Genomic DNA, 72,089 nt, shown 5'->3' with positions numbered 1-72,089 from the left:
CAGACATGTGGTCCATAAGTGGTGCGTGGATGCAGGCAGCTGGTTGCGAGGATTCGGGCACACCGACGCGGCCCCTCGCACGCTCCCCTCAGTGCCCAGAGAGCACGATCCATGGGTCAGGGAAGGAAGACAGAGAAGACAGGTGAGTGAGGGGTAAGGTCACAAGGGTACACATCAACGAAGGCAATGCAGAGTGAGGTGCGTCTGGAGACTGAGCGGAGAAAAGTTCGTCCCTACCGTACATCACCCCCCCTGTTACCTACTCTACCCTTGCCCTTACCCCATATTTACAAATCTACACCCTTACCAATTCGTCACTAATGTCACGTCTTCCCCATATTTCCCCTATACCAAATTCGTCACAATCCCATTAATCCAAAATTTGCCATCCCCAATTCATCATCAATCCTCATAAGGAGGTAGAGATGGAACATGAGCCCAATGTCACACCCACGTTGTGATGCGTCTCACATTCCAAACATTTGCACAAAAAAAAACAATAACAACCATGGCATGGTGTGGCGTTCTGTCACCTCAGGTGAGTGGATGTAGATGGTGCGAGGAGATTCCAATCCTATCTACCTTCTAAATGACATTAACACACTTTACACTACCCGGGGTCTTTCCCTGTCAATCCATTGGCCATCTTATGCTATGCGGTTTTAAGAACCAAATTCCCATTGACCAAACTGTGGTGCTTCATCAATTTGGGGTCTCACTCCCCCGATTCAACTCCCTGTGCCTTTGCACAATTTCAGGACTGGGTCGTGTGGCTCTCCCAGCAGGTCTACCCACCTGCACACCTCCACCACTGCAGTTGCCTCCGAGCTTACCTGCTCCTTACCCTAACCTATCTAACTGGGGAAGGCCATCTGGCGCTCTCCCCACTCGGTGCCCTCTCTGGCACTGGGCTACCCGGGTTCGTCCTCCGGATCCTCGGGTCCCATCCACAACTCTACCGGCTCCCAGAGCCCACCTGCGGCCTCACCTGGCCGACATCCTAACAGTGGCGGAGTGCCCATTTCACTACACACACTAACAGGCCACACGCCCAGCCATTTCCACGACACTAATGCACCCATCCAAACACCATTCTTCCACACGCACCACAGATGCCAATATCCAACCACAATTTACCTACTCCTTCTACCTAACTCTTAAACTACCCTCCCCGGGTATTCGTGATAGGGGTCCACTTTTCCCCCATTCACACCTTCGCACCATCCACTCCACTTCACAGTTTTCACCATACTCACTCCACACCATCCATTCCATACTCCATATATTCCATACTCCATGTATTCCACACAACCATTCTCCATACACCTGTATTTTCACACATGTGCCATCACACCTGGTGCCACCTGCACCCTCCTTCCTCCAGGACCATTTGCTCAACACAACGCACAACCACAATTGTTCCTCATACACTGCTCCATACACTTCCACGCTCAATACAATTCACAATCACCTCACACTTTCCACAATACACTTCTAAATCTCCAAACCATTGCCTCAGGCACCCAAATCCTCCCACGCTCACACACACATCCTTCCCGAGCATTGCCCCACAATTCCTCATTTGCTCGATATCAAGACTCTCACACACACACACGGCATCATCTGATCTACCTACTCCCCTCTGAAACTCGCGCTTCCCCGTCGCCCCTTATACTATTGCGCTCCCTCGTTGTTATAATCCAAACTAATCTATCTGCATCCCCACTACCTGTATAATGTCGCTACTTAACCCTACAGTTACCTATGGTCAATCTTCTCTAGATCCCTATCATTTTATCCTAACCCTCCCTCGGCGAGCTTTGCCAAAAACCCTATAAAACTATAGCTCATGCGCCCCGTTTTTGTGAGGGATGGCAGAGTTGCCATCCCACCACATCGGGCATCTTCTACTATCAATTTGGCCCATCCAATTTCCTGCAAATCAAAATTTGCCAATCACTGCCAATCATTCTACCAATCATTTGCCAATCATCAAATTTTGCCAATCACTTCTGCCAATCCTATTCACTATTCCAAAATTTCGAATCCAAAACACTATCATCATCACAGTCCACTATATCTGAGCCTCGGTGCGTCGTTACATCATTAAAACTCGGCTTCGCAAAGCCGAGCAATGAATACGGGTAGTTTTGGCGCCTGCAGGTTGAATCCGTCTGGCATTCGGTTCAGGGGAGGCGGTTTGGTCGGGCCGAGATTCCACGCAACATCTCGGCGCGGATCCTTGCGGCCTCCGGCCCGATGGCTCGATTTTAAAATTTAGGATGCTAAATAAAAAAATTTCCACTCGTAATTTGAGTGTGCTAAGCGCACTTCAGGTCCGAATCCCACTCCTGACACCAATTGTTGCGGATCTCACCGTCGGCCCCTTTTCCCCTTACCAAGGGGGGATTAGCCCCCTTGTCTGCGACTGACCGACGTGAGTCCTGAAGCTGCCCAGCTCCCTCCAGAGAGGCAGGTGAGCAACCTCGTTCGAGACCGCGGACAAGATGTTATTTGCCGAGCGGATTAGCAGCCGCGGCTCAAACCATTAGCAATACTACACCCGATCCTAAACGTTGGCCAAATCGTGCCACAGGTATTCAATGGGGAAATCACTAAAATGAAACGGATGTAAAGGAAAGAAGACAAGGTAGGAAGAACAGGGATTTATTAACCAATTACTATTTACACAATCAAAGGAACCAAGGAGGAGGAAAGAAACGAAAATAAAGACAGAAGGAGAAGTAGACACAGTGCAATTATTAACTTATACAAGCTTACTTATACCCAGGGACAAGACACACAAAACAAACTCACGTACACAAAAGGATGGAAAGGCAGGGATGGTACGGGTCGGCAGAGGAGGGTCCAGGTAGATGGTGGCGTCGAGGTTCAGCTCCAAGCTCACGCTTTGGTCCACGCTTGTGGGTTCGAGGCGAAACCCGGCACACAGCTCCGCTTCGGGCTGGCAGCGAGGAGCCGGCAGCTCCACATATTCGGTTTCACACCGGCAGCTGTCTCACGCGTCCTCCGCCTCCTGCGTCTCCGACGCTCTTTTATTACTCCGCTGAATCTGCCTCTGGTCCAGCGCACCTCCCTCAAAACCCTCTCTCCGGTTTTCCTCAACTGGACTCTTACGCACTTCTCTTGGGTCACGCATCTGCCACATCTGCCACATCTCTCTCCGCAGTCCTTCCCCACCCCCTTTTATGAGGCCCGTCGCGATCCAGCCGCCGGCCTGTTGGAAACGCCCATCGGTGAGCTCGCCTCGGCCTTGATTGGTCGTGAGGGCTCACCGATCCCGCCCCTTGAGGAGGCGTTGGCAAAGCCACGCCTTGTTCCTGGCGCTTTGCTGACTCCTCCCACCTTCTGCTCCGAGCTGACCTCGTGGTATGAGTGCGCCAGGGTGTGCACGAGGATGTGTAATAATGGAGTGTGTGAGTGCGCCTGAGTGGTGTGCACCTGAGTGAGCAAGAGAAGAGTGTGCACGGGAGAGTGCAGTAACGAAATGTGTGGAGTGTATGGGAGGGCGCTGGGACGCCTTGGTGTGGAATGAGTATGGGAAGGGTCGCGTGGTGTGAGAATGCGATTCGGGCATCGACACAGACCGGGTTAGCGTTTAGGCCGACGTATAGCCGACGCGAGCTCTTGGGGCGTGGTGCGCTTTGTACGCTGTGGGGGCCGGCAGGGATCGTTGTCGCAGCGGTCTCGCAAGGAGCGCCGTGCATGATTCGTGCCGGGCCCCGCCCTGTATGGTCGGTGCCGTGCTTTGACGGGAAAGGCAAACGGCACGTTTCAAGGGGAGGAAGGAGAGGTCGGACCTTCGCCCCCTGGCGGGCGCGGTGCTCCGACCGGGGGAGGCTCGGCCATCGTGCCGGAGACCGAAAGGCTCTGCGCCGAGATGGCGCCTGGAACCTCGGCCCAAGCATGCCTCCTCCCCAGAATCAAAAATGCCGGACGGACCCAACTAACAGGAGACCAACCACCCGCATGCATTGCTCGGCTTTTCGAAGCCGAGCTGTGCTTGCCGCACTGAGAGGCTCAAGTATAGTGGACAAACAGTGATAGTATTGGCGAATGGTAGCTTTACCTATTAGTGGACAAACGAGCTGGGCATGCAAGAAACCCCTCAAACATCGCACAGCTGAAATAATTCTGCATGGAGGAGTGGGCAAAAATTTCTCCCAGTCGATGTCAGAGACTGGTAGACAGTTATAAGAAACGCCTACTTGAGGTTGTTTCTGCCAAAGGGGGCAATACCACCTATTAGAGCCAAGGGTGCACTTACTTTTTCCACAGAAGGAAATGGCATCTCTGTTAATTTTTTGTTGAATAAATTACTGCAAAGTCAATTTTTCATTGTTTTTTGTTCAATTGGATCACCTTTATCCATAGATACTGTTTAAATGAAGATCAAATATTGATATGTCCACATATGTTAAAAAGATCAATGATCTCTCTGTCTCTCTTGAAAATCCTCTCTATCTCTTTGCTGATGACTCCACTCTCTGTCGCTCCATTCCTCATCCCTCAGATCGGCAGTCTGCAGCCTCCTCACTCTCTGCAGACCTGGACAAAATCACAGACTGGGCAAACAAGTGGAACATGTCTTTCAATCCTGACAAATCTCACACTCTTACGATGTCTCTCCGAAAAGACTGACTGGACAACCCTCCCATCCACTTTCTGAATAATCCTCTCCAAGAAGTTCTGTCACTCAAGCTTTTGGGTCTCACTATCTGCCATGATCTTTCCTGGGAAAACCACATTTCAAATCTGGCCTCCAAAGCCAGTCGCCGACTGGGCATCCTCCGTCGTGCGAAGTCCTTCCTTGGCACACCTGAGCTCCTCACCACATACAAGGCTTTCATCCGCAGCTCAATGGAATACTGCTCTCCCCTCTGGGCTGGTGCTCCTGCCTCACACCTAGCTCATCTTCACGCTGTTGAAACCACAGCGTTCAGAATCATTGGAATCTCACGCGATGAAGCTAACTCCAAGGGCCTTTCACTCACTCACCGCAGGCAGGTTGGTGGTCTTTCCGTCTTCTACCGACTCCTCTCTGGCCTTGCCCCCCCCCCCAGCTCTCTCTGGGCTCTGTCCCCCAAATATTCCTACAGGTCGCACAAGATCTGCCTGCAACCCTCTTATGGTTAAACTGCCAAAATCTAGGCTCTCTGCTCACCTTCACTCTTTCGTTCCCCTTTTCTCCCGCTTCTGGAACAAACTCCCTCACTCTCTTCAATCCCACTCCTCCCTCCAGGTCTTTAAAACAGCTGTTCACCACCATCTCTTATCTTCCCCCATCCAAAACCTTGATCTTTTCTACCCCCGCTAATTCCACCCCAAATCCACGTTTTTGAAATCCCAACTTCTGTCCTGGAAGTCCTTGGTGTCCTTGTGTTTTATACTTCTCCCCCACCCGCCCCCCCCTTCCCACGCCTCCTCCCCCCAAGCCCTCTCCCTCCCACACATCTCCCTGCTCTCAAATGTTGTGTTTGTGTGCTTCCCCTACTCTCCCCATCTTGTCTTCCGCTCCCTCCTTTTATATATTTTGGTTGTCTGGTTGATTTGTTTGTGAAATAAATGTTAGCTCTTTCACGAGCCTCGATTCAGTATTAAAAAAATATTTAAAAAAGATAAAAAAACATTTCATGGGGTGTACTTACTTTTTCCACATGTGAAATTTGCATTTATGTTTATTTAAATTATACAATGGACTACAAAATGTAAATGTTTCATGATATTTGTTATATTATATCACCTTTATCTATCAATATTGTTGAAATGAAGATCAAATAGCTGAATGTTGAAATATGTTGAAAAAGTCAAATGTTTACATGGGATGCATTTACTTTTTCACGTGACTGTGTATGTATATACAGACTTGGCATTTAATATGGAATATTTTTTTTTTCTTGACTTGGGTTTACTTTCTTAACTCAGTATATCAATCTAGTGAGTTTCTTTTACACTTTGGTGATTTATTTGTTAAAAGAACCATGTCACTGATTGTCTGTCACAGCAAGAAGTCAACAACAGGATTATATCACAGGGGGCGTGGCAAAATGTACGGACAGGTGCATTTGATGATTGGCTTCACAGTCGGGTATACAAGGGTTGTTGCGTTCTGTATTAGTGGAAAACAACTGCTGCACATCTCCAAAAGTTATTGCCGCTTCCGCTGGAGATGGTCCGTCAACTCGACAATGCTGTTTGTCATGGAGTGGTGGCTTTACGAAATTACGGCATGAAACAGCGTGCTATTGCTCGGCAGTATGGCATCACTCAAAGTCAGGTGTCAAAGATCCTGAAACGAAATGCTCAGAGGGGTGTCCCTACTCCAATACCGAGGCCAGGACGTCCCCGCAGAACCACAAGGAGGGATGATCGCCAGCTGCACCGGTTAGTCCGCAATGGCCGTACCAAGTCAGCTAATCGGCTTAGGGCTGAGTGGCAGCAACTGACAAATGTGCCTGTATCAAGAAGGCTAGTCAGCCAACGACTGGTTCAAGCAGGCTATCATGCCAGGCGTCCCCTGAGAAAGCCACGTCTGACCAGACAACACCGCCAGCGCCGATTGCAGTGGGCCAGAGAGCACCGTCAATGGCAGCCAGGACACTGGAATCACGTGATCTTCAGTGAAGAGTCTAGATTTCTGGTCTATCGTCAAGGTGGTCGCGTCAGAGTGTGCAGACAAGTGCATGAAGCCTACAACAAAGATTGTATAGTGCCAAGAGTCCAAGCTGGAGGTGGTGGGGTGACCGTTTGGGCTGCTTTTCATGCAGGGGGCAAAACTGACCTGGTTGTTCTGAATGGAATTTCCCCTGTACTGTCTTTCCCTCATGGTCCCCCTGTACTGTGTTCCTGGATGTCTTTTTGTTGAATGTGTTTTAATGAATGTTTCCCCCTGTGCTGTCTTTCCCTCGCGGTCCCCCTGTGCTGTGTTCCTGGATGTCTTTTTGTTGAATGTGTTTTAATGAATGTTTCCCCCTGTACTGTCTTTCCCTCGCGGTCCCCCTGTGCTGTGTTCCTGGATGTCTTTTTGTTGAATGTGTTTTAATGAATGTTTCCCCCTGTACTGTCTTTCCCTCGCGGTCCCCCTGTGCTGCGTTCCTGGATGTCTTTTTGTTGAATGTGTTTTAATGAATGTTTCCCCCTGTACTGTCTTTCCCTCGTGGTCCCCCTCTACTGTGTTCCTGGATGTCTTTTTGTTGAATGTGTTTTAATGAATGTTTGCCCCTGTGCTGTCTTTCCCTCGTGGTCCCCCTGTACTGTGTTCCTGGGTGTCTTTTTGTTGAATGTGTTTTAATGAATGTTTCCCCCTGTACTGTCTTTCCCTCGCGGTCCCCGTGTGCTGTGTTCCTGGATGTCTTTTTGTTGAATGTGTTTTAATGAATGTTTCCCCCTGTGCTGTCTTTCCCTCGCGGTCCCCCTGTACTGTGTTCCTGGATGTCTTTTTGTTGAATGTGTTTTAATGAATGTTTCCCCCTGTGCTGTCTTTCCCTCGCGGTCCCCCTGTACTGTGTTCCTGGATGTCTTTTTGATGAATGTGTTTTAATGAATGTTTCCCCCTGTACTGTCTTTCCCTCGTGGTCCCCCTGTGCTGTCTTTCCCTCGTGGTTGTCAGCTCTTTCACGAGCCTCGATTCAGTTTTTAAAAAAACAAAAAAACCTGAACCAGTTCAAGCACAGGGCCATTCTGGAAGAAACTTTGCTTCCATTTGCTCGTGCAGCCTTTCGAGGAAACTTTGTCTTCCAAGATGACAATGCACGGCCTCATCGTGCTCGCATGATCCAACACTTTCTTGCTGACCGTGGTGTAGAGCATATGGAGTGGCCTGCCATGTCCCCGGATATGAATCCGATAGAGAACTTGTAGGCAGAATTAACGCATCAAATTGACCACTTGGACCAGCAGCCGTCCTCTGTGCGTGAATTGCAGCAGGCTATTGTCACTGCATGGCAAGCGATTCCTGTCCAAACCTTGGCATATCTCGTGAACAGCATGCCTCAACGTGTACGTGCTCTCCTGAATGCTCGTGGGGGTTACACGAAGTACTGAACTGTAATTTTACTGTCCGTAATCCCAGTTACTAGAGTAGCTCATGGTGGTGTTGTATGCAATTGTATGTCCAGAGCTAAACTCTTCAGGAATCCACTAATTGAAGGTCCAGGAACAATATTTGGTTGGTAACACATTTCCCATTGCGGGCGAAATGGGTGAAATGACCAAGCCCTTTTTGCGCGAAGTACTACCATCCGCCGCGACTGTATCTCCAGAACCGTTGGACATAGGAGGTTGCCTGACCACTCAAAATGTGCGGAATGGCCACATTATGGGGGGTCAGTAATACATTGTCATATCCAAAAGTCAATGGTTTTTAAGATAATTACCAAAAAACGATTTCAGCATGTTACGCACCACAATTATACAATACCACCAAGGCCACAACATATGTATGACACTTTATCATATTGTCCCTGTTGTACCTTTTGCATATTGTTCCTATTTTGGAATTTAATTATTTGGATTTCTACACTTTTTGGCTTTACTACAGCCACAAAACGTCACACAATTTATGTTCCTTTCTCTGCAAGTGCACGTTTTGGTACTCATACATGATGTTGGGCATTTGCATGGAGGGGGCAGGTCATCGGGCCTGCACGATACTGGCAGTATCACTGGTGTTATGCCAACATCCGTTGCTTCATACCCATACTGGAGTGGATCTGGTTTGGTGACTGCAGGAGTTGGGGCTTGCAACCACATCTTACACTGCAGATATGCTCGCTTTATGTGTTCTTGTATCGTTGATGAACAGCACACAAGCTGGTTGAAGTCCAGTTCTTTCTTGGAGTTGTGGTACTGCTCCCATCGATATTCATCGAAAGTGGAACAGTCGGTCTTCTTTAACCCAGACACAAGGAACTTTTCAGCATTGCTTGTCATCTGTGGTGACAGTTCTTCTACACCAAACCCTTCCAGTAGGGAGAGATCCATGGATGCTTTCAGGCCAGACAGCTTTGGACCCACCTTGCTGGTACTGTCGCAACCGCTGAGAGCATGAATGGCTGGGAGACACGACACCAAACCGTTGTCCAGTTGATCAACCAACAGGTGGACTGGTGCAGTTTTCTTTGTTTTCCGGTTACCAAGCTTCACGTACAGCTTTTGTAGTTGCCAGGTTTTGTTGAAGTGGAAGATGAGGTTGATAAAGACATCTGTGTCAGGTGAGTCAACCAAGACTGATTGAACCCCGTGTTTCACAACACCATCATTAATATGGAACATGATTCTGTCGTCGGCTTCTTCTTGGTTGCTTGAGAGCTCTGTGATCTGTGTTTCAGTGCCAGCTAACAGTTTCCTGCATTCACCCCCATATACTCCTCCAAAGAAGATCTCCTTGTCCGACTCGACATTCTGCAGCATCCACTTGAAGACATACTCCTGCAACCGAACTTTGTTCAACATTGAGCTCCAGAACATAGCAAGATCGACAGGGAGTTTCTGATTGTCAGACCTAATGGTGATAGTGATTTGTTCTGAAGAACTTCTCTGTGCCTGTTCCATTTGCTTGATTGATGCTTTTAGATAAACATCAAATATAATGTCTATTCTTGTGGACTTGGAGCCTGTAGCAAGAATGCTGTTGGAAAGACTCTCAGCCAATTCCCCGAATGTGTGAAGGCCCATCTTTTTCATCGCTAGTTTACGCACAAGTGCCATGAAGTCCACTATTGTCATCTGAGCGTCACTCTTTACATTCCTCGTCTCCTGTGGAAGTTGACTGACAAGTTCCCTGGTTAAGGAGGCTTTATTGGGCTTCTTCAATTTGATGCCATCTTTACATTCAGTGGTGAGGAACTGGGATGTGCTGGTCAATTCATACTTCAGGAGTTCTAGCATGCTGTACCCTCTTTCTCTAGCATAGTCAATGTACCTAATCGTTTCTGCAGCATCCTTTTTCGCCATCGATTTCTTCGCTGTGGGCAGAGTACGTTTCACGAAAACAGTCTTGCGGTTGGTAGGGATTGTATCATGTAGGTGCTTCTCCTTATCCTGAAATCTGGTCTCAACAAACTCTTGATAACTCTTCTCACCAATTTCCAGGCATTTAAGTAATCCGTCAACAACCTCCTGGGGTATGTCAGCTTCAGTAGAGATGTTCTGAAGTCTGATTCCAGCGCCGAACGGATTGTTGATGGATTTTATGTAATCCAGAAGCGTCTTCGCACGATCATGGCCAATCTTCATAGAATTTGGATTGAACTCATGGTGTAGGCTCAGTTCACTGTCATCTTTGTCTCCCAAGTTACACCATTCCAGCAGCTGTGCCACATGAAGATCTTTCTCATGCTTTAGGAGATTCCATAAGGATACTGCTTCTTTCTGTCTAGTCATCCCAATGATACCTCCAGCAACCTTGGCGGGTTTATTGTAACACTTCTCGAGTGCCATGTCAAATCCTACTGCACTGCCTTGTCGGAGAGTGTGGTACATCACCCATCCACCATCTGTAAAGCACCGGTAGATACCCAGGAACTTCCTTTGTATGTCCAGGCAATCTTCAAGGAACAGCGTACCCCATCTGCAATAGTTTGTCCGGCCAAACCCGAAGAACAAAGGCATGCACCTCCGCACAGCTGAAACAAAAAGATGCCAATCGCCTTGCCGAATAGAGTGTGTCAGATCTCTCAGGATAGGATACAGCTCATCCAGAAACAAGCTCCAGTACCTCACATTCTCAGTACAGGCCGTTTCTTTCCATTCTGTGAAAGACTTCTTCAAGTCTGCGTGTAAGATCTTGCTTTCTTCCCAAATCTCTCTGAACTCTGCACGGTCAACATCTAAAGCCTGCTGCATCTTAGTTTCCATGGTCTCTATTTGCTGGTCTAATTCACAACTAGTACTGTCCTGGTCAGCTTGAAACTTGAAACTTAAAATTTACCTGTTAACGTTTTCCCTGATGCAGTGTTGCATATAACGCATGCAGTCCCATCATAAACTCCTTCGGCTGCTGACCTTGAGAACACTACAGTTTCCTGTAAAAAAGATTTTTTGCATAATTTCTGATGATAAACACTAGTTTCCTGTAAAAAAAGATTTTTTGCATAATTTCTGATGATAGAACAAATATTGTTTCAGATGGATTGTGAAGCAATGTGCATAATACAACTATTTCTTAAAAACTTACCATGTTTTAGTCACAGCAAGCAGGGATCGAAAGTAGAATTACTTGCCATCAGAGAACACTTTAACGCCTACTGAAACAAAAAATAAACATCTAAATTAGGGTTCATTGTAGTTTTTTATGCAGATTGTTGCTAGACTTTTCTATTCAGGAATCAAGTAATTGAACAATAGGAACAGGAACAATAGGAATAATTGTGGTGCGTAACATGCTGAAATCGGTTTTTGGTAATTATCTTAAAAACCATAGACTTTTGGATATGACAATGTATTACTGACCCCCCATAATGTGGCCATTCCGCACATTTTGAGTGGTCAGGCAACCTCCTATGTCCAACGGTTCTGGAGATACAGTCGCGGCGGATGGTAGTACTTCGCGCAAAAAGGGCGTGGTCATTTCACCCATTTCGCCCGCAATGGGAAATGTGTTACCAACCAAATATTGTTCCTGGACCTTCAATTAGTGGATTCCTGAAGAGTTTAGCTCTGGCCATACAATTGCATACAACACCACCATGAGCTACTAGAGGTAGTCGTAATTAAACTTTTGTTTTTGTTATAAAAAAAATTTGGCTAATGTGCAAAATAAAGAGATACTTCTGGAAAACGCACAGAAGTTTAACACAGTACTGTCCATGAATTGAGTTCGATATCAGTTTACATCACTTTCAAGGATCAATTTATTTGCTTCGAAATGTCAAATGTGGTTTTTGTTTCTTTTAAAGGTCAAATTAACACAATCTAGAATAATTTCAACATAATTCCAATGAACTTTTGGTTCTAAGGCATCTTGAAAAGTAAGTTCACCCCCACAAAAAAAATATTCCATATTAAATGCCAAGTCTGTACATGTACTTCTCCATAATCAGTCATGGCAATGACTTTTAAAATGTCACGTGCTGCTTCCGAGCTTGCTTCTCTCAAGAATTCAAAGGAGAGGACAGATAAACAACGCTGGGAAGGCAATGGCAATCCACCTAGAAACTGCTTCGGCAGCACCAACCCTCTGTCGGGTCTGGTTCATCAGAAAATGTAATTTCACTGCTATTATCAAATTGCATTAGTGTTTAAATCGTCTATGACAAGTTTAATAAACCAACTTCCACTATTTATTGTCCTTGTACTGTGTATGTTTGAGGAACGCCGGAACCTGCTTTGAAAATGAAGCCTCCTATGATCATATCCATAAAACACAAAACGATTTTAAGTCCGAATATTGACCCCAGCGAGCTTCCGTAGCGTTTGACGGACGAGTCCATCTTGGTAAATGTTCGGGGGAGGGGGGCGGGGTCAATTAAATGAGGTATAAAAATATAACTCAACCAAATAAAGCGAAACACGTAATACGGGTAATAGTAGTTGTGAATAATTTTATGAAACTATTTACGGGGATAAGTAAACGTGCAATGTTTCTACAACATTATAATATTCCTTTCATTTTTGGTTTCATCCATCGTACTAACGCCGATATATTTGTTTAAATGGCCTTTCCTGAAAAAGGCTTTTCGGTCGTTTTCCGGCGTACTCTTCTTCTTCTTCCTCGCAGATTCGCCATCCAGCCATTCCCTTCACCCCACATATTTATTTCCTCACACCCCTTTTCTCTCGTAGCTGCACATCGGGACCTTCTCTCTGCTGTCTACCTGAGGCTTCATCGTTACTCGTCCTCTACCTATGCCATTACTCCCCGGGCCGTAGAACATGTCTTTCACCTCCTCCATGACCGTCCCTCTGAATCCCGAGCTCATTTTCCCGGCCCTTCACCTGTCCGATGCTGCTACCATGTTGACAGCACCGCGCCGCCGTCTCGTTGCCTTCCACGGGGAGATCATCTCGCTGGCTTTGGTCTTGCGGGCTCCGAGTCCGAGCCCAGGTGACCCGCTCTGTATTTCAGGTCCTCCCGATAAACCGAGCTCAACCAAGCGGTCCACCTGTGCACTTGCGCCCTGCCTTCCTGGTTTACCTGCCGCCGATCCCGTCTCCAACCCTATGTTTGTGTCCGCTGACACCTGGCCCCAGGTAGGTCCTTCTCTGCGAGCCTCGGTCAGCGCCCAAGCGATGGCGTCCGAGGACGAGCAGCGGAAAGATTGTTCGCTTTCTACGTGGAGCGAGTTTGGTTCTGGCGTTGCGAACGAGGATCCCGACGGACAGGTGGAACCCCCCCGACCTGAGTTCCAGGAGTGTGGACCGATGCAGGTCCGATGTGGCTATCGTGGAGTTAATCGCCAGGTGAGGGAAATCCCTGGAGATGTTCACTTACCACCTTCTGACGTCACTACCAGGTGACCTGTAAGCTCGATAACCACATAGCCTACTCATTGAAACCTGTACACCTGTGGTCTTCCCAAATAGCTCGGTTGTGTGTGAGATCTGCACCTGCTCCTGAAATCTTTATCATTCTCCATTTGCTTGGTTTGCTCGTCCATGGCGAATGAAAAGGGGATTGTTTTGCAGACATGACAACACTACTGTATTATACCTGTACCTAGAACAAACTCAAAATCCTCTTCTTTATACGACTCTAATTATTTATTTAATAGATCTGTGGCTGATTTTGGTCTCTGCACCCTCTCCATCCACTATGTCGACCTCGACTATAAACATAAAGGCAATACCCCTGGCACTCACCTGGTAGAATAAACTGTACACTGCACTGACTAAAGGTATTTTAAACCAATGCCAATGGTTTCTCGAACACAGGGCAGCATGTAGAATCATACTAACATAATCATAAGACTTTAAACAAACAAACAAAAAAATACCTATTTTGGGGGGGCACCCCCCCCCCCCCATCCCTCCCACCCCGTGTACCTCCTCAGATCCCAATTTTTCCAATGCCGTGAACAAACATTGGTACATCACGGATGATGAAGGTTGTGGTGAAGTTTCATCAAAAGTGTGTGTGTAGGTTCTGAGAAAAAAGCAAACACCTATTTTGGAGGACAAGCTCCCCCTAGACCACCTTAGACCCCGATTTTTTTATATGCCAGGAATAAACTTTGGTACAACAAAGGTGATTAAGGTTGTGGTGAAGTTTCATTCAGAATTGCATATGTAATTTCTGAGAAGGAAGCAAATACCTATTTTGGGGGGCAACCCCCCCCCCCCCCACCGTAGACCCCGAAAGGGGCAGATTTTTTTTTTTTAATGCCGTGAACAAGCTTTCGTAGATCACGGGTGGTGAAGGTTGTGGTCGAATTTCATCAAAATAGTGTGTAGTTTCAGAGGAAAAATTCCTATTTTGGGGGGTCAAACCTGGACCCACTTTGACCCCCCGGTAAACCCCCTTAGACCCCGATTTTTAATATTTTTTTTACTCCGTGATCAATCTTTAGTCACAACACAACAAATATCATTTGTGCCAAATTTGGTCGCAATCCCATCGGCGATTTCAGAGAAGTTTCAAGTGTTTACTGACGGACGGACGATGCACCATCCCATAAGCTCCCCTGAACTTCGTTCCAGGTGAGCTAATAATGGGACCACGGGTCCTGAAGCTCATCTGGATCAGGAGCAACAGTCACTCAAACCCCCCACAGATCCCCTCAGACCCTGATATTTTTTATGCTGTGAACAAACTTTGGTACATCATGGGCGATGAAGTTTGTGATGAAGTTTCATCAAAATTGTGTGTGTAGTTTCAGAGAAGAGAGCAAATACCTATTTTGAGAGGGTCAAATCCTCCCCGCCCCCCTCCGTAGACCCCCTTAATGAGCGCAGATTTTGATGTGGTTGATACACCTTCGTTAGGCATAAGATATGAAGCTTGTGGCCAAGTTTCATTAAAATCGAGTGTTTGGTTCAATCGATAATGACTGAAGTGTTTACTCACTCACTCACTGACTGACTTACCTACGGACACTGCTCGATCGCATAAACTCACCAGACTAAAATCCAGTAAGTCAACCGCTCATGAGCAATCGGATCTACCATCCAAATGCACCTTTGATTGGGATTCAGTTACAAGTTGGATCTGCTGGTTGCATCATTGCTTTGCCACTGATGGAGATGAAAGCAGGGATTTTGTCATTTGGTTGTTTTTTGACAGGTAGCAGTTTTGATTTTGATAAGTGCACAATGAATCGGTTGACTAATATTTGCATCCGCCAACAAATGTGGACGGAGTTTATGTTTTCGCCCTTGTTGGTCTGTCTGTCGGTGAGCAGGATATCTCAAAAAGGTGTGGACAGAAGGACGAAGTGATTAGATTTTGGTGAAGATCCAGATCCAGATCCAATAATTTTAAGTGATTCTTCACTATTGAGTGATAGGGCCAAAAACGATATATTTAATGATATTTCAAAAAGTTGTGGACGGATTCGGACAAAACTTGGTGGATGAGTTGGGTAAGTGACAAGAACGAGCCGATTCAATTTTGGTCAAGGCCTGAATCCAGATCTGGCATATCTGTGGGATACAAAATGTAAACGGTTCACTCTGGCGGAGGTATGCGCTCAACCGAATTCCGTTCGAGTTTCAAAAGCAACTACAAAGAGCAATCAGTGATTGCAGACCCTCACCAGGACGTGTTTTCAGTGGTTTTTAAGGCTGTTGTGTTAAAACAAATATGGTAACCAAACGACGTGACCGATGACGTCATCTTTGTTTTGTTTTTTCCTCCACCAATTTATCCCTAGATGACGCTCAAGAAATTTCATCTTGATCGAATGAAGTTTTGTACTTGTCGAATTATGACGTCATAATGGAGGCACCTATGACATCATCGTTAACATGTTTTATTCCCCAAGGAGAGTTCTTTACAATGAGCCATGTCTCAATTTTTTTATGTTCAGCGTTTTCGGAGAAAGAGGTGCAACGTTTTTCGGTTTTTCCAAGATGGCGCCCATACCACGTGGCATATGACGTCATAATTATAATTGATAAATTCTAAAGGTGGAGCTGTATATATGGTGAAACTTTCCTGTCAATCGGAGCAACGGTTGCAGAGAAAATCATATTTATTCAGTGCGGACAAACAGACAAACAAACAAACGGACTCAAATGCAATGCCCTCTCCTCTGGTGAGGGTAATAATGAGATGTTTAACATCCACTAGCAAATGTGAGCATACCAGACGGCCATGTTAACATTCTCTCCGAAGGACAGTCATTGATGCAAGCACGACCTGCAAAGCACCAGGAGGATTTCGTTGTAGTGTAGGAAAGTGAACTCAGATTGTGAGCTATCATGGTACTACTTGTGTGCATGATGTAAAAGTTTCATTTTCCATTTGATTTATTTTCTCCTTTTACCCCATGTACGTTATTTCATGTTCTTCATTTCCCCCCCCGCCCAGAAATCCTTTCTTCCTTATCTCTGCAGGAGGACGACGTATCTCCGACAATGGTTGGAGATTCTGCAGTATTCCCTCTTTCGGTCACCCTCGATAGCCTGCCTTACCCAACCACCCGAGTCCAGGTTTGCAGAGGGCAACATCCCACCGACCGTTAACCCTTAATCTCCCTAGACTGCAAATGGCGGTCTTCAAAACCTAACAAGTAATACAAGTGAAAAACGATTATTTCATGGTCCCAAGTAATATTAACCAAGTTGTGTGTTCAAGGTGACCGTACATGTGTGGGGAGACAAACATGGAGGAGGAGAAGAGCATGGCACGGACTACATCAACTTGCTTCAGAGCAAGAAACCCAGCCAGCTCTTCAAAGATGACCCTCCTCCTCTCCATACCCAGGGTAACGTGAAAATGGAACCATTGTTTGGCATTGTCCTATTACGGACACTGATCCTAAAAAACAAAATCAGTTCAACAGATAAAGTTGATCTTTGGTTATCGACGGCATCGTCTGGATTCACCATTAGCCGTTTGGGAATCGTAAATCCTTTGTGTACAAAGATGTTCATATGTAACTTCAATCATTGTCTTCCGCTCACAATCATTGTCCTCATCTCCCACAGCCTCCACCTCCTTAGTGCTGCGTCCTCCTCCCACACTCTGGTGTCGCCATGTAAATGTGTCTGGCCGCCATATCGTTGTATTGAAAGGTCAGCTCTTGCGCAATGCGGCCGCTTGCTCTGATTTTGCTTTTATTTCCATGGAATATTTTATAATTTGGATGTTTGCCAGGAAGTTTTGATTCTTGTGTGCTGAATCACCGGGATATACTTTGGTGTAAGACCAGCTGACGACTAATTTGAGTTCCTAGTCTCCAAAAGCATCATTGAACAGAACTAATCGCCATTTTCTTGAACTCGCACCTATTTCACATGCATGCCCACCTTACCTCTATTTAGTGCAGAACCGTGTGGCTGGCTCGTCGGTATCCTTACTCGATCTCACAGTATTGCCCAATCTGAACACTGGATACTTGCCTCTCATGCCCGACGGTTCCATGATGCTGGCAGATACCACATGGTGAGTGGAACCTACTTGGGAGGGGTGATTGGGGAAATTGATGATGGGAGTTGGGGGGGGGGGGGGGCATGATTGGTATTTGATGCTGGTGTTGGGAAAGGTTTGTGATCAAATATGGTCACTTGTTCAACATTTTTCTTGATTCGTTTTCAACATTTTCGATTTTTCAGTCATGAATGTGGGGAGATAACAATGGCATCCCTGGTACGGCTCGAGAGCCGAGCTGCCTCTCTGCCCACAAGGCTGCGGGGCCTAGAAGAGCACACTGTTATGTTCCAGTTAAGGCTCGGTGAACCTGAGCAGCAGCAAAAACAACAACAACAGCAACAGCAGCAGCAACGCGTGCAGGAGGTTACTCACCATCGGCAGTCTTCCCTTATAAATTCATCCTTTTTATCTACCTTTGGGATTACGTATTCTGTGCACATGGGGAGTGGAGGAGTTGGATTCTCACTGGTGTGTTCAGCAGTGGGATGGGGAGGAGGGAGGGGGTGGTGGAAGGGGGAACACACATACACATCCCAATCTTGCATTCTATTTATAGTATTTTTCCCAAACTTTCATTAGTTTGATTCAATGTTGTCTATAGTATTTCAATTTCATTGAAGCTCTACTAAGAAAAAATCTGATTGGTTGTTGAAAGTGATATTGCATTTTGAATCTGCACCGTGTGCGCATGCTGCATGAGGGTGGAACGAGCACCCTGCCAACGTCCCCTCCTCCCACCCCACTCCCCATTCCCATGATCAACTCGCTCCAACAGCTCATGAAGTTTCCATGACATACTTTGATAAAATATTGACGTGCGAATCCCTCCGGTTAATACCAGGGACCGCGGATGGACCAAACGGATTTACTGGAGGCGACGATCAAACACAGACTTTGCTATAAACCCGTGGGAGGAAGAAGGGAAGAGGAAGGTGCGGCAAAAGCGCTTACCGTGAGCGAACCGACGGCAGCTCTGATCCTGCAGGGGAATTAACTCAAGCGAAAACCCAATTAGAATGTACAAAAAGAACAGGTTTATTCCACGGAACCCGAGAACAAAGTACGCGACGGTAAATAAATAACGGTCCTAAATTGGGATCCCACACACCTCACTTCGAATACGCCACACAGGAATCAATTAATAAAAGAAATCGTCATGTAATGGAAATGTGGTGCGTCCTTATCTGTCCGTAGTGCAGTGTCCGTTCAACGCGGCTCCAAACTCCGGCGCGGAGAAACCCTCCGTCCGCCCCGCATGCTTCGCTAGGCCCCGATGCGACTAGCTCCGCTGCACACCACGAGGTCCCGCCCGCTCAGCACCAAACCAAGCTCCAGAAGCACCGCTCCAAGCACCACGCAGAACCAAAATGTACCCAAAAGCACCACACGTCCACGCAGGGCCAGCGATCCCCACACGAGGTTCACCGCGAAGAGAGCTGAGACAGGGAGAACAGCGCCTAGAGAGGAAGCCAGGAGTGCGAGGAAACCATGAGCGTGAGGAAGCCAGGAGAGCGAGGAAACCATGAACGCGAGGAAGCCAGGAGAGTGAGGAAACCACGAACGCAAGGAAGCCAGGAGAGAGCTGCTGAAAATGTCGTGCAGCGAGCCCTTTTATAACCTGGCCTGTGACGTCGGTCTTGACGCGCCCCCCAATCAGTGCCTCGTAGCTTCCCGCCGTTCACCGAACCTTCCAGCGCCTTCCCTCCAATAAACAACCTCTTCCTCCGTTGCGTCTTCGCGCCTGCCGCCCTGATTGGCTGGAGGTTCGCGCCTTCCGTGCCAACCAATCACACATTCCCTGTGGCGTGGTTATAGCTCGTGTCACGCGATGTTGCTAGGCCAGCCGGATGTGTGGCCGGCGGCGGCCATCCGGCAGTGCCCCGATCTGGCTTCCTGCCAATTTTCCAAAGTCGTTGTAAGGGAAGGGAACTAATTAATGTGTGCACCAAGGACCTATCTAAGTGTTTATATGTGCATGCATTGCCATAAGGGACAAAGGTTTGGCGACGGGGGGACGACGAACAAAGGAACCTTATCCAGAATCCCTGGACTATTTAGCGTGCCCTGCTCCCCCGTAGCAGGGACATCAATACAGCTTATCCCCACAAACCGGACTACACATAACTTGTTACAAGGTTGATTCCCTATCGCGACAGTCGAAGCATGTTACCTCTACAGATCTACCTGGCTCTAGATATTCCTTTACCCCCCCGACATAACAATATTGTAAAAATTTGGATACTTTGTTTGTCAAATGCCTTTTATACTATAAATTATATTGTTTATCAAATATATTGTAAACATAAATTTTAAATAAATTAAATTAATTTAAATTAAATCAATCGATCAAATGAATTAAAAACAAATACTGTTCATCAAATATATTGTAAACATTTATATAGTGATTATACAAAGTACTCAGATATACACTCTGTAGGAAACGTATGTAGTTGATGACCGACTGACTATAGTGCGTGTTAAATGAGATGTGGTGTGATTCACACACAGCAGAGGATTGTGGGTCATAAAAGGTTCCTCATTTTGCTAGTCCTATCTGCAGATGTTTAAACCGTTTACATGTTGTGGTTGGTAATGCAGTTTGGTGCTAGCATGTACTGTAAATACATGAGACGTTTGTGTGTGTCATTTATTGACCGATTAGTACTGGACTTCCCCAAGTATGGCACTAGTTACCTCTGCCACGGAAGGTGGACGGGGGTTGTTTCACCCCCGTTTGTTTGTCTGGAAGCAGAATATCTCAAAGCGTTGTGGACGGATTCGGACGAAACTTTGTGGATGATTTGGATAGGTGAGAAGAAGAAGAAGCCGATTAGGTCCAGATCTGGCCGATCAGTGGGATACAAAACGTAAACTATTCAGCCTGGTCGAGGTATTTTGCCCTACCGAGTGTTTTTGTAGTTATCGTGCTGTAAATATGGATGCCCCACTGCACGACTGTACCATTACAGAGCAGCGAAGAGTCGTCAGTTTTTTTGTGACAAACCATGTGACACTCTTCGGAGAATGACTGCACAACATGGGACTAAATGTAGGTCGCAGAATGGTGTGAACAGTTTTGAAAAGGACGGACAAGCGTGTGAGATGAACAATGGCCTTGGGTGACCATTGTCCGCTGGCACGGATGACAATGTAACCAGGAGCGAAGGACTGATATGCGAAGATAGGCATGTATCGATGAATGTATCCGCCTAATGGTACAGCACATGCTGTAATCTACCCGCTAGATAGGTGCCAAAATTATTACTGATGAACACAGACATATTTGCTAACATACCAGAGTCTTCCCCAGTGATAAGCAGAAGGCGATGCATTTTTGTCACGTATCATCACCACAAGTGGCACATTTGTTCAGTATTGGGAACATCCATCGTCTCCAACACCAAAAAGTTCAAGTCTTGTCGAAGTGTCAGGAAATTAACGATTACAATCTTAAGAGACCAGACGGGTTTTCTTGTCACCCGCTTCAATCTGCACAGTAAAACAGTAACAAGTAAAACATGCTCAGCACCTGTATAAATGACTTTTGAGGCATAAGTATGCACAAGGTGTCACGAGGGTACCCCTCACTGCCGGCATTCCGCACATATGACAATGCGTGCCCACATGCGGTGAGGGTGACAGTGAAGTGCATTCGGGAGCTTGGTTTTGAACTGTTACCGCATCCAGCTTGCAGTGAAAATCTCACACCATCAGATTTTCATCTGTTGGGCCTGATAACGGAAGCTCTCCAAGTTCGGAACTTCACTGATGTCGATGAGGTCCGAGCGGAGGTGCAGGATTGGATCAGAGACCACCAACCGTCATTTCCGGTGTCCATAACCTTGTGAAGTGGTGGCAGAAGTGTGTGGATGTGCAAGGGGACTTTTGGGGGTTGGGGGGGGGGGGGGAGGAGGGTGGAGGTCTTCCACACTGTTGAAACCTATTTTATGGATAATTCACTTTACTTATTGACTGACCCTCGAATTGAAACTTTAAAGAATGTTTTCAGATGAACTTGGTCATAGTTGAACTTCTTTATTGGAAGAGATTACTTTCCATTTAGCCTTAAATTTACCAACTGCAGGGAATTCTCTCGCGGTGTGGTAGTACACCGTGATACTCGACCCCAGGAAGAGCTCATACATGGCAAGAATATTAGGAGACATCATTGTATTTACATGAATTAGAAGGACAGGAAATGAGAACATAAGGTATGGGATTTGAGCCAAAACATCCTAACAGGTTCATGTCTAATAAAATGATAACATAATATATGTGAATTTCAACAAATCTGCAATAAATAAAACTTGTAAACAAAGTTCCAGGGTAGATTTACCTGAAGTTAGCATTAATAAACCTCCACTTTAATTATTTTGACCAAACTTGTCTTGACATGCGTGTTTGTGTTTAGGGACTCGACGTGCCCATGCTGGCTGTGCTTCAATGGACATCGCCAGACTTTCTGCAAAAGCACCATGTGTTCACTCACTACAGGTGCGCGGAATTTCGTGCCACTTTGTGAGCAGAGTATGCTAGGATTCGAGCATTGCTGTTTTAATACCAATCTTTGCCGTCCCACCCAGGTTGCCGAGCATCCGACTGGAAAGGCCTCAGTTTGTAATGCTGGCTGACTGCCCACCCTCGGTGCCCCTCTCCCGCACTTTCCACGCCCGTTTCACCCTTCTCAACCAGCTGCACGACTTCCTTTCTGTCCGTCTGGTTTGGGCACCGACCACTCACACGCAGCCTGGTAAGCTTCCATTACAGCATTGTTTTCCTATTTCTGCCTGGCCCAAGCCGCCCAACCCAACACTCTCTGGTCATGTGTTTTTATCTGATTTCTGTAAAAACAGAGGCCAGCATGTACTATAAAAGCATTGGACTGATTGTAAGGAATGGTTACATGGGCAGAGTGGGTGTGTCATGAGTGGATAACATAAACACATTTATCTGATGGTAAAGAATGTGGAAAAGAAAAAACTCGGTGTTTTGCATTGTTGCTTTTGAAATTACTAGGGCATGCCCGTACTATATCTATATCTAAAATTATATCCCCCCCCTCTATTTACATGAAATGGTTTGGTCCAAAGCGAACGGCTTGCGAGTGGTGACAATCCCCCCCCCTCTATTTACATGCAATGGTTTGGTCCAAAGCGAACGGCTTCCGGAGTTTGGTAAAGAAATCGCCATCGCGTGCACAAACGCGCAGGAAAGCGAATGAATCGCAAATTCGTTTTTATTAGTTGTAAAACATAGTTTAACGCCAACATAGTTTGCAAACGTGAAATAAATGAATACGCTCTCAAATGTGCCATCCGAGGCAGAGTGTGCCCGCCACGTTCGGCACACGCGATCGTTCGCTGCTCTCTGATTGGTTGAATCGTTTTTTGGACATAGCTCGGTAAGTAATTGTCCGATTAATATGAAACCTTGAAAAGGCACATCCTCGGGTCCCCAGCAATATACCTGGCAAGTGAAAAGTATATCGGACCCGTGGTTGTCGAGAAACAGCGGTCACAGACAAACAAACGTACAGACGTACAGACGTACAGACAGAGATTACTGGAATTATAGATAGATATCACCACATAAATTACAACCACAAAGTCAACAATGAATACAGTATACAAACTACATGATATTCATAGAATACTTACCCTGCGCAGTCAACTTATTGCGAGCAAACTCTGTTTTTGAACATTTTTTTTCTTTGATCCAATATGGCTGCCAGACCACGTGAGCAATGACATCATAAATTTATATTCTCTAATATAATTTTGCATAGATCACGCTCAATGCATTTCAAACTGATCAGACTAAGCGTTGTCCCTGTCGAATTATGACATCATAATTATGACATCATAATTATGACATCATAATTATGACATCATAATTATGACATCATAATTATGACATCATAATTATGACATCATAATTATGACATCATAATTATGACATCATAATTATGACATCATAATTATGACATCATAATTATGACATCATAATTATGACATCATAATTATGACATCATAATTATGACATCATAATTATGACATCATAATTATGACATCATAATTATGACATCATAATTATGACATCATAATTATGACATCATAATTATGACATCATAATTATGACATCATTATGGCACCAATGACATCATCGTTAACAACACCTATTCCCCATATGGAGTTCTTTACAATGAGCCACGTTTCAATTTTTTCCATGCCGCAGTTTTGGAGATATAGAGATGCAACGTTTTTTGGTTTTTCCAAGATGGTGCCTGTACCACATGACCTATGACGTCATGATTATCATTAAAATATTCCAAAGGAGGAAGTGCTCCTTTGGTGAAAATTGTGTCCATCAGACCAACAGTTGCTGAAATTTTTAAAATAATGATCGGATGGATAAGTGTTGTATTTGTCAAATTATGACGTCATAATGAAGGCACCGATTACATCATCATTAACATATCTTATCCCCCATGGGGAGTAGTTGACAATGAGCCAGGTTTCAATTTTTTCCATGGAGTGGTTTCAGAGATAGAGGTGCAAAGTTTTTCCAAGATGGCGCCTGTACCACGTGACATATGACATCATAATTATCATTAAAATATTCTACAGGAGGAGCTGGACATATGGTGAAAATTTCCTGTCATTCGGTCCAACTGTTGCAGAGGAAAGCATACTTATTCTGTGCAGACAGACAAACAAACAAACAGACAAGATAGACAGACAAACGGTCTCAAATGCAATACCCTCTCCTCTGGCGAGGATAACAATATTCCATTACTTCAAGAACTCTCGAGGACAGCGCACAGTGTACTTACCTTTTGGGTCGTCTAGTCTGGGTTTGATTCTCGATGCAATTACACCTCATTGGCCTCCAAAGCCAGTCGCCGACTGGGCATCCTCCGTCGTGCGAAGTCCTTCCTAGGCACACCTGAGCTCCTCACCACATACAAGGCTTTCATCCGCAGCTCAATGGAATACTGTTCTCCCCTATGGGCCGGTGCTCCTGCCTCACACCTGGCTCGGCTTCACGCTGTTGAATCCAAAGCTTTCAGAATCATTGGAATCTCCCGCGATGAAGCTATCTCTGAGGGCCTTTCACTCACTCACCGCAGGCAGGTAGGTGGTCTTTCTGTCTTCTACCGACTCCTCTCCGGCCTTGCTCCCCCAGCTCTCTCTGTGCCCTGTCCCCCAAATATTCCTACAGGTCGCACAAGATCTGCCAGCCACCCTCTGATGGTTAAACTGCCGAAATCTCGACTCTCTGCTCACCTTCACTCTTTCATTCCTCTTTTCTCCCGCCTCTGGAACAAACTCCCACACTCACTTCAATCACACTCCTCCCTCCAGGTCTTCAAAACAGCTGTTCACCACCATCTCTTATCTTCCCCCATCCAAAACCTTGATCTTTTCTACCCCCACTAATTCACCCCAGATCCACCTTGTTTGAAATTCCAACTTCTTTCCTGGAAGTCTTGGCAGTGTCCATATGTTTTATACCTCTCCCACCCCCCCCCCCTTCCCATGCCTCCCCCCCAAAGCCCTCTCCCTCCCACAGTTCTCTTGATGTCTCCATGTCTCTCGGTCCCTGCTCTCAAATGTTGTTTGTGTCCTTCCCCCTATCTCCCCATCTTGTCTACCGCTCCCGATGCTATTTGTTTTGTGTGTCTGTTTGTCTTTCTGTGTGATTAATGTTCGCTCTTTCACGAGCCTCGATCTTGTATACAAAAAAAAAAAAAAAAAAAAAAATTGCATTGGAACTTCGCAGGTACGGAGATGGACATTTAGCATGGTGTCTCGTCTGCCATTGTTGGTGGCCGATAAAGATCCCATGGTGTATTTCGCCAATAATAGTCGTTATCTCTGAATTAATTACAAATTCCTGCCCACGTCACTCATCTTCGGTCGACAGTCAGGCCTTGCCAAAAACGAAAACTAGAACGACACTGTTCGACGTCGTGACATCAACCGATATGCCCCCGCCCACATTATTACATCATTATACATAGTTGCACCAAGTTTTGATTTAAATCACTTCAGCTGTTCTCAAGTATCACATTTTTACCTGATATGACCTTTGATGCCAAAATCCAATCGGTTCATCTTTTCATCATAATATATAGTTATACCAAGTTTGGTCAAAATACCATCACTGGTTCACAAGTTAGCGCAGTAACAGAATTTTTACCTAACGGAACCTCTTGACCACATAATAATATGAAAATACGCATTGCGTAGAGTGAGAGCTTCGTCGACAATGGTCAGTCGATCGAGTACGCAGCCCTCGCAAACATCTGTAAGCCTAGGCCTGGCTTGGCTAGGTTGTTTGATCTTGGGCTTAGAATTATAAATGAAGTCGGTGTAGATGGCAGAAAACTGAACCTGGCTTAAATGAAGTCGGTGTAGATGGCGGAACACTGAACCTGGCTTAAATGAAGTCGGTGTAGCTGGTGGAAAACTGAAGTCGGTGTAGCTGGCGGAAAACTGAAGTCGGTGTAGCTGGCGAAAAACTGAAGTCGGTGTAGCTGGCGGAAAACTGAAGTCGGTGTAGCTGGCGGAAAACTGAAGTCGGTGTAGCTGGCGGAAAACTGAAGTCGGTGTAGCTGGCGGAAAACTGAAGTCGGTGTAGCTGGCGGAAAACTGAAGTCGGTGTAGCTGGCGGAAAACTGAAGTCGGTGTAGCTGGCGGAAAACTGAAGTCGGTGTAGCTGGCGGAAAACTGAAGTCGGTGTAGCTGGCGGAAAACTGAAGTCGGTGGAGCTGGCGGAAAACTGAAGTCGGTGTAGCTGGCGGAAAACTGAAGTCTGTGTAGCTGGCGTAAATGATGAGCGGTTTCGAATTCAAAATCCGTTCTGTACAGTACTGTATTGTAATTTATTGATTTTAATCACCAGGTGAAAATAATTTATTGGTCGTGCCAGACCAAAGCAAGATCACGTGAGCAAGATGGCGAATCATGGAAGGGACAAGATGGCGGATCATGGAAGGGACATTTGAAATGACAACATGAAATTTTGTTCCCACGGGAATGGGGAATGACAGTGAAATTTTGAATGGATTTACATATACATGCAATTGCCATAGAGGTTCGCTTACGAAGCTCTCTATAATCACATCATCTTTGCATCATTATATCGTACATGCTTGTACCAAGTATAATTTGGATCCCTTCAGCCATTCTTAAGTTATCGTGGTAACGAAAACCTATCACGGATGGACAGCTGAAAGCATGCACGGATGGACAACCCAAAAACGTAATGCCTTCGTCGGTGGAGGCATATAAACGTTTAATCATCAAAAACTGTCTGGAATGTGGAAATAGTGTCCCATGTTTATTATTACAAAATGTAGTTGTGTGAGGCAGTTACCTTCCTTAACCCGGCCTAATTGTGTGACGTTGCAAAATTTTAGATTCTACCCTGAAACAGTCCGATTCGTAAAAGGAATAGCATTTAATGAGCCTACGTAAAATGTAATAGAGGGGAAAATGTGGGCTATAGGGTGCCAACCAATATGACTTTCCAAGAACCTTATTAATGTCCCTGTGTAATGATTGCAGGGAACTCAAAACACCACAATGATTAGTGAGCGGCCAGTCGAGATAGTAGATGTCTTCATCCTACACCATATCTTATTTGGAGTATGGGGTCAACAATCAGATTACGCATTTGCTACTGATTTACTTACTTTATCCTTTTTGTGGCAAAAACAAGAAAACAAACAAAACTTCTTTTTTTTTAGGATTGTAAGGTATTTAGGACAGCTTGACCCTTGACCTCTGTCTGATCAGGTTTATGTTTTGCTATTAAACTTTGGGGTCTCTTTACCCATTCCACTGCTGTTCAAACTGGTAACTTAGGCAAAATGATGTTGCCATAAATTTTTCATCTTTAGAAGTTGCCTACATGTTCCTGCCCAATCATCAGAATATTTTCAACATGTAAATCCATCCAATCCCCATTGTTTACACCAAAAGATGTTCTTCTTAAGAGGGTGGGTGGAAGAAAACAGTGTTGTACTCTAATGCACAAAATTTCAGTTTTGTTGCTAGCAATGAAGGACAGATGGAAAATGGGAAAGGTTGCAAAGGCAACAAATCTGTTGGAGTGGAAATAAGGGAAAAGGAAAGAAAATCGGAATTGGCAACATGTACGGGATGGAACATTCCTAATTAATAATTACATTCTAATTATGGAGGCAAATTAAGCACAGATGTACAGCCAACTACACAAAAGCACATGAGGAGAGGGAATGAATAACAAAGGGTTGAGGGGAATGGGGAAAAAGTTTGAATTTTTTATTCACATTAAAATTTCTTTTTTATATGTACGAGTATTCCAAGTGTAGTATTTGCATTATAAGATGAGGAAAGTAGGTGTCATGTGATGCCAGATGACACAGAGCTAAAATACCACCCTGACTCTTCTTCAGTGATTAAAAAAAAATAGAAAGCCACCATATAACAGAACCTGCAACTGAAGTCCAAACTTATTGCTATGTCCCGTTCAACACCTGGAGGATCTGGTCATGAATCTGCAGCATGACTCGAAGCGAGTTTCCTCATCTTCGAGCTGTCAATTATACGCTTTATTCTGACCCGATCACAGTATAAACTACCATTCTAGTGTTGCAATACTTTTTTCTCGGTGCTTTTTAAAAAATACCTCTAATCTATAAAAAACAACAACATATGGGCCCCTGGTGCTCACCTGGTAGAATAAACGGTATACTGCACCGAATAAAGGTATTTTAAACCAATTTCAATGGTTGCTTGAAGACAGGGCAGCATGTAGAATCATACTAATAATCATAAGACTTTAAACAAAGAAACAAAAAACCTATTTTTGAGGGCAAGCCATAGCCCCCAAAGGGGCAGATTTTTTTAAATGCCGTGAACATACTTTAGTACCATCATGGGTGGTGAAGGTTGTGGTCAAGTTTCATCGAAATATTGTTTGTAGTTTCAGAGGAAAAAGCAAATTCCTATTTTGGGGGGGGGGGGGGGGGGGGTCAAACCTGGATCTACTTTGACCCCGTTAAACCCCGATTTTTTTTGATTTTTTTTTGGAAACTGAATCGAGGCTCGTGAAAGAGCTAACATTTACTTCACAAACAAATCAACCAGACAAACAAAATATATAAAAAGACGGAGCGGAAGACAATATGGGGAGAGTAGGGGAAGCACACAAACACAACATTTGAGAGCAGGGAGATGTGTGGGAGGGAGAGGGCTTGTAGTCAGGTTCACTATGTTAACAAATATAATTTCGTTCAAAATTTTGGGATTAGCAAACCTGTACATTTTTGGAATCATCAGAGCATGGAGAATCTGAAAATCAATGTTGGCATTTGCACAGACACCTGCATGGCCGCCATTTTGGATTTTGAAAATGGCCGCCATAAAATACATTTTGCGCGATCTCGGCTTCTAGTCAACCTAGAAACTTAATTAAATATGCTAATCCTATGTTTTCTGGGTCAAGGAATCCAATAAAGGCCTCAAAATAGTGCTCAGGATTATAGAAAAGCAACAAACAAAGGTAATTGAAAACCATTGTCTTTATATTTGTGATATAACTGTATTACATAATACATGATATTGCAAGTCCTTTGAAGTTATAGGTTGTTATAGGAAGTTATAGGTAGTATCAGATTGAACTACAAGTCCTATACACAGGATCTACGAGGTCTATACCGTTCAGGAATATGCTTTTACAGATCTTCATCATTGTCCTGAGTGTCATTTTCGCAAAGGTGTCTACGCAAATGTAAACATTAGTTTTTGGATTCCTCATGCTCTGAATATTCCAAAAATGTATAGTTTTGCTAATCTACCAAAATTTTGAACGAAAAAACATAGTGAACCTGACTATTGGGGGGAGGTGGTGTGGGAATGGGGGGGGGAGAAGTATAAAACGCAAGGACACTGTTTAATGCCGTGAACAAAGTTTAGTCGCAACACAGCAAATATAATTTGGTCACAATCCCTTCTGCGGTTTCGGACAAGAAGTTAAGTGTTTACGGACGGACGGACTGACGACGCGCCATTGCATAAGCTCCCTTGAACTTCATTCCAGGTGAGCTAAAAATGAAAAAAAAAAAAACCCAGAAAAATAAAAAGGTGCTTTTTTGGAATTGGCACTTTTTTTTCTTCTTTTTTTTTGTTTACAGAGAGTAAGCTTGTTAAACCATCCTTACCTAAAATTCTGATTAAAGCCATCTACCTCTTGGAACACAAGTATATAACCACAATCTATCATATATGTACATAAGCCATATGGTACGCATGCTTTTGCTTCATGTATGTGCATCGGGGGTTTTTTCAGGCACCGAACGTGGCATTATATGCCGCCCAAACAAAGGGATCTTTACTGATATTGAACTGAGACTCGGTAGGGGATATGTATTGCAAAGCAATTCTCCCTCCAGTTTATTTTGCAAATTTTCAGGAACTGTGAAGAGTGCAGTTGTGCACGGTGATGTGACACCTATGGTAGTACAAGTACATTACATAATGATTGCAGGGGGGGGTGGGGGGGAAGGTAAAATGTTTTGCAACACCCCTTCGAGGCAACTTTAAGGCTCTGCTGAGGCCTCACTGTGAGCTTGTCTATGCTGCTGAAGTAGTTTTCCTTCAATCATCTTATAAAAGAACTATATGCTGTAATCTTCCTAAACTTGATGGTCTTTGAGCACAAGGATAGAGTTGTTACATAAATGGAGGTTTAAAGCATTCTTGTTTGTTTAATCAAAAACCTGTTATTTACAGAAGGAAAGGTGGAAGCTCAAATGGGAGGTTCCGCTGTCATGCCCATCATTTGTCACACACCAACCAATCACCTGGGTTGTTTTCGGAAAGGCTCTGCACTCTCTTTCACTGTTGGATTTCAGGCCCTGCGGACTGGACTTTTTGAGGTCAGTGCTTTCCGCTCGCCCTCACCTAACCCTTCCAAAGCTCTCCTCGTTTCCCACCCTCACATTTTTCCCTGGTTTTGTTTTTTCTCCCTGCAATCATTCAATTCCCTTAAGCTGAGTCAGCAGATGCGCCTGAAGTTGCAGTTCACAGCAGCTCCTGGACCTATGGTCCCTACAGCTCGAAAAGCCAGCCCGTCATCTCCCATGGTGCGAGAGCTACATTCGGGCCTCGGTCGCTCTCAGTCCTTTTCTCACCAGCAGCTCCCTCGGAATGGCCAGTTCACCAGGTCTCACCTCAAAATGCATCAGATAACTATTAGTTAACCACTCACTGTTAACTCAAACCTCCAGCACCATAAACTACAAACACACCCCAACCCCCTACCAACAATCAATGGTCTAGAAGTGATAATTTGGTTAATTAAACTGTCATACCACTTGTTGCTTTCAGGACTGGTAGTGCCATGGAGCGGAGGGCGATCACCCCACCGGTCTCATCGCCACGACCGATGCCTGCAGCCCCAGAGAGGCATGCACTTTGCCTTGACAAGATCGCTAAACGTTCCTGCAAGGTTCTAGCCATTGACTCGACCTGACACACACAAAGATACACACACACAGACCTACATACTCTTCATCACTTCTTCCTACTCACCCATGCATTGTCTCCCTTACTCCCCCACCCCTTGTTCATTTTTGTCTGCACTATGTGTGATTGCAGCATGATGCAACTACTGACCTAATTTATTTATTACATTTTTATTTGCATTTCTACTGCTGCAGGCACAAGCCCCAAATGATGTTACTTTTAAGAGCATGGTGAAACCTTTTTATTTTAAAATAGATTTTAATTTTAATAACGAGCTGATGAATGTCTTTAAGGGTACTGTGAGCAACAAACGTTTCATCGCTTCAGCACAAAGTGTAGATTTAATAAACGTTTTTATTTGCACAGAAATAATCAGATGGCTTTCGCTTGCCGCACACGTCAAGCTCTCGTGAACGTGCGTGCACTCGAGGTTTATATTTTCGACGCGACAGGTATTCGTGCAGTACTGTCCATTCTTGCAAATACTGAACCGGACGTATCGAAACAACAAAATATGGTGCTGAGACAATGTAATTATTAGTGTGCGATCAACCAGGAAATGCCATGCCATTGTAGTACCAGAAGAGAGTTGTAATTTATGTTGTTTACTTTAACAGGCCATAATGAACCAAAATGTTCATGAACTATTGTTTTACAGCCCAAGACTTGACGTGATTACATTAAAATGCAAACTTTTTGTGGTTGTATTTTACATACATGTACGTCCAATGCTTCAGAAGCAGGTACCTTAATTTATTTATTTTATATTTTTGTATGGCCTGAAAAAGTGAGGGGGTTGCTGAAAGTTTTCAATTCCCATCACTTTGGCTCTTCATAATAAAATTTATGTCCCACAACAAAAATGAGGCCCTCAAGTCTTGAGAATAGATAAAAAGGTTAAAAAATACATCTAGATACCCCCACAGCAGGCCATATGTGATCTTTATTGTTTTGAAATCCCTCTTTTACCCTGCTGCTGGCCCTAGAGGCAAAATGATTTTTTCCTAATGATGTCGGTTCTTACACACAAGATTGACGTGGTTAAAGTTTTAAAGTAAACTATGGGCAGCATTTTAACATCTACGGCATTCTGCATTTATAATAGTGATTGCGCATGTCTTCGATCCAAAAAAAGAAGTTGTTACAGGAAACCACATTTTCAGCTTTACTGAAAATAACATATTAGCGACCCATCAACTTATCTAGGTTCTGTGCTGGAACATACATCCACCGTGCGCCCAAACAATCCCGCGTCATTAGTTCCGCACAGAGTGCCATTTTGCTGAGGATGTGTTTTTACGTGTTCAAATAAACTGAGCATTTTCTTTGTTTACAATGACATTGAACATTTCATGTCACATGAATTAAACAGGAGGCCGATTAACAATCTGACTGGTGTGACATTAATTGCAGCGTTCGGAGAAGGTAAAACAGTTAGCATTATTTGGAATTGCTGAATGAAAGAAGAGGGTACATGTTTCAGGTGCATATGATCAGATAGCAGGGGACTCTTGGGGTTGGTTATTCTTCTTCACCACAAACACCTTCTGAGCACAGACAGTTAAAATGAAGGTGCTTTCTCCAAATACCACTATGGAGGGGAAAAAGAAAACACATAAATGGTATGTCAACATGGATCATACTTGGTGGGATGGGGGTGAGAATAGATAACTAAAAAATGAAAAATTCTCACCCGATATGCGATTGAATGGAGATGTCTCGTCAGAAAAGCTGGTCGACGCAGGATGAGGCAGCCGTGCTGCAGTCTGCACGAGTTCCAGCAGGAGCGTTGCCGTCCGCTCATCGTTTTCCAACTCCCCAGAGGACTGGGTGAATGTGAAAGCCACCGAAAGAGAAATATGAGCCACAGTTTCAACAGTTCATCAAATGGTTTTGGTTTGTTAGCAAATCGCTGACATTACGATCTCTTGGAATTCAGGATTATCTCACCGCCAATACCCCATCCTCACTCATCACCAAACAGCCAGTCTGCTCCGGGATGTTCTCAAGTCCATGAACCACCATTGCCTAAAACAGAAAAGGGTAAAAGTTACAAATCACTTTTGGCTTTTGATAAATTTCAGGTCAACATTTGTTGGATTACACAATTTATATTTTTTCCATTTCCTCTTCTCTACCTACTCCCTCCAGCCAGCCTGGTGTTGGCTTAGCGGTTAGGGTGCCGGCTTGGGATCCTAGGATCCTGGGTTTGAATCCCGGTCGATTACTGAGTTAATGCCAGGGGGGCTGACTCAGCATGTCATCCCTTCCGAGGTCGACAAATTGAGTACCAGTTCACTGGTAATTCCCTGTGTGTCGCAAGAGGCGACTAACAGGGTTGGCGGCAGGAAGGGCATCCGGCCATAAAAGATAGCTTCAAAAAGGAGACCATGGTGCCCGAAAAAGGCCAACCCCCGCCCTGCGGGGGAAAATGGCCTCTAAAGGTGCTTCCTACCTACTCCCTCCACCCATGGATATAAAATACAAGACCTATCTGTTCACCACGTGAAGCCCATGATGTAACACGTGATTAAATCCTCAATAATTCCAAACTACACCACAAGGAAGTGCAACTGATGTTTATCATCCTCAGCAATGCAGGTCGGCATCATCAGACATTATCAAAGGACAAATTACGGTTTTACTAGTGAAGAGCACGGCTTTACGGATGGGTTAATTCCCCCAGAATTGATGCATTTTGTGACGGCTTGTAATAACCCCTTCCTCTGGAAGTAGCACTATGCCATACACAGAGAGAATTGCAGTCCCCCACCCCTCATACCCCCCCCCCCCCTAACCCAAATCACCTAAAACCTTGTGCACCCTACAAATGAACAAGATAAATACAGAAGGAAACGGAAGGAAAGAACGGAAATTTGGAAAGATGTGGGGGTTGTTTAACGGGGGTAGAAAAGATCATGGTTTGGGATGGGTATGATCTGAGATGGTGGTGAACAGCTGTCTTGAAGACCTGGAGGGAAGAATGAGATTGAAGAGAATGTGGAAGTTGGCTCTGCAGGCGAGAGAGGGAAAAAAAAGAAAAGAGGAACGAATGAGCGGAGGTGAGCAATGATCCTGGATTTAGGTTGTTTCACCAGAAGGTGGTTGATGGTGGAACCGCATGCACCCTGCAGAAACCTGGTGGGGTGTAGGTACGAGGGAGGGGGATTACCAGATGGTCCTTTTGGAGAGAGATAGTGCGAGTGTGACATTTGTCAGGATTGAAAGACATACATACAGTATTTCAAGTGTTTGACTAACTTGTGATTTATTCAAGGTCTGAAGAGAGGGAAGAGGCTGCAGCCTACCTGTCTGAAGGATGAGGGATGTCATGGCAGAGGATGGAGTCATCAGCAAATAGATAAAGGGGATTTTCCAGAGAGTCAGAGAGATCATTGATGATGATTAGCAATAGGACCAGGCCCAGAACACTGCTTTGGGTCACTCCAGCCTTGAGGACTAAGACAGTGGGGAAAGTCACGAATCCAGGAGTACAGTTGGACTTGTATGCCACATGCAGAGTTTGGAGAGCAAGGTGGGATGCCAGACTATCGAAAGCACAAGATATGTCCAGAGAGTGGTCCTGATCTCATGTTTGATATTGAGGACCTCCACCATTGTTGTAAGATTAGAAGTACCCTGTCCAAGGTATTGTTACTGGGTCTGAATGTGAATTGATGATCTGAGATCAGGCCATTGGAGAAAAAGGAATGATTTGATGTCAAATGCGATGATGGATTCCATGACCTTGCTGATGATTGGAAGCAAGCCGATAGGTCTGTAGTTAAGGGTTTGAAAGTTTACCCTTGAGGTTGTTCAGATGTTGTTTTCTGTCTCCCTGAGAGTAGACACACGCTTGTTGGGGGCTTTCTGGAATGATTTGCAGTTGTGTTTGTTCTAATTTTCTTTTCCAGGAGGAGAAAGCAAGTCGTTTCAGAGCAACTGTCTCACCGCAGGATGCAGTGTACGAAGGGTGGGAAGAAGGGTGGGATAAGTGAAGACGACATGGGATGAATCTGTGCAGAAGAGTCAGTCACCTTTTTGCCGAGAACACTGCCTTGGGTTGTTGTGTTACAGAAAAATACAGATGCCTGAACCTCATCAAAGTTATTGCAGGAGTCTATCTGGAAATATGCTGGGCTTTCGACATGGATCTGACATCCAGCTCGATTTAAATACAAATATTTGGGTTCCCTTCCAAAGAACTTCAATATCGGAGGAGGCTATTCGGCCCATCATAGCTTATGCAATGATTGTCCACAAAGGTTGGTTGTCCGTGTTCTATCCTGTTAAAATACTGAGTGTCAAGCAAGGAAGCAGCACGTACCATTTTAAAGTCTTTGGTATGACTCAGCCATCGGCCTGTTCAAACCGCCGACCTCCCGGGCTCATTGCAGACACTGATCATTGCAACACCTAGGCTGGTTGGCGTCCCCCTTTATAAAGCTCTTTCCCAACCATGCAACACGTGGGCTGCTGCAGCAAATCTGACAACTTGGGGGAGGGGGGAATTGGAGACCGAACTAAAAAAAGTCTGTCACTCAATGACCTGTGAATAGTTTTGGACTTGGAGAAATCTACATCACTTACCCTCCAACCCTCGTGAATGAATGAAAATACACAAGGCGAATTCGCCATCAGCCACGCAAATGATAAATCTCACTGCAAAGCGTTTTGGGCAGACAACATAACCAAATCTGAACTCAACAAAACAGGTAATGTTTGGACAAACTTCCTGGCAAAGCATAATTCCTTGGCATCACACAATCAGCTCTTCACTCCTTACTCGGCATCACACAATCAGCTCTTCACTCCTTACTCGGCATCACACAATCGGATCTTCACTCCTCATTCGGTATCGCACAATCGGATCTTCACTCCTTACTCGGCATCACACAATCGGATCTTCAATCCTCATTCGGTATCGCACAATCGGATCTTCACTCCTTACTCGGCATCACACAATCGGATCTTCACTCCTCATTCGGTATCACACAATCGGATCTTCACTCCTTACTCGGCGTCACACAATCAGCTCTTCACTCCTTACGCAGCATCACACAATCGGATCTTCACCCCTCATTCGGTATCACACAATCGGATCTTCACTCCTTACTCAGCATCACACAATCGGATCTTCACTCCTTACTCGGCATCACACAATCGGATCTTCACTCCTCATTCGGTATCGCACAATCGGATCTTCACTCCTTACTCGGCATCACACAATCGGATCTTCACTCCTCATTCGGTATCGCACAATCGGATCTTCACTCCTTACTCGGCATCACACAATCGGATCTTCACTCCTCATTCGGTATCACACAATCGGATCTTCACTCCTTACTCGGCATCACACAATCGGATCTTCACTCCTCATTCGGTATCACACAATCGGATCTTCACTCCTTACTCGGCGTCACACAATCAGCTCTTCACTCCTTACGCAGCATCACACAATCGGATCTTCACCCCTCATTCGGTATCACACAATCGGATCTTCACTCCTTACTCAGCATCACACAATCGGATCTTCACTCCTTACTCGGCATCACACAATCGGATCTTCACTCCTTACTCGGCATCACACAATCGGATCTTCACTCCTTACTCGGCATCACACAATCGGATCTTCACTCCTCATTCGGTATCGCACAATCGGATCTTCACTCCTTACTCGGCATCACACAATCGGATCTTCACTCCTCATTCGGTATCGCACAATCGGATCTTCACTCCTTACTCGGCATCACACAATCGGATCTTCACTCCTCATTCGGTATCACACAATCGGATCTTCACTCCTTACTCGGCATCACACAATCGGATCTTCACTCCTCATTCGGTATCACACAATCGGATCTTCACTCCTTACTCGGCGTCACACAATCAGCTCTTCACTCCTTACGCAGCATCACACAATCGGATCTTCACCCCTCATTCGGTATCACACAATCGGATCTTCACTCCTTACTCAGCATCACACAATCGGATCTTCACTCCTCATTCGGTGTCACACAATCGGATCTTCACTCCTCATTCGGTGTCACACAATCGGATCTTCACTCCTTACTCAGCATCACACAGATCTTCACTCCTCATTCGGCGTCACACAATCAGCTCTTCACTCCTCATTTGGTATCACACAATCAGCTCTTCACTCCTTACTCGGCATCACACAATCGGATCTTCACTCCTTACTCGGCATCACACAATCGGATCTTCACTCCTTACTCGGCATCACACAATCGGATCTTCACTCCTCATTCGGTATCACACAATCGGATCTTCACTCCTTACTCGGCGTCACACAATCAGCTCTTCACTCCTTACGCAGCATCACACAATCGGATCTTCACCCCTCATTCGGTATCACACAATCGGATCTTCACTCCTTACTCGGCATCATACATCGGATCTTCACTCATTCGGTATCACACAATCGGATCTTCACTCCTTACTCGGCGTCACACAATCAGCTCTTCACTCCTTACTCAGCATCACACAATCGGATCTTCACTCCTCATTCGGTATCACACAATCGGCTCTGCACTCCTTACTCGGCATCACACAATCAGATCTTCACTCCTTACTCGGCGTCACACAATCAGCTCTTCACTCCTTACTCAGCATCACACAATCAGCTCTTCACTCCTCATTCGGTATCACACAATCAGCTCTTCACTCCTTACTCAGCATCACACAATCAGATCTTCACACCTCATTCGGTATCACACAATCGGCTCTTCACTCCTTAATCGGCATCACACAATCGGCTCTTCACTCCTTACTCGGCATCACACAATCGGATCTTCACTCCTTACTCGGCGTCACACAATCAGCTCTTCACTCCTTACTCAGCATCACACAATCGGATCTTCACTCCTCATTCGGTATCACACAATCGGATCTTCACTCCTTACTCGGCATCACACAATCGGATCTTCATTCCTTACTCGGCGTCACACAATCAGCTCTTCACACCTTACTCGGCATCACACAATTGGATCTTCACTCATTCGGCATCACACAATCAGCTCTTCACTCCTTACTTGGCATCACACAATCAGCTCTTCACTCCTTATTCGGCATCACACAATCAGCTCTTCACTCCTTACTCGGCATCACACAATCAGCTCTTCACTCCTTACTCGGCATCGCTCAGCTCTTCACTCCTTACTCGGCATCACACAATCGGCTCTTCACTCCTTACTCGGCATCACACAATGAGCTCTTCACTCCTTACTCGGCATCACACAATCAGCTCTTCACTCCTTACTCGGTATCACACAATCAGCTCTTCACTCCTTACTCAGCATCACACAATCAGCTCTTCACTCCTTACTCGGTACCACACACTCAGCTCTTCACTCCTTACTCGGCATCACACAATCAGCTCTTCAGTCATTACTTGGTATCGCTCAGCTCTTCACTCCTCATTCGGCATCACACAATCAGCTCTTCACTCCTTACTCGGCATCACACAATCAGCTCTTCACTCCTTACTCGGTACCACACAATCAGCTCTTCACTCCTTACTCGGCATCACACAATCAGCTCTTCAGTCATTACTCGGCATCACACAATCAGCTCTTCACTCCTTACTCGGCATCACACAATCAGCTCTTCACTCCTTACTCGGTACCACACACTCAGCTCTTCACTCCTTACTCGGCATCACACAATCAGCTCTTCACTCCTTACTCGGCATCACACAATCAGCTCTTCACTCCTTACTCGGCATCACACAATCAGCTCTTCAGTCATTACTCGGCATCGCTCAGCTCTTCACTCCTCATTCGGCATCACACAATCAGCTCTTCACTCCTTACTCAGCATCACACAATCAGCTCTTCACTCCTTACTCGGTACCACACAATCAGCTCTTCACTCCTTACTCGGCATCACACAATCAGCTCTTCAGTCCTTACTCGGCATCACACAATCAGCTCTTCACTCCTTACTCGGCATCACACAATCAGCTCTTCACTCCTTACTCGGCATCACACAATCAGCTCTTCACTCATTACTCGGCATCACACAATCAGCTCTTCACTCCTTACTTGGTATCACACAATCAGCTCTTCACTCCTTACTCGGTACCACACAATCGGCTCTTCACTCCTTACTCGGTACCACACAATCAGCTCTTCACTCCTTACTCGGCATCACACAATCGGATCTTCACTCCTTACTCGGCATCACACAATCGGATCTTCACTCCTTACTCGGCATCACACAATCGGATCTTCACTCCTCATTCGGTATCACACAATCGGATCTTCACTCCTTACTCGGCGTCACACAATCAGCTCTTCACTCCTTACGCAGCATCACACAATCGGATCTTCACCCCTCATTCGGTATCACACAATCGGATCTTCACTCCTTACTCGGCATCATACATCGGATCTTCACTCATTCGGTATCACACAATCGGATCTTCACTCCTTACTCGGCGTCACACAATCAGCTCTTCACTCCTTACTCAGCATCACACAATCGGATCTTCACTCCTCATTCGGTATCACACAATCGGCTCTGCACTCCTTACTCGGCATCACACAATCAGATCTTCACTCCTTACTCGGCGTCACACAATCAGCTCTTCACTCCTTACTCAGCATCACACAATCAGCTCTTCACTCCTCATTCGGTATCACACAATCAGCTCTTCACTCCTTACTCAGCATCACACAATCAGATCTTCACACCTCATTCGGTATCACACAATCGGCTCTTCACTCCTTAATCGGCATCACACAATCGGCTCTTCACTCCTTACTCGGCATCACACAATCGGATCTTCACTCCTTACTCGGCGTCACACAATCAGCTCTTCACTTCTTACTCAGCATCACACAATCGGATCTTCACTCCTCATTCGGTATCACACAATCGGATCTTCACTCCTTACTCGGCATCACACAATCGGATCTTCATTCCTTACTCGGCGTCACACAATCAGCTCTTCACACCTTACTCGGCATCACACAATTGGATCTTCACTCATTCGGCATCACACAATCAGCTCTTCACTCCTTACTTGGCATCACACAATCAGCTCTTCACTCCTTATTCGGCATCACACAATCAGCTCTTCACTCCTTACTCGGCATCACACAATCAGCTCTTCACTCCTTACTCGGCATCGCTCAGCTCTTCACTCCTTACTCGGCATCACACAATCGGCTCTTCACTCCTTACTCGGCATCACACAATGAGCTCTTCACTCCTTACTCGGCATCACACAATCAGCTCTTCACTCCTTACTCGGTATCACACAATCAGCTCTTCACTCCTTACTCAGCATCACACAATCAGCTCTTCACTCCTTACTCGGTACCACACACTCAGCTCTTCACTCCTTACTCGGCATCACACAATCAGCTCTTCACTCCTTACTCGGCATCACACAATCAGCTCTTCACTCCTTACTCGGCATCACACAATCAGCTCTTCAGTCATTACTTGGTATCGCTCAGCTCTTCACTCCTCATTCGGCATCACACAATCAGCTCTTCACTCCTTACTCGGCATCACACAATCAGCTCTTCACTCCTTACTCGGTACCACACAATCAGCTCTTCACTCCTTACTCGGCATCACACAATCAGCTCTTCAGTCATTACTCGGCATCACACAATCAGCTCTTCACTCCTTACTCGGCATCACACAATCAGCTCTTCACTCCTTACTCGGTACCACACACTCAGCTCTTCACTCCTTACTCGGCATCACACAATCAGCTCTTCACTCCTTACTCGGCATCACACAATCAGCTCTTCACTCCTTACTCGGCATCACACAATCAGCTCTTCAGTCATTACTCGGCATCGCTCAGCTCTTCACTCCTCATTCGGCATCACACAATCAGCTCTTCACTCCTTACTCAGCATCACACAATCAGCTCTTCACTCCTTACTCGGTACCACACAATCAGCTCTTCACTCCTTACTCGGCATCACACAATCAGCTCTTCAGTCCTTACTCGGCATCACACAATCAGCTCTTCACTCCTTACTCGGCATCACACAATCAGCTCTTCACTCCTTACTCGGCATCACACAATCAGCTCTTCACTCATTACTCGGCATCACACAATCAGCTCTTCACTCCTTACTTGGTATCACACAATCAGCTCTTCACTCCTTACTCGGTACCACACAATCGGCTCTTCACTCCTTACTCGGTACCACACAATCAGCTCTTCACTCCTTACTCGGTATCACACAATCAGCTCTTCACTCCTTACTCGGTACCACACATTCAGCTCTTCACTCCTTACTCGGCATCACACAATCAGCTCTTCACTCCTTACTCAGAATCACACAATCAGCTCTTCACTCCTGACTCGGCATCACACAATCAGCTCTTCACTCCTTACTCGGCATCACACAATCAGCTCTTCACTCCTTACTCGGTATCACACAATCAGCTCTTCACTCCTTACTCAGAATCACACAATCAGCTCTTCACTCCTTACTCGGCATCGCTCAGCTCTTCACTCCTTACTCGGCATCACACAATCAGCTCTTCACTCCTTACTCGGCATCACACAATCAGCTCTTCACTCCTTACTCGGCATCACACAATCAGCTCTTCACTCCTTACTCAGAATCACACAATCAGCTCTTCACTCCTTACTCGGCATCGCTCAGCTCTTCACTCCTTACTCGGCATCACACAATCAGCTCTTCACTCCTTACTCGGCATCACACAATCAGCTCTTCACTCCTTACTCAGCATCACACAATCAGCTCTTCACTCCTTACTCGGCATCACACAATCAGCTCTTCACTCCTTACTCCGTACCACACAATCGGATCTTCACTCCTTACTCGGCATCACACAATCAGCTCTTCACTCCTTACTCCGTACTCCGTACCACACAATCAGCTCTTTACTCCTTACTCGGCATCACACAATCGGCTCTTCACTCCTTACTCCGTACCACACAATCAGCTCTTCACTCCTTACTCGGCATCACACAATCGGCTCTTCACTCCTTACTCCGTACCACACAATCGGATCTTCACTCCTTACTCGGCATCACACAATCAGCTCTTCACTCCTTACTCCGTACCACACAATCAGCTCTTCACTCCTTACTCCGTACCACACAATCGGCTCTTCACTCCTTACTCGGCATCACACAATCAGCTCTTCACTCCTTACTCCGTACCACACAATCAGCTCTTCACTCCTTACTCGGCATCACACAATCGGCTCTTCACTCCTTACTCGGCATCACACAATCAGCTCTTCACTCCTTACTCCGTACCACACAATCAGCTCTTTACTCCTTACTCGGCATCACACAATCGGCTCTTCACTCCTTACTCGGCATCACACAATCAGCTCTTCACTCCTTACTCCGTACCACACAATCGGATCTTCACTCCTTACTCGGCATCACACAATCAGCTCTTCACTCCTTACTCGGCATCACACAATCAGCTCTTCACTCCTTACTCGGCATCACACAATCAGCTCTTCACTCCTTACTCCGTACCACACAATCGGATCTTCACTCCTTACTCGGTATCACACAATCGGCTCTTCACTCCTTACTCGGCATCACACAATCAGCTCTTCACTCCTTACTCGGCATCACACAATCGGCTCTTCACTCCTTACTCGGTATCACACAATCAGCTCTTCACTCCTTACTCGGCATCGCTCAGCTCATTACATCAACCTAAACCAGTCTACATCGTTACATATTTAACGTACACTAACTAACGCTAGCAGCCGGGACAACCAGCTTAACGTGTTGCCAATTCCAAAGTTCGTCAAACCTTCACTCCGAGTGCAAATAAGAGTGTATCGACTGCACGGCCGAATCACGTGATCATTTCAAACTGCACGGATAATAAAAACAATTATGTTCAATAATATTTATAACTATCAAACCAGCTCGCAAACCTACCATCACCGGTGTGTTTTTTATCCGAAGCAAACAATGTGAACAGTTGTATTTTTCCACCAGTATTGGTTAAACCTTAGAAAACAAACAAAAGTAAAATCAAGTTACGATGAACAATAACACAGGTCAATAAATAACCAAACAGGAAGATGATCACTTCCTGATCAGGAAATTAACTTCCGGGTCGACCTCGAGTACAGCTGCAGAGAAAACGTCACTCTTAGGCATTAATCCCGCCCACAATCGACGTGGTATTCCCCGCCCACAATTGACCAGGAAATCCCCGCCCACAATCGAATTACGCACACTGCGGCCGTAGACCAAGGACGTGAGAGCTGCGGTGAATCCTGTCTGCGTTTGTTTCTTACTACGTCGAACATTCACAAATATATTGGTTGGTCTGGACCGTCTCTTAATATCCATGTTAATCGCCGACGGGTACCAACTCTACACTGATCTTCACGAAACAACCATCTGGTATAAATACTCGAATAGTGAAAAGCTAGAAGCCTATTATTGAGGTCAATAGGTCAAAGGTCACACACATCAATTAACGTCCGATTGACTTGACGTTTGAACATACTTTGCATATTGGGTCATCGAATTGGTTCACCAATCAAAAGTTAGAAGCATATTGTTTTTGAGGTCAAAAGGTCAGCTTGGGCCACATGAAAGTCAATATTCATCCGCTTGACTTGAAATCTGAACATGGTTTCCATAATGAATCATTGAAGCCTGTTGTTTGAGGTCAAAAGATCAATGGTCAACGGCACAAAATCGCCAATTTTCATCTGATTGACTTGCAATTTCAACAGAATTTGCACATTGGGTTGATGAATTGGTTCACCAATCAAAACGTTGAAGCATATTGTTTTTTGAGGTCAAAATGGCAGGAACTGAATTTGCAAGTACGAGTCTCGGAGCGCTTGTCTGTTTGTCAGCAGGATAACTGGACAACGATGGCAGCAAGAATTACCAAATTAGCCACAGAACTTCATATTGTAAATGTCTTGGACGAGTTCAATTTTGATCTCACAAGGAAAAATGAAACTTAGAACAGGACGATATTTACTCACCGTGGTATTGCACCAAGAGCAATGGCACGAGTCTAAACCTTTTTGAGTGCGTTCTGGTGGAAGTTCCATCCCAAAGGTGTTGCAAGACTATTGCAATGAGTCTGTCTGTGCGTCCGCATGTATATATTGTCGTAAAAAAAAATCGCTGCAACAGCTTGTCCGATCGATGCAAAACTTTAAACATATGAGGGACTCCGCATGGAGAATATTCCATTGATAACTCCGATTTCAGAGGTCACATGGTACGGCAGCCATATTGAATTAAAGGGAAAAAATTGGACATTTCACCAAAACCGCTTCAACAACAAAAAATTGAAACTTGGCATATGTCATCAACTCCCCATGTGGTATACAGGGTGATAACAATGGCATCATTGGTGAAGTGGTATCGCAGCCATTATTGGTTGAATCTAAATCCTTATCTGAAAAATCTGAAATTTCATACATCTGATCTATGACCCGATGTGAGTGAAGAATGAACTTACGTCATCGGTCACGTAGTCTGGTGGCCATATTGAATTGAAAATAAAAACATAAAAACAAATCTCCTCCAGAACCGCTCATCAGATCGATGCAAAAATATATACACATGATCGACCAGTCATATGGAATATAGTTTGAAATATTCTTTACATTCACCTTCATTGGCACAACTTAGCCTTAATGTGCATGAAAGTGGTCGTTAAATGTCCTAATAATCAATCAATGATCAATAAAAACCCTGGTGTTGACTTAACAGTTAAGGTGGCTGGCTTGAGATGTTAAGGTCCTGTTTGAGCTCCTGTCATGCCGTTGAACTAACAGCAGGTGGGTTGACTCATCCTGTCATCCTTCCTAGGTCGGCAAAATGAGCACCGGCGGACTGGCGATAGAGGGCACTGCATCAGCGGCACAGCTGCGTCCCCAGAGAATGATGCAACCAGCAGCCACAGGCTGTACACGAACCACCACCCAATGATCAATGGTCAAGTGGTAAAAGGAAAGGTCTATTTATTACATACATAAAAGTGAAAAGGCCCCTTTCCAACCTCCTTGTCTGCACATACATCTCAGAAGATGGTCCCCACAATTTAATACGACAAACATCTACAAAAGTTAAACCTGACATCAAATAGCAATTACCATATTTGTAACCACACTTCTGTCAGCAAACTCCATCTTCACACCCCGTCCTTCAGGTGGGGACATAACTGATCAGTCTGCTTTAGGTTGTGGGTGTTAAATATTGCCCATCTCGAAAAAAAAAAAGCAACCCATTGAGATGCAGTAACGCTGTCCAACTTTCGTGCCTGCGAGCATTAACTTTACATCTTATATTAATGGTAAGAGTGGGTGAGTCAGAAGTAGTTTGATGGAGTAATGGGGTGGATGCAACAGGCATTTTGGGCCAAACGCCTCCTACGTCCAACCTATAAACCTTTTCATAGCCGAGAATGTATCCTGGACAGATCACCCTCCGCTCCATCACAGGCTGTTGTCAAAGATGGTCAGTCGCACACAATGGCCTACTCTTTTTGTAAGGGTCCTGGGATAAATCACAAGAGAATTATAGCAGCTGTGACAAGTGGACAATATCCTCTATGCAGGATGGTGTACAAATCAATGCAAAACACCAGAAAGGTAGTTTACAGTCATGTCCGGAATTGAAGACAAATGAGACACTCAAAGGCCAGCGCGTGCACTCCTCGGTGCTATTCTGCCAATAACACAAGTGTAAAAAAAAAAAAAAAAAATTAGTTAAACACTTTAAATTCACACAAACCTTGTACAACACTAACAGATGTGGTATACAAAATCTGTTTATTAAAAACCCCCATTTTGAACAGAAGCCAGCCATTGTAATTGCATAAATAAATAAATAAATAAGAGCATTCAACAATAATGGCTCCTTTTTTTTTTAATACCTCAGGATGCAGTCAATGCAATGCATCAAATGCAAGGAGATTTGGCAAATAAAAGTCATGTGGAAAGGAGGGGGGTTGGGGGTGAGGGAGGAGGGTGGAAGGGCGAAAGCAATAATTACAATGTGGAAAGATTACAGTGTGGCCTATTTGTTTCACATAGCGTAGATTTAATCATGTAAACAGGGAAAATGGCAGAGTAAGTGGTCTTGTTAAACGTAAAGGAGGCAGCTTATGTAATTGATAAACAGTATAGCTAGGAATGAGATTGTATGTGTAAAAAAACACCGTTAGCGGGCGGTGCCAGGTGAGCACTTGGGCACAAAAGCATGCTTGTGGAGTTAGAGTTGCACCTTCACTCTCTGTTTCTCACTTAATCGTTGGAAAAGGGAAGATGGCTTGCTGGAGACATGACCACCACCTCACCATCCCTCACCTCCACCGTATTACTCCTGCCACCCTTACGGTTCCCGAGCCACACGTCGTTTGCACGCCAGCGAACTGCAGCCACCAACAGCTTTGTGCCTGTTGAAGTCCTTGCGTGCTTTTCCTTTGTCAGTGAGTGTGATGTGTGGCGCCATAGAGTGTGAGGATTGCCCATTCCTTTATCGCAAGTTTATCGCAAGTTTATCGCAAGTTTATCGCAAGCAAGAACGTATGGAAGTTTGCATATCCCCCCTCTCCCTGTTCGTGTCTGTCGATCACTTGGTTTGTTCCATCGTCTTTATTGTCTTGTCTACCTTTATCCCCATTTTCTTTTTGAAATAAACCATTTCTATTGTAAGAAACATTTCCCCACCTTTTGCCTTTCGTACACGCGTTCCACCGCCAAGATTTGGCATAATTGGGAATAACCCTGGGGAATCGTAAGGTAAATCCGAGCACAAGGTAATTCGTATTTGAACGCAGTTTAGATTACCACCTTTCAGCTGTTCGCGGGATCAAAGATCCTGGCGCTGAGGCATATTGCGTTTGCGAGCCTCCGACTTGAAAATATTCAATCAAAAAATTTCTTTTTTATTATAAACTTGTCCAGTCTTTTGGATTTAGAAATGGAAACCATCCCATAACAAATGCACTTAGTGCACAACATACGACATCACCAGGCTTGGGTTGCTATAACCTTCCCTTCCTCCCTTTCGTTTTCCTTTTTACATTAATGAACAGGACTAAATAATTAAATTGATATATGTGGGAAAATGTCATGTCCAGACCAGGAATCGAATCCAGATCCTCTGGAAAACCGTACCAGTGCTCTGCCATCTCAGCTATCTGGGAAACCCTGACTGAGCAATGAGCATGTAATTTCCCCACACATATGATTGCCACTCTCTTTCCATCAATGCTTCTGGGGCACTTGCTGCCACCAACGGCCTGAACACGAGAGGGGTCTTCCTCCAATGGGGGGACAAATCCATATCCTCCATTATAAACACCACTGGAGGCACAGTGAAGCAATTAGATTAATGAACAAGATTAAATAATTAAATTGATATATGTGGGAAAATGACATGCCCAGACCAGGAATCGAACCTAGGTCCTCTGGAAAACCGTACCAGTGCTCTGCCATCTGGGCAACCCTGACTAAGCATGCAATTTTCCCACACATAGAATTGCCACTGAATTGAACACGAGAGGGTGCTCAGATGGCAGAGCACTGGTACGGTTTTCCAGAGGACCTAGGTTCGATTCCTGGTCTGGGCATGTCATTTTCCCACATATATCAATTTTTCCTTTTTATTCATCTATCTTCTCCCTCTTCATCTTTAGATCCATCTCCTCATCCCTCACCATTCCCCTCTTGATCCTATCCCAACCCCCCAGGATCTACAAAAGCTCCCATTAATCGACCCCTTTGTAATGCAGCCTTTAAATTAAATTGGAGTTACATGTGGTGACACTACAAGCTGCAGTAAAAATGTAGTTGAGACTTCGGCACTTTCACGTCGCAATAGTAGCTGTGTTTATAGGTGCTGAGCAATTCCCCACAACAGCAGCAAAGTGCAGCCCGTCACTGTAGCAAATGTCATTGTAGCAACCATGTGGAGGTGGCTCTCGGAGCCAACTGGAACTGAGAATAGGAGTGGACGTTGCTCCTGAAAACACAAAACAAAAACAGTACACCATTAGAGGCCCGAATTTCTAAATCAAATATATTTTGCTGCATGTGTGGGGTACAGGGTAGTTAGTAAAGAGTAAGGCCTTAGCAAGGACCATGTGTTCACATATGATAGAGCATTTTTCCCTGTCACAAGGGTTTCACCTTTAGGTTACGCCATCCTGTTTTTGTGCGCCGTTGAAAGGCGGTGTTAGGTGCTGTAGAGACGAGTTAGAATAAGGGTGTCACATGATCTGTCCTTCCTATCTGAACCGGCGTGGGCCAGGCATGGTTAGGTGAAGGGACCCATGAGAAGGCAATTAATACAAGGTCACAACAACATACGGTACTATAAGGTTTGCTCCCTTCTCTTCCCTACCGATGCTACCGTCGCTTTTGTCACCTGTGGCGTGGCCCCAGGGAGGACCTTCCCACTGCAGCAACAACATGGCGTGCTATTGAGCGGACACACTGGCTAGGAGAAGCGGCACAATTGACTGAAGCCACGGCTGTATCTTAATTTGCGCTGGCAGCATAAAGGCCTCGTCGGAGTGGGTGTGCCGCATCATGTTAGGGTGAAGAGTTTGGAGGTGGGCAGGAGGGTCTCTTCAAGCACCTGAAGAGAGACCGTCTTTCTCTTTTACCAGGGATGTCCGTGGAGCAGGGCGGTCATCTTTTGTCAGTGACTCTTCATTGTGCTGCTTGCAATCTCTGCCAATGCTGTCCTGTTCTGCTCTCAATATTGTTCCCTCAAGGATATTTGAGCTCATTAAACAATCCTTGCTTGGTTAATGTGTGTATGTGTGAGACGACTGGGCCCATACACAAATTTTAGTTTATCGCAAAACAAGGGTTTATTGATTTATTTATTAATAATAATCATTCATCATCCATCTTCGTCCATTACATCAGTCTGTAAATGGGTATCGTGCCCGTGTCCTTATATTTAACAAATCCTTATTACTTAAGATTGTGCACCTGTTCCGCATCCACCTTCCACGCGTCACTCATTTCAGTGGCATTAGCGAATCCCTGAGGGTGTAAATTTGGGTAAAATTCTGATAACCGGTGTGGGGTTAGCCCACAGAGGAATAACAACGCTCACCTCTGCTCAGGCATGCCATCACTGCTAAATTGGTGTTAAGCCGGCTATCTGCAAAGTGACTGCTTCGCCGTATTGCAGCTCCTCACCTGACTCATTATGAACAGACATGGCAGGGGCCATAAACACGACAATATTCAACAAAAGATATGGAATTAGGAAGCTATAGAGAACAGAGAATGTAGGATTTGGGTTTGACAGGTTAAAGTTAAGTAAGACAGAACAGAGACAGACAGAACAGACACATGTACCAATCATTTACTTTATAAGGCACAAGCAGGAGTACCCAGCGTTGCCCCATGATTTTCTAATTCCGATTGGTATTTTGAAGAAATCAATACGGTTTTTTTCTTTTTATTTGTGGGTGCCTAAAACACTTCCCTACCTGCACCTAATAAGGAAAATTTATATTTATTATATTACACACACACACACACACAAAATAATCAGGGATAATTTAATATTAACTTTCACGTAACTACAAAAGCTCAGGCACCATAAAGCTATTAAAAAAAAAAAAAAAAAATCAGCCTTCTTTTATTTCTATTTTTTTGCCCAAAACACTCCATGACACTCACTGATGAACCTGTGAAAGTTTGGCAATGATGCGTTCAGCCATCTGAGAAAAATGGCAACACACAGACAGACAGCCAAATGGCTATCTTACAGTATAGATAGAAGGGACTCACAAAACATGCATGCAATGTAAAATTTTACCTCATGTTCTCAACCCTCCTCTACCCCTTACACACCCCGAGTTATCAACTACCCCTCCAAAACCCCAGGTCCTTAACTTCTGCCTACTAACTCCAAAGCGTCAATTCCCTCGCTGTCCAACCCTTAAAACCTCCCCCCCACATTCCCCCACCAGAACTCCTAAACCCCTCCCATTTTCCCCCCACGCAGAAAGTCCTCAACACCCCTCCCCCTGCCAAAGCCTCAATCTACCCCTCACAACTCTATCCCATCTTTGCTTGCCCCCTTCCAGCCCCAACTCTTTCCTCCCCTCGTCACCTCCCTTTTTCCCCTCCCCAACCCCACTCATAACAGCAAACAGGTTTTTCCACAGAATATTTAATGTTTTTTCCTCCCCTATCATGCCATCACCGACTTCACAAAAACTGCGATCCAAACGGTCATGGCCCGTCACGGTCGCCTGTCTAACTCGCAATCCCCTGAGATTTGCGGAAACCCCATGGAATTGCAACCGTCACTTGACCATGAGACTCAAAACCAAGAGATCGAAAAATCAACTTAGCATATAGAGAAATGTACTGTACATGGTGGTTACAAAATCCCGTTACCCCCCGATCATCATCTTCCCTGGTACATATCGTGTAATATATATATATATATATATATATATATATATATATATATATATATATATATATATATATATATATATATATATATATATATGTTATATATAATATATAATCTTCTTCTTCTATCTTCTATATATATAAAAGAAAGTTTTTGTTTGTTTGTTTGTTTGTTTGTTTGTCTGCGCAAGCTAATCTCCTGAACGGTGAAAGATAGGAGGAAACCTCGAATACAAAAAATGTCGGGACGGGCCCCGGGAAGGTTTTAGGCTAGGTGGCGAGGCTGGTCGAGGCCGCCTCGGCCGGGCTGGGCCCATTTCGCAATTAAAAGCTGAGCTGAATTATAGCAGTCAATCTTCTACGGCTGCGAGTAAAAGCTGAATTATGGTAGTAAATTCATTCAAAAAGAACCAAAAATGTCGGGACGGGCCCCGGGAAGGTTATAGGCTTGGTGGCGAGAGCGGTCGAGGCCGCCTCGGCCGGGCTTGGCCCATTTCGAAATTAAAAGCTGAGCTGAATTGTAGTAATCAATCTTCTACGGCCGCAAGTAAAAGTTGAATTATGGTAGTAAATTCATTCAAAAAGAACCAGAAATGTCGGAACGGGCCCCGGGAAGGTTATAGGCTAGGTGGCGAGGCCGGTCGAGGCCGCATCGGCCGGGCTGGGCCCATTTCGCAATTAAAAGCTGAGCTGAATTATAGTAGTCAATCTTCTACGGCCGCGAGTAAAAGCTGAATTGTAGTAGTAAATTCATTCAAAAAGAAACCGGGCAACGCCGGGTGCTTTCGGCTTGTGTATATTTATCTATATATCTATCTATCTATATATATATCTATATATCTATCTATCTATCTATCTATATATCCATCTATCTATCTATCTATCTATCTATATATATATATATATATATATATATATATATATATGTGTGTGTGTGTGTGTGTGTGTGTGTGTGTGTGTGTGTGTGTGTGTGTGTGTGTGTGTGTTCATATTAACGTTAATGCTTTGGCTTTTATAACAATAAAAGTGCTGCATATTCATAATTTACATTTATACCTCTTTGAAATACAGTACTGTATTCATTTCTCAGGTTCTGCGGAGGGGGTAACGGTACTTATTTATTGCCTAAGAGTCATTGTAAAAGTGTTACCTTAGAAGTGGAATTACATGTTATTCATGGAATGGGAGCTGGTGAATGTGCCCTTGATGTTTCTGGGTTAAGTTTTGCCAATCTATAAATACTAGGGCATGCCCGTACTATATATATGCCCGTACTATATATATATCTAAAATTATATCCCCCCCCCTCTATTTACATGAAATGGTTTGGTCCATTCGCAACGCCAAAGCGAACGGCGAACGGCTTGCGAGTACGGTGACAATCCCCCCCCTCTATTTACATGAAATGGTTTGGTCCATTCGCAACGACCACAGAACCCCCCCCCCCCCTCTATTTACATGAAATGGTTTGGTCCATTCGCAACGCCAAAGCGAACGGCGAACGGCTAAATCGCCATAGCTCGGTAAGTAATTGTCCGATTAATATGAAACCTTGAAAAGGCACATCCTCGGGTCCCCAGCAATATACCTGGCAAGTTTAAAGTATATCGGACCCGTGGTTGTCGAGAAACAGCGGTCACAGACAAACAAACAAACAAACAAACAAACACACATACAGAGATTACTGGAATTATAGATAGATGGTGCCGTTCATGAAGATGTACCACACTTACCTCGACTGCTTCCGGAAGAGGTTTATTTGTATTTAAATGTCTGGTAATTGCTTTTCATTTATTATACATATATGTGTACTTGAATATAGTTGTCATTAATGAAAAAGGTTTAGGCAGTATAGAGAGATTTGAAAAAGGGGAAATCCCCCCCAAAAATCTGTTTTTCAAAATTTTTCCAAAAAGCCAAAAAATTTTTTCCCTGAAACGCTCCCTGGCACTCACTGATGAACCTCAAAGTTTGTCGAAGATCTGTTCAACCAACCCTGATAAAAATGGCGACACACAGACAAACAGACAAACCGCTCTCTTATAGTACAGACTACCAAAAGCACATTATGGCACATGTAACAATTAATGGCTGTGGTGGTTGAATCGTGGTTGAATTAATGGTGCAGATTTGAATCTTGGCTGCATTTATGCATCATTCAAACATATTGTTATGGATCTCGGGGGTCGGCTCTCCCCTCATCAAGGGGGGGTTAATCCCCTTGTCCTTTTAGCTGGCCGTCCCGAGTCCTGGGAAGTTATAACGCTCCTTCCGGTCGGTATTAGCTAGGGTCATTGGTCAAGGTAGTCCCAAATACCTACTTACTAACCCGACCGTAAAGCAGGGAAATAACTCCCGCTCGAACCACGGATACGATGGAAAACGCCGAGCGGATGGCAATCCGCGATCCGAGCCGTTAACAAAGACTAAACCCGATTGTAGCGGTTCCTAATCGTGCCACAGGTACTCAATTGAGAGAAAGGACGAATGCGATCGGATTAGAGGAAACCAAGAAAGAACAAGGCAATTTATTACAAATATACAGGAGGAAAGAGGAAACGAAAGGGATGTACAAGAGGAAGAAGAAGAAGCAGGACACAGGGCAGTCTTAAAAACAGTCAACTTATTACCCCAGGACAAACATACACACTCACACGGGGATTGTAGCTGGTAGGGGGGAAGGTCCAGGTAGAGGATCCGGTGATGGGGTCCAGGCTCCAGTTGAGGCTCCAGTCCAGGCTCCGGTTCAGCGGGCGAAAACCCGGCAGGCAGCTCTGCGTATCGTTGGAACGCGACTGGACCTTACATATAGCGGGGGGACTGGGATGCTTCGTATGTAATAACTGTACGTTCGCGCCAAACGCTCTCCCTCTCAAAGTCCTTTCAATGCGCGCGCCTCCAACAAGTCCGTACAAGTTCTTTGCAAATGTGCGCGCCTCCAACACCGCGTAAGTCTTCTGAAAGAAGTCCCTCTGCGCAGTCCTCTCATAGGGCTTTGTGCTCGCGCTTATATAACGCGAGCCAAGATCACTCTGCGCTTCATAAAGCCACGCCCGTCGGTGATATTCCCTCTGCCCTGGTTGGCTGGTAGGGGCTTACTGGCCACGCCTTTGACGGCTGGTTGACAGGCCACACCTTGTTCTTGGCGTTCCGTCCCCTTTTTCCTCAGGCCTGACCGCATGGTTAATGGCGTCGTTTGAGCAAACGCGAAGGCGGCTGCTGCTGGCAGAGGTGCGTAATGGCGTCGTTTGAGCAAACGCTAAGGCGGCTGCTGCTGGCAGAGGCGCGTAATGGTGTCGCTGGGAGAGAGAGGTTGGCAAAATGGCCGGAATTGGATTGGGGACCTACTCTTATTTAATTGATGCAATGCAGATTCAACTATTGGAAACACGACCTTATCTAAAACACATAATAATGAAATAACTGAGTTCCTATGGTGGCCTACATGTTGCTTGTGGACTAACTAGGGGTGCAACCTTTAACCTTTTAATAATGGGATATTTACAAGTAATTATTTCCACAAGTGTGGGTTCTAAAACCGCAACAATATTGTTCATCGGAGATGCAACATTACTGTATTAGTCACATTCACATGCTGCATGTCCTTTTGGTCCAGATGCCAAATAGATATTGGAAAGTGACACCATCACATTGTCAGTGTATCCTTATGAGCCGCACATTCAAATAGCTATGGAGAATGGCAAATAAGTTTGGAGTTCTATTTGCCACAAGTACTCATACATTAAAGCTGTGCAATTTCATTGTGTTTCTGGAGGGAGGTGGGAGGTGGAGGGAACGGGGTTGAGGGGGGGGGGGGGGGGGGGAGAATTGGGGGAGGAGATGGATATACCGTATACCATTTGCATAGCTCCACTTGCCAATTATTAAAAAGATAATTGACAATATGGTTGTTCAGTTATCGATTTTAAGGAGCAAAACAGAAAATGGATGTTCCTTGAATATAGCAAGACTTAAATCTAATTATTGTCTTTAATGTAATCGAATCTAAAATTAAATTAAATATGTGTCTAATAATGTTTAAACGTTGTATTCATGGAAGAGATTTAAAATTGGTCTCTAGACTATTAATCTGAATCGGACTCTATGATATATATGTGGTTGTGTGCATGTGTGTGTTGCATTGCGTACACATTCTGAGAGAGTGACTGACAGTGAAACAAAGCGAATGTTACATTTTCATGCATGTATGGCCACGCAGACCTCACCGCGTGATATGCTTGTCGGCACCAAAGGCAGAGGCTCTCGTTAGCCATTGAACAGGGCGCCTCAACCTGGGCCGTCCTCACACACGTCTGTTGCTTGCCATCTACAATCAAATGTGTAAAGGAGTGATAATGAGTGGGGGAGTCATCTTACTGCTGAAATGTTTATGCTCAATGTTGTAGTCAAGTCATCAACAGAAGTAGCACACGTGTTTTGGGTTGAGGTCATGGTAAAAAGTGACCTACAAAGGAGAGTTGTATTCTTTAAAATAGGTTAGGTTAGTTGCTGAACTGATTTGCAAGACTAAACTTCTTTATGCTTGCTTAGGAAAAGGATAAACAATAAATAAACAAGAAAATCGCATGAAAACCCAGTTAGCACCATGGATATTCCATAAATGGTATATTGTTCTCCACTCTGTCCAAAACTAAGCCTGGTGTTGGGCTAGCGGCTAGGGTGCCAGCTTGGGATCCTAGGATCCTGGGTTCGAATCCTGGTCGATCGCTGAATTAACGCCAGGGGGGTTGACTCAGCCTGTCATCCTTCCGAGGTCGGCAAATTGAGTACCAGTTCACTGGTAATTCCCCGTTTGTCGTAAAAGGCGATAAAAAGGGTTGGCGGCAGGAAGTGCATCCGCCCGTAAAACATTGCTTCAAAAAGGGGACCAACAAAAACAACAACAACCACGGTGCCCGAAAAAGGCCAACCCCCGCTTTGTGGGGAAAAATGGCCTCTAAAGGTGGTTTTTTACTCTGTCCAAAACCTGAAAATGTTTCTAGCGGGTCCCCTGCGCAGCAGGAGACAGGGTTTTGCAATCACTTCTGTGTGTCTGTCCGTGTGTGTCTGTGTGCCCGTGTGCCCGTGTGAGTGTCTGTCTGTCTGTCTGGGCCGTAACTTTTTTTACCATTTGAGATATTGTCATCAAATTTTCACCAAAGTTTTATTATGACAATACGGAAAAAGCAAATTAATAATTTTGTCAAAAGGAAAAAAGGTTAAAGGTCAGCATCACTTAAAATCATCAATTTTCATCCAATTGACCTGAAATTTAAATTTACCATGAGTTTTGTTGTCAAATTTTTAACAAAGCTTTATCTATCTATAATTCCAGTAATCTCTGTCTGTACGTTTGTACGTTTGTACGTTTGTCTGTGACCGCTGTTTCTCGACAACCACGGGTCCGATATACTTTTAACTTGCCAGGTATATTGCTGGGGACCCGAGGATGTGCCTTTTCAAGGTTTCATATTAATCGGACAATTACTTACCGAGCTATGTCCAAAAAACGATTCAACCAATCAGAGAGCAGCGAACGATCGCGTGTGCCGAACGTGGCGGGCACACTCTGCCTCGGATGGCACATTTGAGAGCGTATTCATTTATTTCACGTTTGCAAACTATGTTGGCGTTAAACTATGTTTTACAACTAATAAAAACGAATTTGCGATTCATTCGCTTTCCTGCGCGTTTGTGCACGCGATGGCGATTTCTTTACCAAACTCCGGAAGCCGTTCGCTTTGGACCAAACCATTGCATGTAAATAGAGGGGGGGGATTGTCACCACTCGCAAGCCGTTCGCTTTGGACCAAACCATTTCATGTAAATAGAGGGGGGGGATATAATTTTAGATATAGATATAGTACGGGCATGCCCTAGTCTATCTATAATTCCAGTAATCTCTGTACGTTTGTACGTTTGTCTGTGACCGCTGTTTCTCGACAACCACGGGTCCGATATACTTTTAACTTGCCAGGTATATTGCTGGGGACCCGAGGATGTGCCTTTTCAAGGTTTGAAATTAATCGGACAAGTACTTACCGAGCTATGTCCAAAAAACGCTTCAACCAATCAGAGAGCAGCGAGCTATCACGTGTGCCGAACGTGGCGATCAGACTCTACCTCGGACGGCACATTTGACAGCGTATTCATTTATTTCACGTTGGAAAACTATGTTGCCGTTAAACTATGTTTTAAAACGAATTCAAACTGCGATTAAATTAAAACGATTCATCGTAACTGCGACGATTTGCGAACTTCCGGCAGCCAATCACAGAACGCTTTGTTGCGTAGGCGTGGCCGATGTGAGACGAGCGGAGCTGAGCGCGTTACGAGCTGACCGCCATTACGGTACGTAATTCGATTTCTTATGCGCATTATTTCTCCCAATTCAGTCAGAGCGAAGGGCGGAAGCGAAGAGCGTTGTTTTTTTTGTTTACGGGCGTACGGGCGGGGTAGAGCGTACGGGTCGCGTTTTTTTTTTTTTTGGCAAGGAACGGGCACCCACGTACGGGCAATGCCCTAGTTGTGATAATATGGAGAAGGAAAATTTATAATATGGTCAAAAGGTCAACAGGTCAGCATCACATAAGATCGTCAATTTTCATCCGATTGACTTGAAATTTAAAGAATTTGCATATTGAGTCATTGAATTGGTTCACCAATCAAAAGCTACAAGCGGATTGTTTTTTTTAGATCAAAAGGTCAAGGGTCAACATTGCATAAAATCACCAATTTTCACCCGATTGACCTGAAATTTAAAGAATTTGCATATTGGGTCACTGAATTGGTTCACTAATCAAAAGGTCAAAAGGTAGGAGTCGATTATTTTTTTACATCAAGAGGTCAAAGGTCAAGGTTGTATAAAACCGTCAATTTTTGTCCAATTGATCTGAAATTGAAAGAATTTGCATATTGAGTCACAGAATTGTTTCACCAATCAAAAGCTCGAAGCTGATATATATATATATATATATAAATAAATATAAAGCTCAAAGGTCAAGGCTGCATAAAATCATCAATTTTCATTTTGTATTTTTAAAACTTTTTGTTATTTTGAGCATACTGAAGAAGACGAAGACGTCTGAATACAAATGGACGTGGACGGGCTTTGCATTTTCAGATGTTTTCTAGTTTTATACTGTATCTTAACAAGGCTCGTACATTTCCAACGACAATGAGTAGGCGCTTTGGTAAGTCATAAAATATGATTGTAGCAGGGATTTATCAAAGGACGTCTGTTTAATTTGAAGACAAAAACATTAAAAATAATTCAAGCACAAGTGGATCTAAATCTACAAAATAGTGAGTGAAAATAAATAGACTAGTCAAATTTCTGGGAAACGTGAATTCATGAGGCATTTTTGAGTAAAAGCAAGCAAACCACTTTTTCTGGGGTAGTTTTTCGTGCTGAATACGAATCTGTTGTTTGCCAAGCCCAAAAATGCGTAATTAGGTCACTAATCAAGGTCAAAGGTCAATGAGTGCAAAATTCAAAATTTTTGAAAAAATGTTTTATTTTACATCACCTATCTGTACATTTCAATTATTTTACAGTATTTTGTCTGGTAAGGTTACTACAGCTTTTCACAATTATGAAAGTAAAGGGAATTGTGAAGGGAAAAAAATCAGATTTTTGTGAATATATCCGTAATGAAGCAACTTTTCGTTTTTTGACATACTGTTTTAATTCACTTGAATTGTTGCCTTAAATACCATCAGTGAAGTGGTTTACCTGAGTCCTATATAATAGCAAGATTGTTTTCTACACTAAATGTCAATATTTGACTAATTAGCCACTTAATTAAGGCTAACGGTCACAAGGCGCAAAGTGCACTTACATGGCACAAGGCGCAAAGTGCACTTACATGGCACAAGGCGCAAAATGCACTTCATGGCAAACATGTTTGGAGTGCAGGCAGTTGATCATTATCACATGTATTCTTAATTAATCCTGAATCAATTGCAGTCTGTCAGACTGATTGGCTGGAAGGAGGAGCCATCCAGGGGAATGCCAATTAGCTTAACTGTGTAAGCTCTGACCCCCCCCCCCACCCCCCCTACTTTGGCCTGTTTCGACATGGTGTTTCACTGGCATTGCACTTGCAGGCCTCAGTGCAGAACTGTTTCCCCCACTTCCGACAAGAGCAACTATCAGAACTGCAACCTTTCTTGCAACCACACTGAGTAAGTTCTCGGCATCCCTTTGGAATTGACGGTAAAGTTGTAAGAACCGGTGACAACTTGTCATCAACGAGTTTCCATCCACAATCAGTCGGCGGTGGCAGATCTGTCATTGGATTACTGGCCTCTCTCCAAATGAAACTTTGGTAGTTTGCACGCTCTATGTGGAACTTTGCTGCATCACTAGATGGAGGTAGGGTCTCCGTTGCATGGCATTTGTTGAACAGTTTAATGCGGGCTTGATTACAGTTCTCAGATGGTTCCTTGTAGATATGGCAAATGAACTTTTCAGCATCTTCTGTGACCTTCTTTGATGGTGTCGGAAACTTGCCAAGATCTTGAAGCAGACTGTTGTGTTCAAGGAAGATATCCCATTCTGTTTTCTTTGAGTGTCCTGAGAAAAATGAAACCGTATCGCATCCTGTCAACGCATGAAATGCTGGTAAAGTCTCATAGACATGATCAGCAAGTCCAAGTTCCGACTTTATGTCATGCACAGGAACATACTTCCGTTTCTTAATTGTTCCTGCTCTCATCCAAAGTTTTACGCAAGACATTTTACTGAAGTTGGCAAGCAACAGCACCAACACATCTGTGTCACGCGCTGCGACCACAATGTTTGGTGCATCGGCATGAAGGCAGTGTACAATCATTCTGGTATCTGCTTCCTCGTGATTGCTTTGTAGCAAAGTAGTGTTCATTGCAGGATCTGAACTCTGGACTTCTGTTTCAGAAGCGAAACCTCCACCAACAACAACCACTTTTTCAGGGGGTGCCGCTGCCAGGAGTGCATTCGACAGGAACTGAGCAAGCTCTGTCTTGTTTTCAGTTGATGCGAGAAAGTCAGGCCATTTGTTGGGGAGTGGCATATCTCTATCTTCAATCAGGCGACGAACTGGCCTTGACTTCTTCGTACGTTTGACCCTAGTTCCAACTTTGATTGAAATGTCTCTATATCGATCGAAGGTAACATCAATTCGGCTGTAAGCCCGGCCTTGCCAGAAAATGAACTTTACAAATTCGTCTGCATAATCACCAAAGGTGTTCGCCGTGTTAGGTTTTCCAAGTGACATAACTGCAGCTTGCCCATCAATGATCAAACAGGAAGGCCCATAAAAGGCGATTTCTGAGGGGCATGATACACTCCTGATAAGAATGTCAAATAAAATAGCCTTAACACCCGTTCTAAGTTCGCCAGATGTATCAACAATGCTGATTGGCACCTTCATCAGTTCATGGTTAAGTATTCTAGCCAGTTCAACTGGTCTTCCAGCTCTGTACGCTGCAATTAGTCTCTGCAAAAAGTTTCTGTCTGCTTTTGTGGTTTCGATCTTTCCATTGGCTTTCTTGGTTCCTATTTCATAGAGTGAGGAAAACGTGGGAGCCTTCACCTTCGGAAGTCGATCTCGGAAATCAGTTGATTTTTCAACAAGTCTCACTTTGACAAAGTTTTCCACCTGCTGCTGCCCTAATGTTTTTGCGTTCAGCAGTGACTCTTCTATTTCAGAAGTTGCAACATCTTTTGTTGCGCAGTTAAGGAGGTTTGGTCGACTAGAAGATTCCTCAGCAAATACTTTGAATCGCAGGAGAGTTTGAAGTATGAGTTCTTCGTCGCAGTTGTCACGTTTAGTGCGGGATGAGTTGGCTTCATTATGGACGTAACCAGTGTCCACTCCAACATTCATCATTTCATACGTCTGCATTGAAATGCATGTCCTGTGGTTGTACGAGAGAGTCCATCTTGCCAGGGCTGAATTTGTTTTGGTTATTCCGATGATTCCACCCCTCTTTTTCCCTACACCATTAAGCCATTCCAGGCTATGATCTGGATCTACTTGGTTGAATCTTTGGTCCGACCCTTTCACAACAAAGTTGCCAAGAAGGAACTCCTCCTCCACTTCTGGTGGGAGCTGATGCATCTGTGACAGGTAAACACAGCCCCATCTTGCGTAATTCACGTGATCGTATCGGAAGAAGAATGGCAACATTTCTCGGAACGATTCCAAGTGTAGCGTCCACAACCCTTCTCTCTGTGCCCGAACAAATGCAAGCAGTATAGTCACCATCCTTAGGTATTCCCACCAGAACTTGAAGTTTGGATCTGTCTGTCGATTTTCAACGAAGACTGCGAGATATTGCCGAAAGGTCTCAGAACCCACTATGTCCAGTAAAGTGTCAAACTCTTTGTTAGCTAGTGAATTCTCCAGTGTTTGGCATGTTTTGGGATCTTGACTCTGCAGATTGTTTTTGAATTGCGGAATCAAGATTAGCCATAGCGCTTGCCAAGTTAATTTGTGTGCCCTCATTGCTTTTGCGTAAGATTTTCCGTCTTTAACCTTGTCAGCCGAATTTGGCCCAAGTAAACCACTTTCAACCCACAGCTCATGTATACCAGAATCTTCTGTATGTTGCCCTTGCACTTTCAAAAAATTCATAGTGATATGTAACCCACCTAGTCTTGGAATTAGGGTATCTCTGAAGTCGGGCACTGACCATTTCAGCTCCATCAGTTGGGGATACAACCCCTGATCAACTGTTATCACAGCATAGCGGTTATTCAGGGCCCTTGCGACATGTAGTGCCCTGCGCACCATGGTGTTCAAAGTGGAATGTTCATGAGCTGGGGCTAGTATGATTGGCATATAGCCAATGGTAGTTTTGGGTGGTTCCTCCTTAGTGCTGTGCAACTGGTTGAACGTGGTCCAGGAATATCTTTCGCTTTCTCCTTGGCGAGATGCTAAGAATGCCATGTCCCGATGTTCACTGTCTTGAAGAGCACTGCCAGTATCTTTCTCCCTAAGAAACCATCCTGTTTCAACCTCACCAAACTCGGGAATGAGGGTATCCTTGTTGATGTATACCTCATGGATCTTTTCAACTGCTGTTGGTATATCCAACGTTGACGTATTGGATGGTTTGATGTCTCCAAGACCGCTTTCAGCAGATGGCCCCCTCTGCCAGGCAGCTAACTGAGTAGCGTGAAATGTATTTTTGCCATCTAGGGTAGAGTCATTGATGTCAATATTGTCGCCAGAAAAATGCACAAATCGTCCCGAAACCAGGTTGCTGGTAACAACTGCCCCAGTTTCTTGATCAAGCGCTTTCAGAGTGTTTTCAGCCATGGCAGTGTCATACCTAAGAACCCGGTTATAGCTGATTATGTGCCCAGCATTATGGAATAGCTCAACTAATTTCTTTGATCGAGTTGACTGGTGCAGCGTCATACCCATTCCAACGTGTTTAGGCGGTGCCTTCTTGTCTCCACATACACCATAGACCATGTCTTGTCCAATGCTAAGGACCCTTGTCTTCTTCACCCAACCAGTTTCAGACATCTCACTTTCGTCAAACTCAGCATCGACACTACTTTGGCCTCCAAGCAAGATATTCACAAACATGAGTACAGATGGTGGTACACTTGCCAACTCTGCTTTTTCGCTTACATCGCAACCTTCGAATGCAGGATGTGACATGATATCACTGCGGAGTTGCAGAGCAACGTGCACTAAAGACAGAAAATGATCATCCTGTTGTCTAAATATGGGAATATAGTCTGCACTGTTCTGACCGCACACCATTTCTGAAAGAGGTATGTGACTGAAATGTCGTGGAAGAAGCAAAGTTTGTTTCTCTGAAGGCGCCAAATTTCTTAGCACAAGAAATTCATAAATGCCCCCAATGCAATTCGACAAAGTTTCTTTAAAAGTCCCCAGTCTACTAAGATACGATGTAGGAATTGTGCCGTCGCACTCACTGGCTAACTCTTTGTACCTCTCGAACACTGCAGATAGTTCAAATACGTGCCCTTTCTCAGCAGAGTGACGCAGCTCTTGACACAACCATGATATCGCCATATCTGCTGATTTGCTTTCAGTTTCCGCCCTTTTGACATCCCTAAAGAATTTACTAAGACAGTTAACATGGTAACATGCCTCAGCTGAGATTAAATCATTCTCATTTGCAGTACGGACTAAGATGTTATGTACAAATTTAGCTTTTTCCGTAATTTCATTACTCATTTTGAAGGTTGTGACACGACTTGTCTTCTGCTTCTTGTCAAAGTTCTGGCAGAACATACACAATGTCCAGTTCATCTTAGTAGTACTACTGCGTAAAAACGGACATGCTTCAGCCGAAACACTCTTTCTTTCAGGATCTTTTTCGTTTTTCGATTGTTCCTTGGCTAGCTTAGCATTTATTTTCCCCTTGTGTGTGTATGCAGAGTAACATAGCTTATGCCATTTAAGTTTGGGGAGACTTTCTGGAGGCTCTGCAAAGAGAGTCGAAAGCCTGTCCACGGCTGATCGAAATTCATAGTGTCTAAGTTTGCATCGGAGCTCGGTCGCCTCTCTGATGGCAGCAATACCCTGGTTTGTCTGGTTGAAAATCGTATCTTTGACCTGGCTAGTTCCCTGACAAATGATACAAAGTTCAAACGACACATCCTCACGCTGTCGCTTGAGGCTGGCAATAGGTTCCATGGTTGGCCTGAGGGGAGAAACAGAAACCAAACTAAGCACCAGGCACGCATGTTCTGACCATGAAAACTACAACGTTGTATGATATACTGCAACAGCCCTTAAATGATCGAATAAGCGCAGGCAGTGTTGGCCCGGGTTTTAATCTTATTCTCAAAGACACAAAGTAAAGCTTCTTCAAGACAAAACATCTAACCGATATCACTAATTCATTAGTGGTAGATGCATTAGGCACTCATCGTCAATGCCCATGCCCTGCCTGTCTTTTTGCTACTGTTAGGTAAATGTACATGTATGTAGGCCTGCCTATGATGTGAGATGTCAAGCATACATTACACATTTGTATGTACATGTATCTCACCAAAGAAGAATGCATTCCTTTACTTTCATTTGATTTTATATTTCATTTTTTAACAATCTTAAAAAGACCCTTACCTGTACTCCTGAAATGTTTAATGCCTGATGCCTAGGGTACGAACTAGATGGCTTATGCTAGGCTATTAGATTCATTCTTCATCATTAAGGGTCTATTGAAGAACACCCTGCTCTGTCTGAATGGAAATGATTTGACAAACATGGCAAATGCATTGGGGTCAGAAAGATGAAGCCACTTTCACTGTTGAGTGAAAGGGATGGTTTCAAGTGCAAGTAACTGTTACGTCATTGCAAGACTTTCGCACTCATTGACCTTTGACCTATGTTGTTTACCGGTGACATTTAGATTCTGTCTTTATAAAATCTATCTCTAGACCATCAATAGGAGCATAAAAACTCTGCCCCATTGTGCATTTAGAGGTTAAACTGCAAGCAAATTACGCAAAAACTAATTGTCGCCCCTTACAGAGATAAAGGCAAATGAGCATAGATGTGTCCTCACGTTTTCCTTTAAAAATAAGATTTTGAAAAGCTTTAGCAACCTTACTAGACAAAATATTGTAAAATAATTGAAATGTACAGATAGGGGATGTAAAATAAAGCATTTTTTCAAAAATTTTGAATTTTGCACTCATTGACCTTTGACCTTGATTAGTGACCTAATTACGCATTTTTGGGCTTGGCAAACAACAGATTCATATTCAGCATGAAAAACTACCCCAGAAAAAGTGGTTTGCTTGCTTTTACTCAAAAATGCCTCAATCATTCTATAAAGGCACATTTTCAGATTTTTTGACTAGGCTAAAATAAATGAAAGAAAGAAAGCACCAAAAGGAAACACACACTGCAAATTATCACCATCCATTTAGGATTCTCAAAAATAACCCAAATGTAGTCATTCGACAGGGCCAACAGACCATTGATAGAGGTATACAAACCACCATGGGAAGCAAGGACAAAGCTGATGTTTCAGTTAAACCTTTGTTGGAGCAAAAGAGACGATGGGTTAATGCCTGAAATGTCAGCTTCTCCTTAGCATACCTCAATCAATGTTCTGTTGATTCCATCCATTGCTCTACCTGTTCGCAGTCACACATTGACACGAAACAGTTCATGAGCAACACTCGCTCTTCATTCAAATTTAGTCACTCTGTCACCCACTCACTTCATTCAGTACCAACCAGTGCCACAGCGAAGCAGGAGTTCCGGGTTGGGGAGCACAAACTCAGCATACTGATGCAGACCAGGTGGAGCTGGGTCATGGTAACGTAAAGTAAGTGGCACCCACACACTGACATGGTCACCCTTCTCTGCTTGCTCAGTACCCTCTCCGTTGTTTGGCAAGCTAGCAAAAGCAAGCAGCACAATGGGAGACGCCGCTGCAGTGTGAGCCTCAACATCCACTTTGGAAAGAACAAAAATCTGGAAGGAGGAGGGTGAAGATGTTTGTATGCATCTATCTTCCACACCTTTGATCGAGTGTCTGCAAATATATACAGTTAATCTAGCTAAGTAGTCTTTAATCTAGCAAAATATTGATTGCACATTCCTATCAATTTTCACAATCTTCTTATTTTTACACTTGTGCTTTGTTTCTTGTGCATACGCAATTCTCCGACCCCTATTTGGTGAATTGCTAAAAAAAAATTAAACTTTTTACATTTGGTATTGGACCGAACATAATTTTCAGGGAGATAACCCTACAAAACAAAATTAACTAGAACGGCACACGGTTGAGAGCATACCTCCGCCAGGCTGAACATTTATGTTTTGTATCCCACTGATAGGCCAGATCTGGATCTTAACAAAAATTTAATCGGCTTGTTTTTGTCACCTAACCAATTCATCCACCTAGTTGTTTTATAACTCAGACAACTTTTTGAAATACCGTGCTATATATCCCTTTTGGCCCCATGGTGAAGACCCCATGGATCTCAATGGTGAAGAATCATTAAAAAAAATTGAAAAACCTTGCATCATGATCCGGATTTGAATATTCACCAAAATAGAGGTATTCATCCTGTCACACACCCAACCTGTCCACCAGATTTCGTCCGAATCCTTCCACACACCTTTTTGAGATATCCCGCTCACAGACAAACAGACAGACAGGGGTGAAAACATAACCTCTGTCCACCTTTGGTGCCATCGGTAACAAGCATCCTCTCCGACCACGATTGCTCCATTTTTCCGTATTACATTTTGCCATCCTCTCCGAACTGCCGTTTTATCAACCTGCCCAAATTACTCATTGAGATATGACCCAGACATGAAAAAGATTGATGGAGAGACGGCCAGAAACGGCCACAGCGATACCCCTTCGCCCAATGCGCTGAAGAGTAAAAATTAAAATTGGGTTGACAGGACAGCTCAGGGGTTGTTATTTTTTGTATACATGCTTGAGGCTTGTGGAAGGGAACAAAATAAAAAGGGAAAAACACCAACGGCAGAGTAGAAGTGAGAGTGACATCAAGGGAAGGGAGAGAAGAACACATGGAAATGAACGAGGAAGGTGAACAAGTGAACAAATAAACCGAAAAACACCCAAAATCAAAACAATAATTTATGGGAGACATTGCAGAATGCATGGAACAACCTCCCAATGGAATTTCTCCAGAAATACAGGAAAGCATTCCAAAAAGGATATCTGCTGGTTTTTGCATGAGAGATGGTCACACCAAATATTGAAATTTCATGCAGTAATATTGTAAAATACAATTCATTCTTGTTTCTTTAATAAAACATCAATATAAACAACACCTTTTACTTATAAAAATGTGCCAATGTGACAAAAATATTTATTAGGTTATTTCTCCAAAATAACCACGTGGAATGTGTCCCGGTCATTAACATTTGACAAAAACATCTCCTCACAAACTATCCAACCGATGATGGACCAAATTTGAAACGATACATCAGGACAACAAGGCCTCATGGGTTGTGCTCCCCATCTGGATGCGCCCCGATAAAGAGGGTAAAAGGGGGTTTTGCCCCAAATATTGGTATTTCATTCAAAAATCTTCTCAGAAACCACCAGACAGATACAGATCAAACTCACCACGAGGCATCAAGACTATGCCCTAATCTTAAGTTGTGCTCCTCATTGTTGCATCTTCCCTAGAAAGAGGGCCACAGGCACCCTCCACGAATCCCTCAATTTTCACTAAAACATTTTTCTTCACAACTACCTGAGCGATACGGACCAAATTTGGTACAATGCATCAGGGCAGTAAGGTATGTCATGGGGTTGTGCTGCCCATCCATTTAAAGGGGACAAAAGAGGGGTTTTGCCGCAAAGGGGGGTTTGCCTCAAATTCCCAACCGATTATGTTTATTTAAAATCTTCTCAGAAACCATGGGGAAATAACCGCAAAAGCGTCTTTGCTTCATTTTAACAAGTGTGAAATATAACAGCTGTCGTCTTGGAAATCGGCAAAAATATATAGTAATAAAAAAATTTATGCACGTTTATGTAGTGAAATTTAACAGACATGTGGGGTTGAGGGGGGGGGGGGGGGGTATATAATGATTTTGCTGGGCATGTTTTTGAGTCGATCTTCAACTAAATTGTAATGTGCCAAAATTTGGCCTCACAAGCCTCTACCTAAAAATGTATCCAATCTCCCCTTCAGCTTTCGATTCATGATTCCTCGATCACCAAGCTCACCTCACTGTATACAAGTGGCAGCACTGACTGGGTTCTCACAATGCCCACCTCAGAGTGGATGTGCTGGGGCTGTGCAGACAATTTATGAGGGTCTGGAAAGGCACCTTGTGGCAACCTCTCTCGAAGAAGCACGAAGCAGGCAGGTGGATTCAGGGGGACAGCAAACCTCAAGGTTGTTACGAGATCTCTACAATGAGACAGGTGATGGAACAAAAAGAAAAATTGAAGAAAATAAGAAAATAATAATATTCTAAATACATCTTAAATTCAACAATACTCGACCTTCGATGAATGCTAACGAGGCGATTCATGCGTGAGCTGTGTCTGTTTTCAACGAGTCGGTTCTGCTCGTCCAGGTACATTTAAACTGCCGATGCTCGTGATAAATGTGCAATTCATCTAGTGTTTTAAACATAATTTTCAGCATTTAAATGAAAGAGAAGATTTCAAAATGATTTACCATAATCGTTCTGTTCCTGAATGCAAAAGCCTGGTGTTGGCTTAGCGGTTAGGGTGCCGGCTTGGGATCCTATGGTCCTGAGTTCGAATCCCGGTCGATCGCCGAATTAACGCCAGGGGGGTTGACTCAGCCTGTCATCCTTCCGAGGTCGGCAAATTGAGTACCAGCTTGCTGGGATGAATGATCCCGGTGTGTACCCCGGTTTAGAATAGGTACACCGTATCCCTGCGCATCATAAGAGCGTGACCAAGGGTTGGCATCAGGAAGGGCATCCGGCCATAAAAACATTGCCTCAAACAGGGAACCATGATTGTCATGGGGCCCGCAAGGCTAACCCCCGCTCTAGCGGGGAAAAATGGCCTTAAAACGATCATTCATTCATTTTTATTCCTGAATGCAAATCAGACACACGGAAATATAGGTGTACGAGATATATACGTGGATGAGAGGTGTCAAGTTTGTACCATTTCCTGTTAATACAAGCTAGCAAAAAACACACACACACACACACTGCAAAAATCGAATCAAATATAACTTCTCTTGCACCGGACGACACACGTGATGTACGTTGCTACAACGTGTCAAACGAGGAGGGACACTATTAATTAACAATTTGTGCAATTGTTGTTCAGTTCACATCAACACATTCGGGAATTATAAATAAGGAGACTTGCATGCATATTTGAACGCACAATGTATATCGGCCTAAACGTGGTATTATCTGCCGAAATAAGGAAACAGAAAAACAAACAAATATCACCTTCTTCATTTTTTTATTCACCCCATTTATCACCCCATTTATTCACACCTTTTTGTGGGATTAGCCGTGGAATGTTTTTTGGACCAAATCTTTCACGGACGAGTTGGGCAGCCTGACGTTCAACTGAAGGCGGCAGAAATTTTGAGTTTGTTCAGGGTGCTGGCGATTACTCGCGTACCCTTCGTGCTTTACGAAAGACACCATGGGATCTTTAACATCCACCGATGACCAGTGCTGGCAAACGGGACCTCCGTGTGCCATCTCTGACAAATTACACGGAGGTTACCGTCAAAATCCACTGTCCTTGTTTAACATTCTGAAGGATCATCACCGTGCATGAAAAATAGGGGCGAGAGGATGACAGCTTCATCGCTGGGAAGAGGCCAAAACCCCAACGGCTCAGAGTTGCATGCGCACATACCACAAAGGTATCCTGCCAGCTACCATAAAACGAATACGGTATGCTTTGCAAAAGGTGACAAACGGAATTCCATGTCAATATGAAGCCAAAGGTTCGGATTGCCAGATAAAAGAATATAGATCATAAAAGATCCATCTGTTTCATAATATGACATATGACCGTTTCATAATATGACCAAATTCTGCCAGGACAGTCACTCAGCGAGCAGACTCCCAATTTTTAATGAAAATACAATTTCCTCAAGGCCACGAACATCATCTCCCACACCTTTCCTCCACAGCTTAGGTTCATACAAAATACTTTGAAGAATCACCTGTCATAATCTCAGATGCACCTGTGGTATTTGGCAGGTATCAGCACACTGGTCTGGAACACCACTGGAAAATTCATTGTAATTCATACATCACGTCACGCTACATGTAAATCAGGACTTTATAGAACTTAACACCTGTTTGTGTACACACAATAAACGATGTGGGTTAAATGAAGACCCTGATACACTACAGTGATGAATCTGGCATCAATGGGTGAAGAGACCATCCATGATCCATATATTACGAACTCACGGGAAGGGATGGGTTAAATGAATGAATAAAGTCTTTGGAGGGGATAGCAATAAGTTAGGCAATGTATATATAGCCGGTACCGGCAATATTTATACACTATTTACGTTCATACGCTCGATGGTGGTCATTGGTTAATTCCGAATGACGTCACCGGCTCTTCACGCGAGCAATTATTTATCGACTTCCTGACACAGGTTTCTCGTTTAGAAATAGCGATATCTGTTACTAAGGTTACCATGTTACCTGTGAAACCCACTTCCGAGGCTCGTCCTGATGAGGGTTATGTTTGGAGTATGAGCGGCACTCAAGGACCACCACACACTAACCAAAGATACACACGAAAATAGCGAATACCACGCCATGGCCGACTGTCGTATATAAATATATAATAATATATCGCTCGATCTCATTGTGTCCTTATTTAAAATATTAATACAGCTCCTCGTATGCATTATTTTATATAAGGGCCAGGCACCTGAATCTTTTATGTAAACTTATTTGCATAACTATTTTGTGCATAAAATACACAAGAAGGACGAACAACAGCCAAGCTTGTACGTTTCGTGAGAACACATCCCAATTGGATGTCCGCTATAAATAATGTAGTTCTTCAACGTCAGCCAAGGACACATTATTTAATTACTTGAATTGTCATTCCTTCCTACCTTGCTATCCTGCGCTCGCCAAACGAAAAACAGGGTTAGGCATTCGGGTACGTGTGACGTACGTACGTGTCTGCATTTGAAAAATTCATTTTCTCGGCAACCGTTGGTCCGATTGACGCGAAATTTTACCTTAGGTGAGGGCGAGACTACCGGAAGTAAGCTGTAACACGTGCCCTTTTGTGGTTTGTTTTCAACGTATCCAATCACGTGACTGTTGTCGCGAAGGGTGCACTAACCGGAAGTTACGTGGCTCCGCGGGCGCCTATAGGATCGCCTCCGCCTGTAGAATTTTTTAATTCATAATTATGACATCAATGGTCACGTGTACGGACGTCATCTTGGAAAAACGTTTGTCATGTATGAAGGTGCAAATATTCAGCGTTTTATCCCGACACCGTGACCGCGGATTTATTTCCGTTTCCGGGAGTTATGGCCCAGCTCGGATGGTGCTGGGGTGAATCGGGCCTGCATCTGCAGAGTCAATAAATGTGCAACAATCGATCGTAGTCTGTCGAGATACCTTACAGCGTTACACCTCTATATCTCCCAAACCGCTCAATGGAAAAAGTTGAAACAAGGCTCATTTGCAAGTACCGTACTCACCATAGGGAATAAGATATGATGATGACTCCATCGGTGCCTTCATTATGACGTCATAATTCGACAAGTATAACGCTCGATCTGATCAGTATGAAAAAAAAAATCCCTCTGCAACTGTTAGTCCGATGGACACTAAATTTGAATCACAGGAGCACCTCCTGTGGAATATTTTAATGATAATTATGACGTCATAAGTCACGTGGTACAGGGCACAGGCGCCATCTTGGAAAAATCGAAAAATGTTGCACCTCCATATCTCTGAAACCACTCAATGGAAAAAATTGAAACATGGCTCATTGTAAAGAACTCCCCATGGGGAATAAGATATGTTCATTATGATGTCATCGGTACCTTGTTTATGACGTCATAATTTGACAAGTACAACGGTTTATTCGATCAGTATGAATTGTTTTTTCTCTGCAATTCTTGGTCCAATTGACGCAAAAGTGTCACCATAGGAGCACCTCGTCCTGTAGAATATTTTAATGATATAATCATGACGTCATAGGTCACGTGATACAGGTGCCATCCTGGAAAAACTTGTACCTCTATATCTCTGAAACAACGCAATGGAAAAAATTGAAACGTAGCTCATTGTCAAGTACTCCCCATGGGGAATAAGATGTGTTAGTGATGATGACATCGGTGCCTTTGTTATGAAGTTAAAGCGCGGCGTTACGCGCGCTGCTTGTGAGCAAGGAGGAAGCGGACAAGCGGTAGCTGTTGGTCTGATGGACACAAAGTTTTCACCGTTGGAGCACCTCCTCCTGTAGAATATTTTAATGATAATGATGATGTAATGGGTCATGTGGAACAGGCGCCATCTTGGAAAAAACCGAAAAGCATTACACCTCGATATCTCCAAAACCCCTCCATGGAAAAAATTGTAACGTGGCTCATTGTAAAGAACTCCACGTGGGGAATAGATGTTGTTAACGATGACGCCATTGGTGTCGTAATTATGACATTGAAGGAGCTGTGCTCCCACGTAATTGGAAGAATGGACGCGACAAAAAGCTGGAATTCGTCCGAGTTTCTTTATTGTCACAAAACAACTCGGGTACTCTGAAAAGCCCGTTTATCGGGCAGCAATATATATACACACATTATCCCGGAGCGTTTGCCCGGGAAAGGCGAGAGGGGGCGTGGCCGGGCGTCCTGGCCGCGGCCTGGCAAGTCGAGGGCGGGCATGCCCGGGCATGCCCGGGCGTCCCGGACGCGGGCCTGGCAAGTCGAGAGCGGGCATGGCCGGGCGTGCCCGGGCATGCCCGGGCGTCCCGGCCAAGGCCTGGCAAGTTGAGTGCGGGCCTGCCCGGGCGTCCTGGACGAGCCCGGCATGGTGATCGCTCCGCGTCCTTGGTAGGTGCAAGGCGATTGTGTAAATCCAGCGGTAGCCGCTACACACGTCCCC

At 44.4% G+C, this 72,089-nt stretch overlaps 3 protein-coding genes across 11 annotated transcripts; 1 reads left to right on the top strand and 2 right to left on the bottom strand.

The window, feature by feature from the left end:
* Positions 1–12,550: 12,550 nt before the first annotated feature.
* TRAPPC14 (trafficking protein particle complex subunit 14) lies at positions 12,551–32,458 on the top strand. Of its 4 annotated transcripts, none has more exons than XM_078783690.1 (11): positions 12,551–13,422; positions 16,516–16,611; positions 16,757–16,886; positions 17,110–17,196; positions 17,446–17,566; positions 17,737–17,917; positions 21,966–22,048; positions 22,138–22,304; positions 30,337–30,482; positions 30,597–30,769; positions 30,934–32,458. In XM_078783690.1, the coding sequence occupies exons 1-11, from the start codon at positions 12,895–12,897 to the stop codon at positions 31,076–31,078; spliced, it is 1,857 nt and encodes a 618-aa protein (XP_078639816.1). In that variant the 5' UTR covers positions 12,551–12,894; the 3' UTR covers positions 31,079–32,458. The 4 variants fall into 4 exon arrangements, with proteins under 4 accessions (XP_078639816.1, XP_067983060.2, XP_067983069.2 ...); XM_068126968.2 differs by having other exon boundaries at positions 12,755–13,422; positions 17,737–18,022; XM_068126959.2 differs by having other exon boundaries at positions 30,337–30,769.
* On the bottom strand, positions 31,408–43,245 carry LAMTOR4 (late endosomal/lysosomal adaptor, MAPK and MTOR activator 4). Of its 3 annotated transcripts, none has more exons than XM_068126989.2 (4): positions 43,004–43,245; positions 33,022–33,099; positions 32,765–32,897; positions 31,408–32,662 (listed from the first exon to the last, which is right to left on the bottom strand). In XM_068126989.2, exons 1-4 carry the CDS (start codon positions 43,004–43,006, stop codon positions 32,565–32,567), a joined length of 312 nt encoding a protein of 103 aa, XP_067983090.1. In that variant the 5' UTR covers positions 43,007–43,245; the 3' UTR covers positions 31,408–32,564. The 3 variants fall into 3 exon arrangements, with proteins under 3 accessions (XP_067983090.1, XP_067983098.1, XP_067983082.2); XM_068126997.2 differs by having other exon boundaries at positions 42,873–43,013; XM_068126981.2 differs by lacking the exon at positions 43,004–43,245 and adding an exon at positions 35,399–36,112.
* A 2,614-nt stretch (positions 43,246–45,859) lies between these two features.
* On the bottom strand, positions 45,860–69,781 carry PIGX (phosphatidylinositol glycan anchor biosynthesis class X). 4 transcript variants are annotated; one of them, XR_010985807.2, is made up of 6 exons: positions 69,657–69,781; positions 67,667–67,891; positions 67,255–67,393; positions 64,721–64,961; positions 54,729–54,829; positions 45,860–48,073 (listed from the first exon to the last, which is right to left on the bottom strand). XR_010985807.2 is itself a non-coding variant. In XM_068126916.2 (5 exons), the coding sequence occupies exons 1-5, from the start codon at positions 69,773–69,775 to the stop codon at positions 47,942–47,944; spliced, it is 780 nt and encodes a 259-aa protein (XP_067983017.1). In that variant the 5' UTR covers positions 69,776–69,781; the 3' UTR covers positions 45,860–47,941. The 4 variants fall into 4 exon arrangements, 2 of the variants coding, with proteins under 2 accessions (XP_067983017.1, XP_067983030.1); XR_010985811.2 differs by lacking the exon at positions 67,667–67,891 and having other exon boundaries at positions 69,670–69,774; XM_068126916.2 differs by lacking the exon at positions 67,667–67,891 and having other exon boundaries at positions 67,207–67,393.
* Positions 69,782–72,089: the final 2,308 nt, after the last annotated feature.

The sequence above is a fragment of the Myxine glutinosa genome, chromosome 1 (genome assembly GCF_964187855.1).
Source record: "Myxine glutinosa chromosome 1, kmMyxGlut1.1, whole genome shotgun sequence".
Lineage (NCBI taxonomy): Eukaryota > Metazoa > Chordata > Myxini > Myxiniformes > Myxinidae > Myxine > Myxine glutinosa.
Note: the sequence above shows the minus strand (reverse complement) of the source record. Positions and strands in the feature narration are given on the sequence as shown.

What these genes read in the sequence shown, in the direction of transcription:
- TRAPPC14 (XM_068126951.2), top strand. Translation starts at nt 12,895, where the DNA reads ATGTCTTTCACCTCCTCCATGACCGTCCCTCTGAATCCCGAGCTCATT. An exon ending in CATGTGTTCACTCACTACAG is followed by an intron (nt 22,049 to 22,137) that starts GTGCGCGGAATT and finishes CGTCCCACCCAG; the next exon opens with GTTGCCGAGCATCCGACTGG. An exon ending in GACCACTCACACGCAGCCTG is followed by an intron (nt 22,305 to 30,336) that starts GTAAGCTTCCAT and finishes TGTTATTTACAG; the next exon opens with AAGGAAAGGTGGAAGCTCAA.
- LAMTOR4 (XM_068126989.2), bottom strand. An exon ending in GTGAGGATGGGGTATTGGCG is followed by an intron (nt 32,898 to 33,021) that starts GTGAGATAATCC and finishes ACATTCACCCAG; the next exon opens with TCCTCTGGGGAGTTGGAAAA. An exon ending in TCCATTCAATCGCATATCGG is followed by an intron (nt 32,663 to 32,764) that starts GTGAGAATTTTT and finishes TCCCCTCCATAG; the next exon opens with TGGTATTTGGAGAAAGCACC.
- PIGX (XM_068126916.2), bottom strand. Translation starts at nt 69,775, where the DNA reads ATGGCGTGGTATTCGCTATTTTCGTGTGTATCTTTGGTTAGTGTGTGG. An exon ending in CTCGGAAGTGGGTTTCACAG is followed by an intron (nt 67,394 to 69,656) that starts GTAACATGGTAA and finishes GTCTCATTGTAG; the next exon opens with AGATCTCGTAACAACCTTGA. An exon ending in TGCCACTTGTATACAGTGAG is followed by an intron (nt 64,962 to 67,206) that starts GTGAGCTTGGTG and finishes TCCTCCTTCCAG; the next exon opens with ATTTTTGTTCTTTCCAAAGT.